The sequence below is a fragment of the Argiope bruennichi genome, chromosome 8 (genome assembly GCF_947563725.1).
Source record: "Argiope bruennichi chromosome 8, qqArgBrue1.1, whole genome shotgun sequence".
Taxonomy (NCBI): Eukaryota; Metazoa; Arthropoda; class Arachnida; order Araneae; family Araneidae; genus Argiope; species Argiope bruennichi.
In genome coordinates, this window is record NC_079158.1 from 122,445,413 (window position 1) to 122,506,360 (window position 60,948).

The 60,948-nt window shown below is 29.3% G+C and overlaps 2 protein-coding genes across 3 annotated transcripts; one reads left to right on the forward strand and one right to left on the reverse strand.

The window, feature by feature from the left end:
• Positions 1 to 13,466: 13,466 nt before the first annotated feature.
• Positions 13,467 to 52,037, forward strand: LOC129980582 (transforming growth factor-beta-induced protein ig-h3-like). Its single transcript, XM_056090959.1, has 14 exons — positions 13,467 to 13,697; positions 32,764 to 33,114; positions 34,799 to 34,930; positions 35,040 to 35,137; positions 36,790 to 36,953; positions 40,305 to 40,478; positions 41,852 to 42,002; positions 42,163 to 42,303; positions 44,475 to 44,687; positions 47,091 to 47,227; positions 47,692 to 47,859; positions 49,878 to 49,973; positions 50,066 to 50,303; positions 51,677 to 52,037. The coding sequence occupies exons 1-14, from the start codon at positions 13,567 to 13,569 to the stop codon at positions 51,922 to 51,924; spliced, it is 2,442 nt and encodes an 813-aa protein (XP_055946934.1). The 5' UTR covers positions 13,467 to 13,566; the 3' UTR covers positions 51,925 to 52,037.
• A 50-nt stretch (positions 52,038 to 52,087) lies between these two features.
• LOC129980583 (uncharacterized) lies at positions 52,088 to 60,556 on the reverse strand. Of its 2 annotated transcripts, XM_056090961.1 has the most exons (8): positions 60,456 to 60,556; positions 58,504 to 60,043; positions 57,355 to 57,470; positions 56,637 to 56,752; positions 56,496 to 56,561; positions 56,296 to 56,392; positions 52,936 to 53,102; positions 52,088 to 52,175 (listed from the first exon to the last, which is right to left on the reverse strand). In XM_056090961.1, the coding sequence occupies exons 2-8, from the start codon at positions 58,545 to 58,547 to the stop codon at positions 52,137 to 52,139; spliced, it is 645 nt and encodes a 214-aa protein (XP_055946936.1). In that variant the 5' UTR covers positions 58,548 to 60,043; positions 60,456 to 60,556; the 3' UTR covers positions 52,088 to 52,136. The 2 variants fall into 2 exon arrangements, with proteins under 2 accessions (XP_055946936.1, XP_055946935.1); XM_056090960.1 differs by lacking the exon at positions 60,456 to 60,556 and having other exon boundaries at positions 58,504 to 60,344.
• Positions 60,557 to 60,948: the final 392 nt, after the last annotated feature.

Sequence of the window (60,948 nt, forward strand, 5' to 3'; positions counted from 1 at the left end):
AATTAGGTTACTATGAAAATAATATATTTCTGTCAAAAACATATAAAGTAAAAATTTCAAATCTCTAGTCCACCAAAAAGTTAGTGAAAGACTACTGCAAAATTACAAGCTTGCTAAAACAAGTCAAGCTAAATAAAAGTACTTAATAAAATCCTAAATTCACATCTATATAATTACTTATAGTATTTCAACGCAACAGTCTAAGGGGTATTATAAATTACACCTTCTAAAAAAGTTATTTAAATTAGTAGAAAAACATTAGATAATTATTTATTATTTCAGGAATGGATTATTTTATTTCACTTGTATATTGTAATTGATTGTTATCCAGTCAGTCACCATTCAAAACAAAGTCTAAGCACATTTTCACAATTTACTTATTTATTAAGCAGTTTTCAGTATTGAAAGCGACCTTTGTTTTTATTTATGCAGTGTTAAAACACGGTATAGCCTGAATATGTGTTATAGAAAACCGCTCAGAGCAGGAAATTTATTTAGACTAGAACCACTTGTTTATTCAATATTTTGAAATTTCCAATAATGAGTATACATACAATGCGCATCTTTTTAATCATGTTAAACGGATGTCTAATAGACTTCATAACGTAATTTTTATGATATAATTGCTCATCGCACACTTTAGAAGTCATTTTTATATTATTGATTTAAATCTATTTATTTAAATAAAGATCATTAATAGCGCTTGGTAGTAATAAGGGAAACATTATCCTTGATATAAATTGTTAATTCTTTATTAAAATATAAAATTTTATTTTTTATCACAAGGGGAAAAATAGCGTGGATTACAACTAAATTAAATTAAATATTACTAACATTTAATTGATAATAAAAATTAAGAAATATATATTTTTAAAAATGTGTTTTCAATCCTAATTCAACATTTTCCCAATACTTTTACATCGATTACTTTTAAAAACTAAGTTATTTTTGAGTGTGTTTTGTGCTCAATTTTAAATAAATGAAATTAAATTTAAAACAAGCAAACAATATATTTATAAATATTCGCATTTTCTGCCTTCTGCAACTTAAAGTATAGAGGGGAAAAAAAGAAGGCAAAAATTTCCAAAACAATCTTTTGCTGTAGTTTATCAACTAAGATAAAAAAAAAGAAATAACACTACCCATTTCGAAGAAACAAATAATCAATCACATGTCAAGAAACGTGTTAAATACTCTTGGGATTACTTGCAAAAGGCAGTGAAAAATTACAGTTAGCCTTCGTCACAGTTATTTTCATAGAAGTTTCCAGAAATTACGAAAGCCTGCGATAAATGAGTTATCATCAGTACTACCATAAAATTCCCTTACTGACCACAAAGTTAAAGATTAAAAAAAAAAATAAACGCTCGCTGAACTTATTCTCTTCAGACAACATTTGTAATACAAACCCTTTCAAAATAATATTAATATTAATTAGATTTCCTTTATTTCTTCAACATTTTTATTTTCTATTAATAATATAGGATCATTAATCTCATAATTCGATTTTTTTTTCAATTTCATAGTGCAATATTTAGCTATGTTTAGATGGCAAATGTATTTACATTCGTAAAAAAAAATTGATATTTTAAAAAAAATTATATTAAATGAGTATTAATATAATAGTACTGATTTATAATTATACTGGTACTTTATATAAAGATTACTAGTATAATTATAAATATTTTATAATTATACGAGTACTTTTTACACCCATTTTGGAGAATATCTCATTTTTTTCAATAACAAATTGTATCGTACTTTGTTATCTTTGGCTGGTTTGAGTGTATTGTTAGACAGCTTTGGTAAAGAATGTGATTTTTATTCCAACAAGGTGAAGTACAAGTTCCCAGTAGTTACTCAAAATTGTGACAGTTTACCCGAATACCTGATTCACAGCGCGGTTGCATCAACCCCCGAATATTTTCAAAAACACCAGGCATATCCGCAGATATATATGTTATCAACATGACAGAGCTCTAGGCCATAGCACAATTGTTGCGCGTGATTATCTGAACCGAACATTCAGAGCCCAATGGATCGGCAGAAGTGGACCGATCGCTTGGCCACCCAGATCACCTTGTTTATAATCCATGGATTTATTTTTGTGATGGGCCGTGAAAGACCATATGTACCAGACCCCTGTCAGCAGTGAAGTGGAACTTGCTGCACAAATAGTGGCCGCCACAGGCATTGTCCGTGATGTGTCAGGTGTTTTTGAAGTGCGTGCGGTCAATGTAACGACGCTGTGAATCCTGTGCTTGTGTAAATGGTCGCAATTTTGAACACCTATTGTAAACTTATACTTTACCTTGTTAGAATTAAAGGAATAAAAATCATATTCGTATATATATATATATATATATATATATATATATATATATATATATATATATATATTCTTCTATTCATTTGGAAAATTTCAGAAACTTAATTTTTAAAACTTTGATTTATAATACTAAAAAAGAATATATTACTATGCGAATCATTAACAGAAGGAAACACATAGAAATTCTAATTACAAAAACTTAGATATCTCTATTAAAATGATCAATTCCAAACCAACGTACCACTCTTAGATATAGTAGCTGTTTGATGCGCTGAAATTGATTTTCGCGATTTCAACATTTCTCACGCTCCAAATTGTATTTCTATTTAAAGAATGAGCTAATTTATTGAGCTCTTTCAATAGCTTCAGGATGCAAGCCGATAAAGTTAATGAATGAGCTAATTATCATTTCTAAAAACTTCCACGCTCTTAAATTTCGAATTCATGGCAAAAGAGTGTTGTAATACTCATTACAACGATAGAAAGCTACTTACATAGAACAAATGTATAGATCTCAAATTGATACATCTATGCAAATTTTTAAATAAAGACACTTCTTAAAAAAATTTAGAAATTAAATTTGACACCAGTAATTAAATATTTAATTGAAAAAAGCTTTCCAGATGTCTTTAAAGAAAAAGAAATTTGCAGTAATATCGAAACAATTTTTCTAAATGGTATGTGGTCTTTATACCAAATTTGTAGACGCCTGTTAAATTTTGAGCTGAATCCATTCAAAGGAAATCTGCCTGTCCGGCTGTTCAAATATAAGTTAACATGATAACTACAAAACGAAGAGAGCTAGATGGATAAAATTCTATTTACATATTTAACATCTATAGTATAGACACATTGAAATTTTGTGCCAAATCCAACAGAGGAGTGATCATCTCTCAGTCTGTACTTTCAGAAACATGCCAACTGGATAATCCTAAAACGCAATGAATTAAATATATCGAATTTGGTATATGATTGTGTTACTGCAATTGTAGTTCTGTGCAAAATTTTAATTTCAGTCAATTGGGGAAAAATGTGTCTAAAACACATATTCTTCTTTATTAGACAGTATGCAAGAAATTTCACGGAAAATACTCACACTGGTTCATTCCCTTGACGATCAGAGTTTTCTGCTGAAATTTGAATATAAACTAAAGTATTAATTGAACATGCCATTCCCACAAATCAAAACAGTTCTTAACTGATGAGCAATTTGGAAGTTTGGTATTGGCTTATTTGGATGTCTCAAACAAAAAAAAGGAAGATGTATATGAAACGTAATCCTTTCCGTGATAAATATATTGTGAATACAATTTAATTATTTAAGAACTTTATTATTCGCTCATTTTTACTACCTTTAAATTGTTTCATTTCTTCGTAAAAACTTTCAATATTTTGAACTTTACTAATTTGCTTCTTTCGCACAATAATTCTTCATTCTAATATTTTGTTTATCGTGCAAAAACTCGCTATTAATGTTTTTTTTTCATAATTAAATAATAAAAATATGAATTAGTTTAATTATTCCTTTTTTTTTAATTTGTTGCATACAAAGTAAATGAAGAAAAATATGGAGATTGTCAAATATATGAATTGGTGATATTATTTAATCTTTTTTTATACTTACTTAAGATTTAGAAAATCATATTTGGAACAAAGCTTGACTATATATATATATATATATATATATATATATATATATATATATATATATATATATATATATATATATATATATATATAATATTAATTAATTAAATTTTTTTATTTAACTCATATTAACCTAATTCTAATATGTTCTGTTATTTCCTGATCCGATTCCTCCTTTTTTTTATTTAATTATTGCGCCACGAGCTCTGCGAAAATGCTTAAATCTGCACTTTCACACTCTCCGAGTGATGCGATAAAAAACTGTCAAGCCAAGCAAATTCTTTTACAAGATACCTAAATTCCCCTTACCTAAATCGACACGCGTAAAGAAATCATTACCCGAATCTCACAGTATATAATCATGGGGATAAATATTTCATTTGCTCTTTTCTTTTTTCGCTCTTGTGTCGTACTGTGGATTGACGTACCTCGTCGCTTCTTATTTGTATATAAATTATACCTCTCCGAATGGAATAAAGCAAAGTTTAAAATTTGAAAGTGTATTCTCTCTTCGACCTCAAAACTGCTCAAAAATTAGGTGTTTACGTGTGTGTGTGTGTGTATTCGATTATTATAATAACTTAAAATGGAATTATCTAGACATATGAAATTTGGATTTGGTTTTGATACTAAAATTATCATTCTTTATCACATTTTGGATGAAAGCTGTTCGTGGAAAATCTGTTTGTTTATATAAATAAAAATAATAACTCAAAAACTCAGCTAGCTAATTCGATGGAATTTATCATGCAATTTAATCATCAGAGTTATGCAAAATTTTGAATCAGGCCCATTCTGAAATTTATCATTTTGTTTCATTTATCATTTTATCATATGTTTCTCAATTAGTATATTGCTCAATTCAATATGGAACGCGATAAAGTAAAAAACATAACACACGACCGTGATACGCTGTGTTTGTGCATAACACACGACCATAATTCAAATTTAATATATGGTCTTGATATTAATAATGTAGATACATACCAAATACTAGTACTCTTCTGTATATCAAAATTCAGTTACTCTTCTGTATATCAAAATTTAGTTACTCTTCTGTATATCAAAATTTAATTACTCTTCCGTATATCAAAATTTAGTTACTCTTCCGTATATCAAAATTCAGTTACTCTTCTGTATATCAAAATTCAGTTACTCTTCTGTATATCAAAATTTAGTTACTCTTCTGTATATCAAAATTTAATTACTCTTCCGTATATCAAAATTTAGTTACTCTTCTGTATATCAAAATTTAGTATTCTGCAACTATCTCTATGCCAAAATTTAGTACTTTTCTCTATATTCTATCGAGCACAGAGAAGAGTACAAAACTGCCTTTTCTATTTTCTTCTCTATACCAAGGAATTGAAAATGACTGCAACTTCTTCAAATGCGGTACATGCAATCATTTAAAAAGATTACTTTTTCTTATTTTGTTGAAAATTTTGTAAGCATAAGATGACAGTTTCATTTTATTATATAAAATATTTCCTAAATAAAAAAGTGCAATCCCATATATTTTGCACGAATGATTTGCATGGTAATTAGCTGCTTCTTCACAAACGATGAATAATGCTACTCTATTTTTATTGAATCAAATATTTCCAGAAATTCAATTAGCGATTTAAATCTTATTAAAAATTCTGAAATGATAAATCCCTGATTCTTTTTCAGAAATGATTAGATATTTCTCGGTCTGCGACCCGGAACTTGGCGATAGGCCAACGGTTCATTACTTTCATAGCCTCATTGAGGAAGCGCTGAATTCTAGCTTCCCTTCAACAGGGCAAATAATCATTTTATTTATAAGTCATTTTGATACTTTTTGCGAAATTTAAATTTCACTTTTTTGTGAATTAGTTTACTCGTGCTAATGTTACATGTCTTAAACAGAAAAACGAATGAATGCTCCGTTCCATTTTGTAAATATATTGTTTTGATTTAAGAGTTTCTGTTTTGTGAATTTCGCACTTTTGATATTATCTTTTAGTGTTATTTGAATTAAAACGCACACATTCAGTGAATGAAGAACTTTATAATAAAATGACAAAATAACAATAATATTTATAAACAGCAAATATATATATATATATATATCCGAAATTTTCGCACATACTCTCTAAAAAGGTTGTTATCTCCCACCACCTTTGTATAAAATTGTGAGCTTTGGTCAAGATTACGAATGTCTTGCATGCCATTGGTAAATAATAAATAAGAAATATTGATCTTTGGTGGGGGGGGGGTAGCATTTTTGCTAAATGTATTGTGTAATTCTTTGCATTTTTTTTTTTCTGCGATTTATTCCCGACATTTATTAATAGGTATCCAAAATCCGAATCCATTTAGATGCGTCATTTCCAGCCGATTAAAAACAAAATTCTACTGAAAGCTACAATTATAGTCGCACCAAATTTTATATATTTAAATCACTGCATTTTATAGCTATCCCATTTACATACATGCGAAAGCTAAATTCAACAGTCGTCACTCCTAATGGATTTGTTTCCAAATTTGATAGGTATTTGCACTTGAGATGTTTAAATTGTCTACCAAATAATGTCTCTAAATTTTGTAGTTATAGTGTTAACTTATATACCGACAGCCAAAAAGTACTTTTCCTGAATGGATTTCAAACTCACTTTGGTAAAAATCTACAAATATGGTACAAAAGCCATGTATTAAATTTCATCATTCTAATTAGTCTAAGTTAAAGCAGTTTTTAGTTATCTTTATTACAAACAAGCTAATAAAAAATTTTTAAAATTCTGTTTTTCAAACTCAGGAAGATTTGAAATGTGAAGGTTCTTCAAAATTTTGGGTTTGAGTTTTGAAGAACGATTATTATTGTTTTGATTATGATTATTATTCGATTGAATAATTGTAACAATTATTATTCTATCTCTGAACTTTGTGTGCGAAAAAGTAAAAGTCTGGTTGCTAAAGAAAAAAATTGTAAAAGTTGTTATAATTGAATAATTAGCAAAATTATGAAAAGATTATTACTTTTCATGTACACATGCTCATCAATAAGAAATAATAGATTTTTGAATTTCATGATGGCTGTAACTTATTTTTTTCGGAAATTTGTTTCCAATTTTGAAATCGGAAATCATTAAAATTATTAAGCAAACAAATTTTTTAAAAAGACAAAATGGTCAGAGAACGAATGATTCTATCATATAGGATAAATTTATCGATGCCACTCTAGAATGTTTCGTTATACAATATCAATTTAAAAAATATTTTTGATCACAGATTATGAAGAACATCCTTTTGTGGAAGTTCATTAAAAAGAAAAGAATATAATACACCATTATTCTTCTATGTATTCGTCAAACTTATTTTACACCGAAGTAGAATATTTCCTTAATATTTACAAACCATAGCTTCGTAGCAGAGATTTGGCTACTTACACGAAAAGACATAAGTTCAAGACCTAATTCTAAGGAAGAATTCCTTGGAATCAGCACGATGCTTACAAGGACGTCGCATTTTAGCTTTCAAGTTTGGAGAGGATAGTGCCATCAGGTATCATTTACACTAGGTTGGTGCAAAATTACACGTTATGACCTAAATAATTGCTTCAAAAAAGAATGATAGCATTACTGAATTAAGCATCGATTAGATTATCGATTCTTACAATCCCACGAGGGGGAGGGAGGCACTTCGTAAATGAGGGTAAGACTCTTCTGGCATGGAAGTTGGTTCTCACCACTCTGTTGGGTTCACAAAAGTGGGAAGGGGGGGGGTATGGCTCCTCCCATCGATGACGGAACGTACTTGCTTAGGGAAGGGTTGAACCGTGGCCGGTTATGGGCCTTAGGACTGAACCACAGTTCCCGATAGTGTTTCTGTTGCGGGCGATCTGATCATTTAAATTTTTCAGTGTGCCTTCCAGGGGTCGGAATAGGTTTGTGATATCGATTTTTTCAAAAATAAGCGAATGAATTTTCGTAAAAATGAAGGTTATTACTTTAAATATATCATATACACGAATTTAATTAAAATTTAAATGAATCAACATTTTCTAAATCGAAAAGAGAGCTTTAGATGTATATACTGACAGGTTGCTTTCAATGAAATATAATAATTCATGCAGATAAATTTCGGGAAAGCAGAAAAATTAATTAAAATTTATTTTTAACAAGCTTTTTTAAGTTAGTTAATTGTTTCTTAAAGTTAAATAACTTTTTTCCAACAATATTTTTTTTAGTTTAAAAATATAATTAGTTTATTGCATTACTAAATTATAAAATTATACAGAATAAACCAGAGAAAAAGCAAAACGTACAGGAATCACTGCCTAGTATAGCACCAATGCATTAGTGAAATAACGAAATAACTCTTTTCTTTTTAATCAGACGAACATTGTCTAAAATTTTGTTGATGCATTCGTTTTCTCCGAATAAATTTCCAATGCTACCTGATCATGAAAATAGAAATTAAGAATATAATTTATCTGCTTTATTTATTTTCAAGCTTTGAAAAATAAATATTGCGAAATGTCGTGTCGTTTTTGATGTTCTATTGCAAAATCGAAGAGCTACACGTGTTCAGTTTTGATATTTCTTGAAAGAAGGAAACATAAATCAATAAATATTTGGGGTAATAGAATGTATTGTTTTGTCTTTGTTTCTTTCACTTTTATTTAACTTTTCCGATTTCACTTTTGTAAAAGTGAAATTTTGAAATAAACTTATCATTCATTTCCTGATGATCCAAGGTTTTGCAGTATTTACTTGTCTGAGATGGTAATAAACTATTTTAATATTTCAGAACTTTATTATTAGTTAATCGATGAACGGATTGAAAATTTATCTAGTAAATTGAACAGATTTATCAAGTAGCTGCACCATCTAACTTTAAAAAAAAATTAGAGAGAATACAGCTAATTGCAGCCAGAATCGTCACTGGTCTCAGACACTGATGCTCAAATGAAATTGTGCTATACGAAGCCGATCTTCAGCCATTATCTCTACGAAGAGAGGCAAATTTCGTGAAGTATTTGACCAAGCTTAAAAGTTTTGCGCCTCAAAACATAATCTCAAATTTCTTACTGAATTGGACGAGCAACACAGACTGAAAAAAGTCACTCCTCTTGGTTTGATGTGAAGACAGGGCTTGGCGAATATGAATGTTGAGCCATGTACTCCTTTTACTCAATGACGCCAACTACTCCTTTTACTCAAATGACGCCAACTACTCCTTTTACTCAAATGACGCCAACTACTCCTTTTACTCAAATGACGACAACTACTCTTTTTACTCAAATGACGCCAACTACTTTGTTTGATAATATTGTTTTTAAAGAAAGACTTCAGAATTACTTTTACAAAACACAGCGAACATCCAGAGTTGTTGTGCCAACTGGCCCTCGAGGTCATTAGTGATATCCCCGATCAAGCCTTGAAAATCTACAATGATGGAAGGAAAATGGAATCTTGAAGAACTGGAAGTGGCATATTTTTAAAATCAAGTAGAGGGGAATCGAAGCATTGTTTTAGATACTCAGACCACAGCTCAGTTTTTCGATCTGAACTTCTTGCTAATAACAAAGCTTTTGAGCTCGCCTTGGAGACTCATAATTCTCAAATTTGGATCCTCACAGACAGCAAGAGCTCAATACAATATTTAAAGGACTGGCCACACATTCTTGACAAATTGGACCAGGACATTATCTCTAAATTAAATACATTCGCAATGACCGGGTCAGTAAGCATACAGTGGATCCTTTCTCATGTGGGTATCCATGGAAATGAAATTGCAGACGCTCTGGCAAAGGAAGGAAGCCTAAGTCCCAATTCCTCCTCTTTTCAGGCCGCAGATATCCGCGCCTTTTTTTAAACTAAGAACTAAAACGAAATGGAGGAATCCCCCAGAGCATGTCTGGTATGCCGGTTGGTGTCCAGGCTTGTCTTTGCCGTGCACCAGTCCAAGGAGTACTCAAACGCTCTTATCTAGGTTAAGTCTGGCCATATAAAAAGTCCTTTCTTCATCAGAGGCCAAAAGATGTATGCCCCTTGCCACTGCTCAGCCGACGCTTCATCCCCTCATATCATTGAATGTATTGGCGCCTCTGTGAGGCAGCTGGCGAATGACGAGGAGTCAGTTTACAATCTTATCAGGCGATTTGAATCTCTTGGACTTGGTTTGAATTGGTGGTCAATCCAAGGGGGATGAGCAACAACAACAGATTGAAATTTTGATTTTCATTAAAAATAGCCATCTGATAATAAATTTGAAAAAAAAATAAGATCTTACATTTTTTTTTAAATTAGGAATTGTAAGCTATATATTAAATAGTAGAATATAATAAAAATATTTTTAAAAACATTTTTTTATACTGATGAAAAATCTGTTTTAAAAATTTGTTTTGTAATTAAATTCTCCCGAACATTACAAATGGCAGAAAATAATGGACGTGTTTGGCATGTATAATTTTTTTTTTAGGAGAAAAACCAAACATGCATTACAGATGCAGAAGGTGTTCATGCTGAGGATGATATTGACAATTCTTCATGTTTAGAAGATGTCATGTAAACAGTATTAATTTTAGAGGTATGTAGCTATAATAATGGTAAAAAGGGATATTAATTGAAAGTGATCACTTCGTAAGAGCTTAGAAATTAAAGAAACTTTTGGATCAAACAGTCAACATTGTCACGATGATTATATTAATTTATAATTATTATAATAAAACTGATGTATAAATGCTAAAAGAATTAACTGAAATAATTTGCTACAGTTTTAAATTGTATACTCACATGTAATGGAAAGGGGATTATAAATAACAATTGTATATTCTAGGAGATGCTCCTACTGCTACCCAAAAAATCAGTTAGCATTAGAAGAAGGATGTACTAAGCATTTGTTGAGACTGGATAAGAATCGTTATTGTGAGTCTATTACCTGAAAATCGATTAAATAACTATAAAAAAGCACTGTCCACAACCAAAGAGGATTAAAGCGAACAAATAAACAGAAAAGTATGAATTAGTCTATAAAATGGGCTTTTTATTATGCAGATGTGGTAATTTAAAACAAGTGAAGCGCTTCACATCCTTTTATTTCTAGAATCAATTATTTATTTTATTTGAGAAATGACAAATTTACGTTTCAAAACCACATAAGACAACGTGAAATTAAATGTCAGGTGTTTTCCATGCAAGTGTGGCGTGATGTGAGTTTATTTCTTCCACGGATGAAGAATACTTCTATACTTATAATAAAGCTCAATGTGTGTGTGTGTGTGTGTGTTGGCGCTCTACAGGCCAAACAGTTTGACCTACAGCTACCAAATTTGGTACATGTACGCATTAGAGGTCGGGAATGTGCACCTGGGGTCACGTGTTTTGAATTTTTAATTAGAATTTTAATTATTAATTAAAAACTAACTTTCCCGCCAAAAAATCTTCTATTTTCTCCACCGCCAAATGAGTAAGGCTTCAGATTTTTTTTCTTCCAACAGTAATGAGGCTAGGGTTAATATTTTTCGGCATATTATTTCAAACAATTCTGTTTATTTTCTTAATGTTTGATGCATTTAAAATTAAACATTGTTAATGAATCGATCTTTCAGATTCATTCTGAAGTACTTTTGAATTAAAATAAAACAGAATAAAGGAAATTAAAAATGTCTAATCCGCATAGCGTTACCCCAACTGGCGTAGAAAAAATCATGTATTTGCGTTACGTAACTAGCGCTGAAAATTCACGCATGCGCATTGAGTTCTGAATTCCGCATTGTGTTGACAATTATTATCAACAGATGCGGACTGGATTTAAATTATTTTTAGGTTCGTTGTAGGCTTTTGTAATTAAAATGTATTTATGTTAGTTATATATTTTTTGTATATGCTTATAGTTTTAAGTACATCGTTTTTTAAGTAGTTTTTTTAAAACCTGTTTTCAACCGTTTACTTTAAACGATTCGTTTTATTTTCTTAGTGTTTGATGCATTTAAAATTAAACATTGTTAATGAATCGATCTGTTCATGATGAATCTAAGAAAATTTTGTTGACAAATTCTTGAGATATTACATAAATTAAAAAAAGATATTCTTTAGTGCCCATAAAGTTTAAACGCTGAGTGACTCTATTTTCAGTAATCAGATTATAAAAAAATGCTTTGTTTCAATAAAAAATATTATTATATTAATTGAAGATTAATTCTTTCCACTTTAATTTAAAGTATAAATTCTACGGGAGCTAACAGAAAATTAAAGAGATACATATTACATTATGACTGAAGGCGTTTATAATATTTTGAATAATATATGACTATCAAAATTTGAAGTTTTAAAATATTTTGATGAAGAAGCTATTAAAGTAGGAATGGCATAAAATATTTAATTATTAACATTTTAACGAACATTAAGATTGGCGAACCGGCTGGTCGCCAAAGGCGGCTAGTAGGTAATACACAAGACTGAAACATTATAGCTGAAAAACGAATTAAATGTTTAAAAATACATTATTGTGTTAATCGTAGTTATATCAAGTTATACATAAGAGATTTAATACGGATTAAGTACAACCAATATTACCAGTGAACTAGTTGTTCAACAAAGGCAATCAGATAAAAGATTTTTAGAAAGTCTGGAAATATTGCATCTCAAAATAAATGTATATAAGTATGAAAAATAATTATTCAAGACAGTTCTAATAAAACGAATTTTTATATTGGATAAAATTGGCATAATTGAAACCATAATTTTCTCGGGATTTATTTGTGTCAAAACTATATTGTAACAAAGCATGAATTTCATTTTATAAATTAATGTCACATCTAAGTCAAAGGAAATTTATTTCATTCGATTAACTTCTATAATTTAATTTTTCAACATAGATAATTTTAAAAATAGTTAAAAGAAATTACTTTCAGATTCATTTATGATAGACGAGAATTACTAGCGATGAGTACAGCTAAAGCAGATGTTCTATATACAGATATTCTACTGACAAAAATTTTTAAGTATTTCCTATAAGGCTAACAATTAATCATTGAACATTATAAACAATTTGAATGGCTTAAATGTCAAAGGTGATATTTTGCCATTTAAAATAGACAGTGTTTCTGCATTTACTGATAATCATATATATAAACAGACTCTTTACATCCAAGAATTTTACCTCCTAAAAAGTCCATCAGTTATCAAGAGATTACTAAATGATTTGAGTATTTTAAAAAACCCCATTCATTTTCATCAAAACTCGTACAAAACAGTGATAACGATATCAATTTTATCACATCGAAGTGAATTCGCAGACGATTCTGTATCAACACAACTAAATACGGCTTCCTGGCAAAAATTGTTTTCTTTTTATTACGGTCATCCGGTTCGGGATGCATCGTCACCGTTAGAGCGTGGTTAAGGGTCATCCTGACAATCAGGTGACCTTTAGATCCCTAGAAAGGTTCGACTAGAAAATTCGAGAGGAGCTGGCACGAGCGCCGCCTGGTTTTTCCACCCCATATAAGCAACCACGAGAGTACGACGGACAGGATTTTCGAGAGAAAAAGCGCGTAAAGAGTGCTGTGCGTTCTTCCGACGTTCTTTTACCTGCCTTCTCGCTGTTGATCGGCGAAAATGCGTTCCTATAACACTGTGATAATCTGCGCGTCTTTTGTCTTGCTTTTGACTGTACAAAGTTACAGTCAAACTCTTCAAAGACAAAAGAGATTTTTGAGAAGAGATTTCTTCAACCCGATCTCAGATGGGTAAGAATTTACTTTTTATTTAATATATTTTCATTTGAGATAAACCTTATTTCAAAGAATAATATATGAATAAAATTTCAATTGATTATAATTTATATACTAATAAATAAATTTATATTCTTTTTATTATTTTGTACTTTTTTGGCGCTTATTTTTTCGATTTTTTTTTTCACTTGGCTAAAACAGTGACTTAAAACATTTAACTTTATAATTTTTATAACTATACACCTTTGTTTAATTCAAAGCATAAAAACTTTAGAACGCTTTATTTTAAAAAAAATGGGATATAATGCAAATAAATTCTAGAATTCGAAATCATTCATATTATTATTATTAATAATCTCTAATAAATACAAATAAATTAATCAAACATAATTTGAGCAGTACGATGATTTTATTTTTCTCATACACATTTCTTTGTGTTTTTTTTTTTTACGAAATTGTTTAAAACATAATTTGAAAATAAATATTTTTAAAAATATTACTGGAAGTGAGTTTTAAAAGATGGAAAAAAAATCTTCAGTGTAGAATTTAATCGAAAAATAACCGATAAAATTAGTTAGAAATAATATTTTTCAACTGATTTTCTTCATTATAATCTTGAAACAGTTTTTAAATCTTCAAATTAATTTATTATTTTCTGAGAAATGCCCGTCACCTAATAATCAATAAATATGAAGCGAATATTAAGATGACATTTAATAAAAGGAGAAATTTAAAAATTCATGCTACTTTTAAAGATCTGCGCAAAATGGATTTTCAGAATTCACGTGTGCGCGTTTAAAAGTTCGATCGATGAGTTTACGTAAATAAAATTCAAATTTAAAAACGTAAATGTCATTGAATGAACCCTTGTATTTAAATTTACTAAGTGTTTTATGTATTTTTTGCGATTAATAAATTAATATAACTAAGATTATTCTGATAAATGCCAAAGGCTTTCCTGCAAAAAGAGAAACATTGCCGAGAAACACAATTTACAGACATCTTATAGAGTTAAGATACAGCATCGCTCTCTCAGTATGCGATTTGGGAATAAATAAAAAAAAAATTAACAGTTTATCGATCGAAAAAAAAAGGCATAATCATGTCTTTGAAAAAATACTTTTGTAAGGAATAGCAATTATTGCATAAAATATTCATTTTCCTTACAAAAGTATTTCAAAGACATAATTATGCATTTCTTTCTACAGATAAGCTGTTGAATTATTTTTATTTTTTTTTATTTATTCTCAAATAATATAGTTCGAGAATGCTGTATCTTGGCTCAATAAGATTTCTATAAATTGGGTTTCTCTGCAATATTTCTCTTCTAGCAGGGAAGCATTTTGAATATTGAAATGAATATTTTTTTCAATAATTGCTTTAATTACAAAAATATTTTTTCAAAGGCATGATTATGCTTTTTTTTTTCGATCGATTAACTGTTACATTTTTTTATTTTTTTTTTTTTTTATTCTGACATCGTATAGTGAGAGAGCGTTACTGTATCTTCTATAAATTTCTTCTCTTCGTTACTGATTTCTGTAAATTGTGTTTCTCTGCAATAATTCTCTCTTAGCAGGAAAGCATTTTGAATGTTAAATAAATATTTTATGCAATAATTGCTGTTCCTTACAAAAATATTTTTTCAAAGGCATGATTATGCTTTTTTTTTTCGATCGATTAACTGTTACATTTTTTTATTTTTTTTTTTTTTTATTCTGACATCGTATAGTGAGAGAGCGTTACTGTATCTTCTATAAATTTCTTCTCTTCGTTACTGATTTCTGTAAATTGTGTTTCTCTGCAATAATTCTCTCTTAGCAGGAAAGCATTTTGAATGTTAAATAAATATTTTATGCAATAATTGCTGTTCCTTACAAAAATATTTTTTCAAAGGCATGATTATGCTTTTTTTTTTCGATCGATTAACTGTTACATTTTTTTATTTTTTTTTTTTTTTATTCTGACATCGTATAGTGAGAGAGCGTTACTGTATCTTCTATAAATTTCTTCTCTTCGTTACTGATTTCTGTAAATTGTGTTTCTCTGCAATAATTCTCTCTTAGCAGGAAAGCATTTTGAATGTTAAATAAATATTTTATGCAATAATTGCTGTTCCTTACAAAAATATTTTTTCAAAGGCATGATTATGCATTTTTTTTTTCAATTGATAAACTGTTGAAAAAATTTCACCCCTTAAGATTTATTTATTCTCAAATCGTATAGTGTAAGTGTTACTGTATCTTAGTCTGTAAATTATATTTCTCTCTCAGCAGAAAATACAGGTATTTATTCGGCATTGATAAAATGTATTTTAAATTTACTGAAATTGGTTACTAAAAATATAATAATTAGAATCATATATTTTAAGAAACTATCAATCAAAAATACAAGCAATCTTTATGAAAATAAAGTAAATATTTCCTGAATCAAAATTTATAAATAAAAGATACATCGTATTTAGAGCGCGCTAATGCTACATCTAAAACACAAATGAATTTAACCAAATTAGAAATAAATATTAAATGCAAAATTTATTAAATGGAATAAGTAAAAAAAAGGGATGAATCCGTCTTGAAGACTTTATTAAGGGTCACCCTCAGGCAGAGATTCAAAACAGGGATTTATTTCTGTGAGAGGTCTGACTTTCGATCATCTATTGACCCCTCATGATCAAAAAATATGTTTGTTTTTAATTTTTTATATGTAATTTATAATTTTTTGTATAAATAATGATTTTTACCACCATGCCACAAAAAAAATGGACGTCTGTCAAAAAAATCAGGAAATGCGGGTGAACATTATTCAATGCTTTTAGAACAGAGATCCCACATTTTTTTATCAAACAATTCATTAGAAAAACAGGTTGCATTAAAAATTTCTATTGGGCAAGCATCAGACGAGGGCAATCACTTCTCTGAAATGAACTACTTATTTGATTGATGTCATTAAAACTAAACATTATTACAAAATTTCGCTAATGTAGAAATGCAAAATTTCGCTAACTGTCGTCCGAAATTCAGTAACAATTTAATACTATAATTATGTTATATATCATAATTTTGAAATTATATCATTAATATTTTAGGTGTGCATTTTTAAAGGTATTATTATTACATTAATGCATTTTATTTATTTTAAATTAACCGTATTAAGCAATTTTGGAATTTTGTTTAATTTCCATTAAATCTCTTATGCATAATTAGATGTCCGTGATTACCCCCAGCGAATCAATTTTCAACATCCAATTTTGATAGAAACTAAAGTGGTATTATTTTAACAGCTTTGCACTTGTTCTGTTTATTGTATGCGTTACGGTCAAAGTGAATAATCGGTTATTATTAATACTAACAGGTCAATATTAATAATAATCAAATATGCCGGTTAAAGTGAATAATTTATGAGCATTTATCACATTTACCTGTTATTATTAATTATAACAAATAAAGTTTGGTCAATGTCAGTTTTTCGCGGGTTTTTTTATGTGTTGCCAACAGTTAGACAATATCAGTTGATTATTTATTTCACAAGTTAGGCTCTCGATTCTTCAACAGATAGATATTGGGATTGTTCCATGTATCCTCTCTCCTCCTCTCCAAAAAAACGAGCCTAATTAATATGAAATAAAGAAAAAGAAGTTAGAAAAAAATATCGTAAAAAACTTCATAGCAAGTTTTAAAAAAAGTATACAAAGAAGCACACCCCTGTTCCTATCCTATATAAACCGTTTAATCACATTAACTAAACTTCATTCGGAATTATTAATAATAACTGGTTAAAGTGAATAATTTGCGATGTTTCTCATTTTGGCAAAAATAAACAGTTATTATTAACAATAACCAATTATTCACATTGTCCGTAACATATATGTGAATATTTTTAATAGAATCAAATCTAATCACATCGGGTACCATTAAAAAGTTCGGGTACAAGTGACAGGGAAACTTTCTTCTTATTGGCCTTTGTCCGTCGCAGAATTCAAACTTCGCTTTCTTATAATTCACGAGCCACCATTGGCGATTAACTGGCTCGCTGCGATTTTTCGATTCAATTTCTTATATAATATTCATTTTAGTGGATTCATTGGCAATAATTTTAAACTTCACATTTTTATAGGCATGTTACTCATAGAAGTATGATTGATGTATTACACATCTCATTATATTAGGTGTGTCACTCATTTGTTGCCATCTTATTAAAATTTGAGCACTAATATCAAGCAGTAATAATTAAGTATGAATTAAAATATCATCGTTCTTGTTGAAATTAGCATTTTTATTAAAAAGGGAAGGATGGAAAGAAGAATCGTTCAACTTTGGAGTTTTGTGTGTATTATAAAATATATTTCATCATTTAACCTTTATAATTCTCTGGTATATTTTCTTACCATCTGCAAAAGATTTTTATGAGGTCTCAAAAAAGGATTTTAAAATGATAAATAGGGTAATCACATGCTGAAAATTCGATTGAGCTACTTTAATAGCTCAGAAATATATTAAACCTATAGTTGAATACCATTTAAATTCAAAAGTGGTAAATATGCTTACCACTGCACGTTCACCATGTAAAGGATTTTCTCGTTTCTAGTTCTAGCGTTTGTCATTAAATTTTAACTTCTGAAATTGTTTTCAGAAATGAAACACCACTTTGTTTTGTTTCCTTTTATTTAATGTATTCTTATATTTAATTAGCATTTATTTTTATTGCATTTATTTAATTTCAATTCAATATTCATTTTCAAAAAGGTACAAAAGCTATCGATGTAGTAAGAATTTCTTAAAATTCGGAATCTTCCTGTTAATGATTTTATGCATATTTTGACTTCAATTTTGATGTATTGATTATATGAATACTATATTTAACTACATTTTAATTTACTTCTTAATGCAAAACTTTGTTAAGAAGTTAGAAATAAAATTGCATCACATGGCAACAGTTTTATTTTTATTCAATGTAGTTATCCGCCCAGCCAGACTAACAAATGCATTTCAAACCTTAATGAAAACATTACTGAACTTGAATTCCAAGAAATTCCATGATTTCTTATTAAAAACACTGTATAAAGTTCTTTCAAATTACCTAAAATTAAGTGGTATATATATTTACCAGCGAACATTCGACGATATTTGAATTTCCTCTGAATGATCGCTGATAAGTATATTTACCACCCCTTATTTCATAAATTAAATACTAAATCAACGAATTTTTGATGTTTTAGTATTTACATCATCAGCTTAGCATGATATTATCCTAAAAAGTCTTATTTGTCAACGTACCGGAATTATGCCTTATAAAGGGTTAAATAATATTCCATAGGATTATTCAAAAAAATTATATCATTCAAAAAAAAAACTCAATACATTGTAAAAGCAAGGCTATTTTCAACCTAAAAGACTTTTAACATAATTATATGCATCCAAATATATTACATTAAAGAGCAGTAAGGTTTAAAAATGGAAGAACTTAAAAAAAATCATCATTGCTTATTTTCTGAAGTTAAATTTTAATTACTTGTAAAAAAATTTCCAAAATTTACTAAATCTCTGTTTTAGAAAGAAAATTACCCAGGAAATTTAAAAATCAGGCGTATTTTCATATCTTCATCATCAACTATGAAATAAATTCCAAGGGGAAATATTTATAGCAGCAATGAAAATATTTGAGTTTCATTAAAATGAAACATAATGTTGTAAAATATATTTAAAAATATTTTTTAATAAACTTAAAAGATATAAAAATTTAACAAAAAACAAATTGTTGTCTTCGGAAAGATAGGTTTTTTTTACTTTTTTTAACTGAAGACTGATTACAAATCATTTCTAGCTTTAGTACTTTTTGGAAGTTACGGTATGTAGGATAAGGTGAAATGTTTGATTAACTTTTCATTAATTAAAATATTCTAAATTAAATTTCAAAAAATTGATCCTCAGTGAGCATTTTCACCCTCAAAATCATGACCTTCAAGTTACGTACAAATGAAACAAACTGTATTTTATTATAACAATTAAAGGTATGCAAACATTAAACATAACCAATATTCTTGGCGAACTAGTTTGCCGTTAAAGGCGGCTAATAAAATGGATTAAAAATATGCCGAAATTTAAAAAAACTGAAGGCAAGCAACTGACTGAAGTCAGTAAAAAGATAGTTTTTTTGGAATTTTAAAATGTTACAAATATGCTTTATGTAATAATATTTTAGGAAATTATTAAGGAAAAGTCTCCAAATTCTGATTTAATTTATAATTAATTAAATTTGATTCAAATTTTTTAAAAACTGTTCCCAGATTAGCATTCTCACACTTCAAATTATATTGCATAGTTCTAGGCCTAGCGCTCTACCAACATACACTCATCCATCTTTATTATTAGAGCATAAAATATTAGCATGTTAGATGCCGCATAGGGAAAGGCTACAAAGATTAGACATAGTGATTTTCTTCAGCATAACATTCATAAATGGCGACTTTATGTCGAGCAAAATATATTGGAAGGGCTTTCTCGCAGAGTTCCAAGAAGAATTAATCCACATCTTTTTTGTATAGTATAGAAATTAGCAAATTCTCCTCGTTTATTGACCTCATAACTTTATAGAATTTCCATGTGACCAACAATTGTATTAAAATTGCTATGGGGGTCGTATAGATGAAATAATTTAATAAAAACAATATTACATTCCTCAACAAAAAGTCATTTGGTGCTATTTAAGTTTTGATAGACATTAGAAAAGTATTCTATTAGTTGTAGAACTTATTTTTTATTTGGTTTATAATTTTCATTTGTGTGATATTGCAATACTGGCATAAAAACAAGCTATACTAAGCCCCATTTAAAAAATGCGTGCCTTTGTTTTCATATCTTTCCATACATACATTGAGAAATTTTATTTTAAACAGTCTTAACATCAAATAAATGACAAGTCTTATTTTTGAATAGTTAAAATATATCAGTTGCTTCTCTTTTCAAAAAAAGTTTCATCCATTCTTTTTCAAATTTTATTGAAGGAAAATAATTTTTATGTATCGGCAGAAACAGAAGAAGAAAGATTTTTTTAAATAATAAAAATGAATCTTCGAAAAGTTTTTGCAATCTAAATCTTAAAACATTAACATATAATTAATTATTAACATATTCGAGTGCTGAATTTGATTTTTTAAAACTATTTTTCCTCTTTCAGATGACTGCTTTTCAAATCGATTCTATAGTTGCATGGTAAATTACTTTATTAACACGTTCCAAGAAATAACGAACCCTAAACTGGCCTTGAAAATAGGAAATTCCAAATTTTTGAAACACAAATGTTATGGTTTCTTATCTCCTAGACAACAGACGCGACTGAGTGAATGAAGTGGTCACCTTTGATAACCTTGAACTGCCTCGCAAGGGATTCTCAAAAACACTTTTATTTGTTTTTGGAAATTATAATCTAATGCATGTTAAAAGAAACTCACTTTTTGGAAATTTTCAAAAAGAAATTGATGAATTTATTTTCTGAATCCAGAATGAATAAACATGAGTTTAATGATTAATTTGGTTGCCATATCTATTTCTTCTTCTATTTGATTACTTTCATTTTTATTTAATTTTAAATACCGTTTATGATGATATGTTTCTATATATATAGATGTGTTTTTTATCACTATACGATTTATTTTAATTTAAATCTATCCTTATATTTTCATCTTCAAATTTATACTTTTAATTAAGGGTTTACTTGAAAGGACCAAGCAAAATTTACTTTTATGCGAAAATTTAAATAAGAAAATACCGAAAAGCAAAACGCTTATTTTAAGTTATTTTTCACGCGTCAGTATACCACTTTTATTTAGTTCAAATCTATCATTGATATTTTTACTTACGGCTTTGTTTTGCTTACTAGATTGAATTCCCTTGTTGAAGTCATAATAAGCCTGTTTGTAATGTAACTTGTAATTTTTATCCGTCATCAAATACAAAGATCATTGCTTAAGTCAGTTGAATTAACTAATATCTAAATTTTGAAAATGTTAAAATAATGGATCGACATCGAAATATACATGTTTAAATTCCAAAATAAACAAAGCTTGATTACAAAATTCCATTTTAGCGAACATGAAACAAGTTCGACTAAACAAAAAGTAAAATAATTGCAAGGATATTGACTTTGTGGAGCCTCCCCTATATTCTAATATCCAGGGCAATTATACGTCCTCCACTTAGCCATCTATTACTACGCGCCATGCTCTCGCATCATATTAGATGGCAAGAGACCATAAAACCACAAGTCTTTCTTCAAGATATTGTGGTATCCAGTAAAAAGTGGAAAGTTGAGTTGACATGAGATTTTTTGAAAAGGTTTTCATACTTTCTATGCATTTTTATCTCAACCAGGCAACTAACAATGAACTGTCGAGATATTCAAACATGCGAATGATATTGGCAACTCTCAGAAAGAGGCATAAACAAAATTGCAAATAGCTATAAATTATTTTTGTAAATACGCAAAACACATACTTTCCTAAATAGTAAATTCATGGTAATACTTCCACGCACCAAATAATATTTTGCCATATTTTAATATTACTTAAAAGTCGTTGTCATCATCCAGAAATGAAAATATCTCATTATTTGTGAATGTATTTCAAGTCATCTGTCAACAACAAACAAAGCGAATTTGACACATCCTTTTTTTTTGACAGGAGAAATATTATTCCCACACATGAAAAACAGGATGACACTATGCTCCAGTAACTTTGCTTGATGGCCTCTTTTCGGTTACGGGAAGTTTCAGGCTAATTCTGAAATGAATAGTATTTAGATGGCACGTAATGTCCTAAAAAAACTTTGCTGAATATCCTTCGTATAGTGTAACTTTTTCAATAAAATAAAGGTGTTTTTTTAGGATAATAATCTAGAGAGTGCAAATAGTGAAGCGGACTGTTCATATACAAAATGGCCGTAAAGTCTTCCGCTGATTATAAAACATTACTACGAAAAAAAAACAGTAAATATAATAGTATAAAATTTTTACTATGGAATTGCCGTATTCTTAATTTTTTAGTCCAAGAAATTGCGAAATTAAAGCAGAAATACAGCGCATTCCCGAGTATCCGGTTCGAGACTATTCAGCTTAAGTACTATCTGGCCTTTCTTTTATCGTAATTAAATGAGGAAGACAAGGCGTTGCAGTGGCAACATCGTCAAGGCATTGGAAGCGGGCGTCTGCTACGAGCTAAAATGCAGAAGCAGTCTCTATAAAGGACTTTTCAAAAACTAAAAACTGTAAATTTTGACTCTTTTCTTAAGGTTATCTTTTCATATCTGTGCAATCATTTACTGTGTCAACTTTCTTAAGAACTGTTGTTGTTGTTGTTACACATCCCCCTGGAGAAGGAAAGCTTAGACCAGGTCCAGGAGGCCCCGTCGCGTCAGTTCCTCATAAATCTGCAGAAAGTCCCGTTCAACTAGCAGCTGTTTATAAGAAGCGCCAAGACAAAAAAGAAGGGTTCTTAAGAACTAGATATGATTTATCTTAATGTTTCGGTATGTTCCCAGCATTTATATTAAGTATTACAGAATTTGTTAAAATGGGATCAGTTTATATCCTTTTTCTTTTTCTCTAATAAATTCTTGAAACGTGCAGTACAGTATATAAGCATATATAAACTACCAGCACAGAGTCTTCTATTTTAACTCGACGTGTTGCTGGCAACTTTTCTGTGATTCACTGGACTGCGGCCACGTTCACTTTCTACGTGGTTTGACATAAATGGAGGGCTTAGTACTCCATAAGAAGACAGAAAATACATATTATAACAATGAGTTTTGGTATAAAAACTTTGTCTCCTGTTATTGGTAGGCAAAGAAATGAGTTCATAGAACTCTGGCCTATCCGGCTCTTTAATTATCCGTCCTGCCCTACCACCACATTAGGCCGGATACTCGGGAGTGTATTGTAGGGATTTTACATTGGACTACTATAAAGTGACATCAACGAAGGGAAGAATTCAGTATATTCTTTGGTTCATAAATTCAAATAGGCTGTTACTGTTCATTACCAATTTTGGGGTTGTATAAAGGAGAGAGGGTTTCCAGTGTTAATTGAAAATATTTATTACCCAATTAGAATAACAGATTTTGTGTCTACAGTGACACTCAAATTATTGAATTATACTTGGTGAGAAACGGAATACATCTTGACATGTTTCGAGCTACCAAGGGCGCTCACATTGAAATTTACTAACGTAAGTGATTTTATGAAAAACATCATAAACGTTTTCACAATTTATAGAAACAACCATATGCTAAATTATAATAGCTTTTTTTATAATAATTTTTTGTAATTTGGAAAAGGTTTTGTGACCCCCTGTATTTCATGATTGAGCTAATTCTATGGTATGTGAAAACAAATTAATATTTATTGATTGATAAAGAATTCATCTAAATTCATATTATGATGTTAGTATCTTTCTGGCGAGAAATTTAGAATGTCACAGAATTATTTTCATATGTTTTGATTTTTTTTAAAATTACGACTCTTTTGAAAAGGAGTATAAAAGAACAGAAATATGTATGGAAATTCGATGAAAATTTAAGTGTATATTCGTGTTTCTAGTATCAAACTTAGATTTTGAATAAATTTACTGTATTAAGTGTGGTAAATTAATTAAGAAAGTTTAATTATTTTATAAATAACTTAATTCAGTAATGATAAATCAATGACAATAATATGGAAATGGATATTTTTTCAAATTTCATCTTTGAAAATTAAGTATCTGATTAAAAACAAAATTGAATGAAATACTATGAAATGTATAATAAACTGAATATTTGACAATTTCAGAATTTTCAAATCTAGAAAAGGTTGATTTTTACCAAATATGTTTTCTCTGTTCTTAAAAACACATGTTATGGTATGGTGGGTAAATTTGATGAGGAGATGTCGTTTTCATTGTAATACCAGTTTCGAAATTATGAAATCTCACCCCATAAATGGACTTTTAGTAGCTGAAATTTTGCAAAGAATTCTTCCTAACTTTTAGTATATGTAAAATGTGAACATCCTAATACTGCTCTGAATATTAATAGACGAAATTTCTTCAAAACAAACAGATAAAATTAATTTCGTGCAGAGAATTTGTTTGCTTTCAGCAGTCTTTTATATTTACTAATACACAGGACAGTATGGACTACTAATATACATTTACTAATATACAGGACTATGTAGACTATATATTTACTAATATACAGTCTACATAGCCAGAAGAGTTTGACGTATTATTATGTCAAACAAGGTTTAATTATAAAAATATTCTTGAAAAGAATTCTTCCTAGCTTTTAGAATATGTGGAATGTGATAATCCTAATACTATTTCTTGTATAGCAAACGAAACTTCTCGAAGAAAAGCAGATAAAATTAAATTCGTGCTTAATCAGTAAAGAATCTGTTTGTTTTCAGCAGTCCTATATGTTTACTAATAGAAATACTGTCTACATCAGCCAGCCGTATTTGGCGTATCATTATCAGTAAGAAAAAGGAAAATCTCTGATGCTGGTAATCGTCCACTTCCCAAATAAATCTGATGCATCCTCGTATCTGCCGCAGCTGTTGAAAAACGGGTGCACCACCCAGGATGCACCAAATTAGGTTCCGTGGAGGACGCAGAGGATGTTATTTCGCAAGCACGTGGAACATCACGTTGCTCTTTCGCGTGATTTACGGATTTAATTCGATGGATTAAAAAAAAAGACTTCCCTCGGTTGATGGGCGACAATCTTTTGCCATAAACCTGACAAAATAAAATAAATGATTTATTCTTTTTAAGATATTTTTAACAAACAAGAAAAATAATTCTAAAAAACAAGATAAATGATTTAAGTTTATAAATGTTTTTGAAGAATTTTTTTTAAGAAATATAAGAGGAACGAGATTATAAAATTGTTTAATATGTCGTATATTGCAAATTTAACAATGAATGACATTTAAAGATTTATACTTTTTTTATTAAAAGAATTTTTTTAAGTAAAAAATAAACTCTCATGAAACTTAGGGTTATATATTTTGGCAAAGTCATAGTTTTTATTCAAATATATTCTTTCCGATTTTCTTCTCGGATTTTTTTAATTCAGTATTACATTATAACTAAATTACTCTTATTAATTACAAATATGGTGAAAGATCCGACATGGTGAAAAAATTAACATCATATTATAAAAAAATTACTGCTATTAATTATATATATATATATATTGTTAAAGATGGAGCATTCTGTATAAGCAAGGATTTATTTTTTCATTAAAGTTTCATCTAATGAAATTTTGTCGATAATACTGGAAGTTCTTAGATTAAAACTGATTTAAATTATATATTAGTTTTCATGAATTCAGTCATTATATTTTAATGATATTATTGCTATAAATTAAGATAATGAATTCATTTTTAAAAAATTCGATGGATTTAGAACTTTGTTCTTTTATACTTTTTTTCTGTTTACATATATTTAAAATAGAAGAATTTCCATTTGTGTGAAATAGCTCTAAAGAGGTGCGTTTAAATCATTGCAGTTTTGAAAATTCCAGGATGAAAGATTAATTAATATATTGACGGTAAACAAGTAAAACAGGATGGATGTCAATTCCTTTCTTATGATTTTTTAAATTCTTTTTCCCCTTTTCTATATCTGAAATACTTAATTCAATTTTAACTTCATTATAGATAGCTATGATTTAATTAAAGATCTATTTACAAAGAATCTTATTTTACCTTCTGATTTGTAATATCTATTTATCCAGAACTTTCGCTCGCACATTTATTACAATTTCTTAAGAATCGTTTTTTGATTGCCAGTGGCATATAACCTAAGCAAATTTCTAAACAAAATTTTTTATTGAATCTAGAATTTCAGTTATCAAAATATTTACCATAAAAAAATGTCTAAAAATTCTTGGCGCATTTCTAAAGTTTAGAAAATGAATAATTAATTCTACTTTTTAAAATTACATCCGAGAAGCATACTGTACAATTAACCCCTTGCCGAGGATAACTTTCGAGATTCGGTCCCCAGTGCCAAGTATATATACGTATATAGTTGCGAGCGAGACGTATATATACGCCCGCGGCAGGCAAGGGGTTAAATAGTGAATTATTAAAAATATTGAATGAAAATATAAAAAAAAATGTTTTATTTTCTTCTCTAAACTGAAGAATAAAACGATAGAAGAATTATTGTCAAAGCTGAAGAATAAAACGATAGAAGAATTATTGTCAAAGCTGAAGAATAAAACAATAGAATAATTATTGTCAAAACTGAAGAATAAAACGATAGAAGAATTATTGTTAAAACTGAAGAATAAAACATGTACGAATCATTGCCAAAACTGAAGAATAAAATTTGCATTTTGTACAATGTTCGAAAACTATATAAATAAAAGAATCTTTATATTATAAAATTACTAATTCTCATTTTAAGATAAGAAGAAAACAACAAAATTGATTGATATAGAAAATATAAACGAAAAAATTGATTTTCTGTATAAAATCTAATTTTAAAAACAATTAAAATTTTATTCAGTTTTGTAATTTTTAATTAGAATGCTACGAAATCATTTATGCAATAATATATGTATCCAACTACAAGAAAGTTTTTTTTCCATTTAAGTTCTCCTAGTAGTTGTCATGATTCATAATTTAGTTGTAAAAAGCTGCAAAATTATTCTATTTTTTATAATTGTAAACTTATTCTTTCATTACGGAATAAAGGCGAAAATAAGAAAATGAATTAATCAACATAAAAAAAAGGAAAACCAAAATGCATGCTTTGCATTTTTGAAAGCAATTTAAGTCCCAGAACAATAGAAACAAAATAAAGAAATACAGAGTTCAAAACGAATCCTCTCATGTATGAATTTTGAATTCATTCAAGAGATATTCATTCATGCTTCATTAGTTTTTCAAAGAACAATATTTATGAAACTAATAATCATAAATGCCACGGATGAGAGAATTTTCAATAAAAAAATATTATTTCATAAAATTCGAAAATACAAATTTTTATAAAAGAAAAAAAATAGTGTTATAAAAAAATAAATCGTATAATTATTCCTTAAATTGCGTATTGATATACAAAAAATAAAATTCAAAAGATAGTAACAAAGAAATAGTTTGTGGAAGACAGACGATAAAATAAATATTGTAAAGAAATTTATTAGTGCATAATAATTTTTCCTTCCCTTTCATTTTTTTTTTTGTAATTAAACTGCAACTTTGAATTAAAGGTTTAAAAAAATACGTTATGCGTTTACAAAATATTAAAACAAATTTTTGTATCGAATATATCATTCAATCATCTGTACTGCATTTTGTTATTTTATTGTAAATAGGATTTATTGTCTGCCACAAATTAAATGCTGAAAAAGTGTATTATATATTTTACTTGGGTACCTAATATATCCCAAATACATTTTTAAATATTTTTTAACAAATAAAGAATAATCTTTACAAACAATCATTTAATAATGATAATTTAAAAAATTAATCCGGTTTAAAGACTAAGCAGAAGGATATAAAAAATTTTCAAGTGTATGTGCGTGATAATATCGAGAATTTACATTTAAATTTGGGAGTATATTAATATGCGTTTCATTTTTACTTTAAAAGCATATTACTCTTATTTTTTAATTATTATAAAAATATTTAAACTTATAATACTGTATACTACTATTGTTGTAATGCATTATTATTGAAATAGCGCATTTCCTTTTTTTTTTTTTCATTTTAATCATATCTCTTATTTGCTTCTCATTTTGTGATTTTATGCACTTACATCCAATGCAAGTCATGATTAATGTAACTAAGGTATTTAAAGATCTTTCCGAATTATCAATATCTAGTTACGTCACAATTCTTTAATAACCAGTGATTCTAGAAATTATTTATTTTACAGAATACTGACGGATAAGTTTTTATCTCAGTGCCAAATTTATATAAAATTCTTATTTCTTTGAAAACATTCACCACTAATGTTGCCCTTGAGTTATTCATAAATGGAATGACACCTCCAGATACATGAATGTAACAAAAGGAATCGACTACCAGTCATATGTCCAAGGTCTCTTTTTCACCAAAAACTCATTAATTAAAAAAAATCCATTTACTAAAATACACAGGATTTTAAGAATTCGAATAGATACATTCAACGATCCGTCTGCTTTTCCCTATTCATAAGAATCAACAAGCTAAACCGACTTTGTATAATACAATGTACACAAATCCATAACGGGATGAAATTGTCCTTTTGTAAAAGATGCCTTCCTGTTATGTATAAACTCTCTCGGGCATTTTGTTGAAACTCAAGGTTAGTAGTCGGGATTACACGGTAGAGTGACCACCTGTTCTTCCAGACATGTGGGAGTTTAAAGTAGGAAGTAAATAAGACTTAATATTGAAGTTCATGGTCAAAAGAGGAAAAACAATGCCTCGTGTTTACTGGGAGGTGGGTGAATGACCGGACACTTTTAGCGATTGGATGATTGTGATCTGATTTCCGGTCGTTTCCCTTAGAGAGTTGTTTGGGAAGATGCAGGTAATTTGTGAAATCGATATTCGACAAATTAGTTTCTGATCCGAAACGTAGGGCATAAACGTGCAGGAAGCTTTCCCTTCTCAAGCAGAGCAAAAGCAGTAGAAAAATTATTATTCACTTCTTATTATCAACTTTATCAGCTTTATTATTATCAACAAAAACTTTGCATCACTGCATCGTAAAATTAAATTATGGATAATTATTTATCTTTAATAATTTATTTTGCTTCAACAACTGCCTTTCGATAAAGTTTACACCTTTTTTTTCAGAATCGAGCTCTTCTATTCGTTATACAATTTAGAATTTTATTTAGAATCGAGCTCTTCTATTTATTGCATTATTTAGAATTTCATTTAGAATTATCAAAATGCGCAAAAGAAATATTAGTTTTCACATATATTAGCAGTGACAACGAATGTCAATTAATATTAATATTTTTTAATTTCTTTTATTATTTTTACATTTAAATCCACGTATCCAATATTCCGATAGATAAAACATGAAAGCTCATTTTAAGCAAGACTTAAATCCAATAATGATTTCATTCAGAAAATAGTATTTAAGAAAAAAAAACGAGCTTCTTCAACGAATGACTCACAAACCAGTTCGAAGAAGACATCCTACGCTGATAAACAACTCCACCTAAAAGGAGAAAGGAAGATGTTGCATTGTATGTTTATAAATGACAGAATGATCTAAGAGAAAATGAAACATTCGCGCAGTTTGCTGCAATGAAAGTTATACTAAACCAAAACAACGCCTAACGAAAGCATTGTAACTACGATAGGAGCTTCATAAATGTCAAACGTGGATATTCCCAACTGTGGAAACTCCTTACTTAACCATACCCTTCAAATAGAACAAAAGGAAATAATTACCTTTTTAAAACTGTGAAATAGTTGTGTTCTATAGAAATATTAATCACTGGACCTTTTTTAAATTATTATTTAACAAAGTACTATTTTTCTGTGCAAGCTGTTGTTAATCTAGCATTACATTTCAATTATTTTTAATCTTATTGATACAATAAACAGCGGGAGTGGTCTCCGAAAACTTTTCTTGCATACTCCCAACAAATGTGTTAACTCCCATCCCTCACAAATAATTGGGAACATTGGGTAAGACAAAGAACTTTTTGCATAGTACTGGCATATACTATTTACGAAATATTAACCTTTGGAGTGAATTTAGCATTTTTACTGAAGCTATTGTGTGATTTCTGGCGAGTGTTTTGGCGATTAATCCCGGGCATGCGGTTAATAATATCCGAAAACCAAATAGGTGTGTCAGAAGCTTTTTTCCCCAAACGACTGAAACCAACATTTGGCACAAAACTAAAATGGTGCTCTAAAATCATATTACCAAATCTGCTGTATTCAAATCATTGCATTTTTGAATTATCGTGTTTACATGCTTCTGAACGTAAAGACCGACAGACGATCTACCCCTTCTTAGATATGGCTCAAAATTCAATGTCTACTTTATGAATATTAAATCTGTGCATCGAATTTTTTCTACCAGAGTTTCTTCGTATTATAATTATTATGTCAATTTATATTGGAACAGCCGGACAGACAGATTTCCTCTAAAGTGATTTTGTTCAAAATTTGATTGAAATTTTCAAATTGGGTGTGAAGCACATATACTAAATTCCATCCATCTCCCTGAAAATGTTTGAACATCACCAATGTTGAAAATGTTTTTTCTTCGCTACCGATGAAGAGACATAGTGCCAAAAATGTGTTTTATAAACTCTGGATAGTTTAAAATACGGAGATTCGTCAAAATCTCGAGAACTTTCCTGTAGAACACAAGGAAACACCGAAGTACAAGCCACTTTCTGATGAAGTGCTCCAAGTTCTGAGATCATATTTGAAAGAAGTAGTGTTATTTATCATAGACGAAGTGTCGATGAGAAAAACTGTAGCTGAAGCTCAAAAAGTAGTACCGGAAAAGAAAAAGAGGAAGACTACATACAAAAATAAGAAAAGGACTATCTACAAAAAGAAATGAGATGCCATCAAAAACGTAACTTGTGAAAAAAACCAAGTCTCGCAACTCAATTCTTCTATCGTAAAAAGTTGTGAGATCCATGTAATACGAAGTCGGTCCATTTATTCAGTCCCTACTTAAGGGTCCTTCTATCTTAAGTTATTACGTAATTAGCTAACCTAACAACAACTTATAGTGACCATATCAATACTGAAAATCTTTTATGGTTTAAATAAATAGATTGACTTGTCCATCGCATGAAAACACAATGTAACTTTACATTAAATTAGATTACATTAACATATTATATTAAATTAGATTGTTTAGTGCAATTGTCAAGTCAATCTATTTATTTAAACCATAAAAGATTTTCAATATTGATATGGTCACTATAAGATGTTGTTAGGTTAGCTAATTACGTAATAAGACAGAAGGACCCTTAAGTAGGGACTGAATAAATGGACCGACTTGGTATTACATGGATCTCACAACTTTTTACGATAGAAGAATTGAGTTGCGAGACTTGGTTTTTTTTACAAGTTATGCTTTTGATGGCATTTCTTATACGAAGAAGTAAAAATTGCTGTAAAAAAAAGTTTCTTCTTATTTATCTTTTTTTTAATAGAAATTGCATAATTACTTGGGTGAAATGTTAAAAGTTTTAGTAATATCTGTTTGCAATAATATTCGCAAGGACAAAATGTCACGGAAAGATTATCGTTATTGTTGTTTAATTAATGTCGAAAGACAAATTAAGTAAATGCCACATTTTCTTTAATATGTACCATTAATACAAGATTTCTTGTATTAATGGTACAAAAAAATTGAGTGAGGCTTTCCGTATTGTAAATTTTTGTACAACTTTTACCAAAGAATTATCTTTTATACAAAATTATCGAACTCTATTAAGGTTTATAATGTTGCAGAGTTGATTTGATTCTTACATTGTAGCAGTTGCATTACTCTATCTTCTCTTTTGGATAATAGATGGCGATGCCTGATTAGGTACGCATCCCGTAGTGCATTGCGATTGTAATTAATGAGATAAATGCTGCTCTGTCAAAGGTATGCGAGCATTAATGTCTTGTCTTACCTTTCGTGTTTGTGTTTGTTTTGTGTGAAATGTGATCATTAACGAAACATTCCCGAAACATATGTCCTCTTGCTTCCACTGCAAGGATCATAATGATCTTCATTCTACCACAACATAATAATTAGTCCAGATATACCCTCCCTACCAGGATTAATGTATACAATTCATGCTTTCATCAAATACCTCATATATAGTTCATGCTAATGAACATGTATTTTACAGCCGGGGAAAAGCAAGGATTTGACCATTAGAGATTTTTACTATTGCTACTTTAATCATATGACCGTACTATCTTTTAAATTCACTCCACTAGGGAATGAAATAATTTCTGTAGACGAATGTTCCTTCTTTTTTTTAAAAAAAAATATTTGGTTAATATCAAAGATTATTAATAAATCAATCAATTATTAACTAACCAATTTCTTTTTCTCTTGCAGTTTGTTCGGCATTGGTGAATACGCCAGAGACTTCTCCGACCAGATCGCAGCGCAGGCCTCCATGGCCGTCCAGAACATGATGCCCCAGGCCAGCAGAGCTATGAACGGACTCACGTCCTGGGGATCGCGGGTCGGAGAGACGGTGGCTAACGGAGTTCAGAAGAGGGGCCTCATCCGAGTCCCCATTGAGAGGGAGATCGAGGGCAACGACGAGGAAGTGGAGGTGTATGATCCCGAAGAAACGAGTGCGGCCCAGAAGCCACCCAGCGGAGGTGCTGGTGCAGGAAACGGATTCAACTCCTTCGTTCCCTTCTCCTTTGCATTTGGTTTTCTGACTCCCTGGTGGGATGGGTAAGTTAAGAGATATGGTTTTAATTTAGTTTATATATATTAAAGGCCCGTTCAGAAGCAATAGGGGAGATATTTTTGAGTGCATCTTGGGGAATTCAAACCATGCTCAAATGACAAGGACGACACATGAGCTGGCACTCTCTTACCCAACCAACAAGAAAACATTTGACCTTTGACAACATGTTTGATATTTATTAGTTCGCATTAACAACTGCCAAGGTAAATGGATCTTTACTTACGGTTTTATATTTGGCCCCGAACCTATCATTGGCCTATGAGAAATGGCATTCAATCTTTTATAGAAAAGCGTTATTGGAAGCACGTTTATGGGAAATTTCGAATATATAATCTTTCTGCATTATAAAATTTTAAATTTAAAGTAAATATTGATGAAAGCGGACTTTCAGAACATTATTTTGTGCAAACTTGTCTTGATTATTAGCATTTCACTTATCCAATGCTAATATATTAAAGTCCCATTTAGGAGCAACATGAGAGGTATTTTTGAACGAATCTGGTAATTTCGAACCACGTTCAAATGAGAAGGACGACTCATGAGCCAGTACTCTATTCGCCAACCAAAGAAAAAATATTTTGATCCTTGGCAACTTTCTTGACACTTACCAGTTCATGTACATAATTGGATGGTTCAAGTGGAACCGGTTTCAAATTTTCATAAGGTCCCTGAACTATCTCCAAGCCACTGCGGCTTACGACAAATGGAACTTAATCTTTAATAATAAAAAAAGCATTATTAAAAGAGCATTTAAAAGAAATTTCAAATATATAACTTTTTTGTATTATAAAATTTTAAGTTAAATTAAAGTAAATATTGTTGAACGCGGACTTGCAGAACATGATTTTGTGAAAAACTGGTTGTCTTGATTATTACCATTTTACTTATTCAAAGTTCGAATTTTATTCAAAAGTGATTCGCTTCACATCTCCGGTTGTATTTAAAAATAAAATCACAGAAATCATAAAAATTACAAAAGAAATTCGGGTGGAAGGATTTTTCAGATACGGAAGTACGGGAACGGATCAAAGAGTTAATCGAAAACTGATGAGTTGGGCAATTTTCTCGCATCAGCCGACGATGAAAGCAGAAATGGTGAACAAAATACATAAATAAATAAAACTGACATGAAGTTAAGCTAATTGTTAAAAAAGTTCTGAAACTATCTGATTTTAGAGTAGAGATTTCCTAAATTAAGGAAATAAGAAAGATATTGTGCGAAACATAGAAAAATCGTTTTTACTATGAAAATTTTAAAGAACTATCTCAATCATTGTTCCAAATAAAAATCATCAGATTTAAAAAAAGAAAAATCGTGCCATGTGCTCATTTATTAAAGATTGCATTTATGGAAGATTTTTTTTTTCGAATTATATTTCTTTCTTCATAAATTTCCAAAACTTAAGCCCCAATTTATATTTTAGTTAAATTGAAGCAATTTATTTGCTTTAATAAGAATTAATTTAACCTGAACACTTTTATAAAAAAATGTTTAAAAGTTTAACTAACTGTGGCATAAAGTTGTTTTAACATTCAGTTGCAGAATGGATGAAGTTAAAACTAATTTATAAAAATCTGCACTAATATTTAAAAAAAGGAGAAGTAAAAGCTTGTAAGTTAGCTGCATCGAAATACTATTTTAATCAGAAAAATTCACTTCATTTTCAGGCCTAACATTTGCGTCGAGAGAAATGAAATTGAAGAACCAGAGCAAGAAACTTCCGATATGCCTGGATTCAGCATCAATTTCGAAACAACTCGCTGTGTTCCAACCGAGTCTACATACGTCTGCACTCGAAAGTAAGTATATATATGGTAGATAACAAAGTCCTGTTTAGTTCAGTAATTAGTACGTAAATTTTAAAAGTTTCATGTATAAATTACTAAAACTTATCACATTCATTTAAAGGATTCAGACTAATGGAATGCGAAAGACCGTGGTAGTTCGACGTCAGTGCTGCCATGGATTCGTCAGACGAACAGATGGAAGACCAGGATGCAGTGCATGTAAGGCATATTTTATTAATAGCTACTAGTCGCTTCAGGCGATCAGCTGCTTCGCCAGGAATACTAATTATATTTGAGTTCAGATAAATCCTTTAAATATAACTTCACGTCCATAATTTTGCCAAATTGTTTGACATTAAAGGCATATTTTAATTATCTTACTTTAGTAGTTTTATTTATTGTGTACATGAACCTTTCTAATGGAGACAATTCTATCACATTACCTTCTTCTTCTTCATGAGCACAATAGCCCCTTGCAGACCTTGACTGCCTCAACGACCCGCACTTTCCAGCGTTTTCTATTCTCCGCAACTCCTTTCCAGTTCTTTATCCTCAGAACACTCAGGTCTCTTTCCAAATCACCCAACCATCTAGTTGGAGATCTTCCTCTGGCCTGGGATCCCATAGGATTTTTAAAAATGGTTATTTTGAGGGCGCTGTTTTCAGGGCTTCTCCAGATATGGCCGATCCATCTTAACCTATTGCTTCGGATAACCAGTGTTATCTGTGGTTGCCTATAGAGTTTGTATAATTCAAAATTAAATCTAGTTCGATAACATCCACTCTCTAGTATTGGGCTAAAGATAGTTCTAAGGCTCTTGAACACGCTCAGAGAACGCTGAGTGTCCAAATTTCACTTGCATAGAGCAGAACAGGCATAATAAGAGTCTTATAAATTCTTAGTTTAGTTTTTCGGCTGATTAAGTTGGATCTAAGTTGTTTTTTCAGTCCAAAGAAACATTTATTAGCTATTTTTATTCTGTTTTAAATTTCTGTTCTGAGTTTATTATTGGTATTAATCATTGTGCCAAGGTATTTGAAATGATGAACTTTTTCGAAGGTATGACCATGAATACACAGGGGAACACTGCTATCACATCATAGAGCTATTAAAAACATAAATATCCGATCCATCTATTTTCTAAATTTCGCATATTGTAACTTCACTTTTTTATTTGTCTTGTAAACAACACAAATATTAAATAGAATCCTTTTTTAACTTTTAGCAATGAAAGAAAATCACGGGATTAATTATTTGATGGAATAATGAAGAGCGTTTGAATTTCAAAGAACAGTGTAATCTGTTGTTAGAAATCAAAAAATTATTTTTATAAAATTGTCCAAAATTGATCAAAATTTCTCACGATTATTAAATTGGTATCATTGAAATGATATTTTAAAATTTTGAAACGGTGCAAAATTTATTTTTTCACAACGATATTTTTGGAAGTTACATAGAAAGGCAACAAAATTCAGCTTAATTTTTAATTCAATAAAATACTAATTAAAATTTTTTTAAATAAGTCTGCATTCCCACCCTTCAAAGTACACGTGTGCCAAATTTGGCAGCTACAGGTGAATCAGTGTAACCTGTAGAGCGCCAGCACGTACATAGACACACACGCAAACACACATCTATTCTTATTATTAGTATAACTGAATAAATATAAATTTCGATGCAACAATAAATATTCCTTTCAACACATTCAGTTTTAGAAACAGAGATTACTTAAATTTAAAGTTATAATGTAAGGTATGATACTACAAAAAATCTTATTTACATTTATTATTTTTATTTTATATAAAATAAAAAATTATAAACAGTTATTATAAAAACCGAATGAAATTAATAAATTTTTCAACTTTTGCAGTAAAAATGGAGAATGTTGTGGACACCATAAAGTCTTTGGAAAGGACTAAGTTCTTCCAGTGGATTGAAAATTCTGGTCTGACGGATCAACTGAAAACGGCCAATTATACCGTATTCACTCCTTCGAATGAAGCAATCATAGACTTTGAAGACGAAACAGAAGATGTGAGTATAATCGGCTTATGATTTCTTCTACTTTGTATTTTGATGGAAAATGCAGCTTTCTAACGTAGTTATATTTAAAACGCCATTTCCTATCTCTATTTCAAAATTAAATTGCGCTTTTTATCAGATTTTTGCAAAGAATGTAATGATAATAAAATCAATAATAAGATATTTTCCCAAAAATTACTAAACATTTTTATAGTTTTTTTTTTTTTTTGCAACACTCATTAAAATTTCAAAACAAAAAAAATCGAATTAATTCTTTTTTAAACTAAAATTTTAAATTCTGTTTAAAGATCATAATCTAGTTAAAATCATAAGGGAAAAAAAAAAAACAGAAAATTGTGAAATAGCTTTGTGTGATTTTTAACCCCTCCCCCCCAAAAAAACAATAGTTTATAGGGAAAAAAAGGAAATTACTTAATTGTTAGAAACTAAAAAAACAGTTGAGTGTTTATCTTGAATGCTGATGAGAAGAGGCACAGGAGATTAAAGTACCAATTACCAGCCAGCATCAAGAAAAATCTTATATAATCTAAATTCCTTTCCTTTCTCTAGTTTAGCAACAGTGAACAAGTAATTCTTGAGTCATCATTTTCCCAGTATTTAGTCTGCAATTTCGAAAGTAAAAATGTATATGTCCTTACCATTATCATTGCAACAAGTTACATTCCCCTCATGAGGAAGAAGAATGCAATACAATTCCGGTATGGGCACATTTAGGGAAACAGGGGCCAACTGCAAGGGGCCTTACTTTAAGATTTGACTTAAAAGGAGGGAAAGATGGGATTTCGACATACACTAGACGATTGCACACAACTAACGCAAATATTTGGCTTTGAGCATTAAGATTACATTTCTAGTTATTTTTCTTTAGAATTTGTTTGAACTCCCTCGAGAAAAAAAAAATCGGAGAGAGAGAGAGAAGCAATGTTCTTTCCAAGAACATGGAAAGACGTTTCCAGTTGGTGTTATCACGAATTCCAAGATTTCGTTTGCTGTTAATTAGAAACGTGAAAATATTTATTTGTTTATGAAAATGTAGTTCCCTTATCCTTATTAAAGATTCAAAATACTAAACTAAATGAGTTACAATCACAAACATTCAGGATTTTACTAAATTGTAAAGTGTACGGTACTTTTAATTTTATGAAAGGGTACTAATATTTTATCAATTATTAAAGTAAGAGAATGACTATACTGAAAGATAAGAACTACACAAGTCACGAATCGGATATTTACTGAATGTTAGACGCTTGTTTAGTAAATCAGACATATTGATAATACACAAAAATCATCACATCAGACAATACACAAAAATAATATTTCCCATCAGCCACAGAATTTTCGTAAATCACACACACGTACACACAAAAAAATGCTGTTGCATATTTTAAATTATTATGTGAAAACAATTTTATTTGACAGAACCAAATTTGAGATCAAAAATTAAAAAGTGAAATATTACAATCATTTTGAAAAAAGGGATTAAACTTCGCACCATGATCATTCTGCAAATATAACTTAATAAATGTGTCATATGGTTTTGATTCAAAAACTAATTTGAAACATTCGAAATTTGGAATATTTTCTCATGTTTCTGCTTCTGATCAAAAAAAAAAAAAAAAAATTCTACAAGTTATGAGGTCCAACAAATCATTCCCTTTATTTTCTGCCTATATATTTTGAAACAGCAAACCAAAACAGCATCATGTTCTCACGTGATAATAAATAAATGTGAGAGTTTTTTAAGAAAATTATATGCAGGATTATTGAATAAAATACATCGGTATTAGAATCTCAAATTAATTTATGTGTAAAACGACAGCAATAACCGTAAAATACATTGGTCAAGAAGAACCAAGCAGTAAATGGATCGAAATCTTGTTCAGGTCCAGAAACAAATATTCAATCACAAAAATATTCGTAAGATGCGTTGAATAATTTAGTATGCAAATGAAATCTTTCAAAAGAAAGTGCTTGGGTTTCAAATCGTGGTTTAAAAATTTACTTTAGAAGCACATTTTTCTTGTACAGAAATGGAGGAAAGGATTTTTCTCTTCTTTTTTCTTTGTATCCATGCTTTGAACCTAAAGCTCATTTCTCTTAAATCACTGATAGATTTATCTCAGTGGAACTTATCTTTTGAATGTTTTAACAGAAGCCAAAATACGAGTAAAATGCTCTACTATATAACTGTAACGGTCTTACTACAATTCATATAGCTCAAAGAATTATACAAAAACTTTGATCTTCTGCTGCTAAATATAAAAGATTATGACTTCAAATAGGAAATTTATATAGATTTTAAAATGTTAACCATGTAATTAACAAAAAAGATAGTTTTACAGAAATGCCCAATTCTATATATTAATAGGATACCAGATCCATATATTAACGCTGGATGATAGTAGAATGACCTTTGAGGAAAAATTTTAATCCAGAGTCAGGATCTCCAGAAAAAAAAATCTTCTAAACATCTATGCATATTAAATTAGGGTTCATGAAACAATTTGCTAAAATTTGGAATTAAAATGCTGATTACTTTCGATTGATGTTTTTCTACATTTATTAGAAGATGAATATCAAAGAAAATATGTTCGTCGGTTCATATTTAAGACCGTTAATGAAAGATTTCAAAAACTGAAGAAAAAAGAAAATCAATTGAGGGGAAAAAAAAAAAAAAAACATCGGTTAATTTCATAGATGCCACTCAGCTTGTTTTAGGAAATTACAAGGATCGTAGTATTTTTTTTTTTAAATATTTCAAATTCAAAATTTTTAAATAAAGAAATCTTAATTTGATACCGAAACATGAATATTGTTTCTAAAGTTGGCCAAAAATGTCTTATAATTTACCAGAATCGATATAAAACCCACGCAAATCCTGTTCTATGCTCTGAAATAAATAAATTATCTCCTACGGTACATAAGCCAACTTTGAAAATTTGTAGATGCTAGATAATACTTCCAACTTTAATCGGGCTCCTTTAATATCTTCTAACCTCATGTTTAGAGATATTCTAAATCTAAAACAGTTAAAATTAGAATGGCATTTGTATATCATATGTAAATATCTATTTTTAATGTTGGCATTTTATTTTTATAGGGAAAAATGTACTTCACCTATATTGATTTCAATAATTCTTATCTCTTTTTTTTTTTTTTTTCTCCTTCACTTTCATGTTACCGAAAACTCAAAAGGCTTGCCCTCTAGAAGTTGCAAAATCTCTGTAGTCACATAAATCTATTATCTTAATTATTTACTTATTGAGCGGTGCTATTTGCTGATATAAAAATAAATAAATAAATGATCTGAAAATGTCACATTTATATTTACTTTGCTTACAGAATGAAATCTCTGCCATCAATCCAGCCAAGAGACTCACAGACACGGTTTCGATTACATCAAGCCACGTTGTCGAAGGATTTGAAAACATTGATGTTTTGGAAAATGAACAATTACTAAAAACACTTGACGACACAACGAAAATTCGAATCAATAAATATGTACCAGCTCATGAGGTAAAGTATCGAAAGTTGTTTAATTATGAGTAACGATAAGATTTTAATATATATTAATTAATTATAAATTGGAATGAAATTATTTTTAAGGTCTACCTACATTTAATATATAAATTAGACAAAATTATATGAGCTTTCTGTAAAAGTTTCTTCGCCAAGAAAGTCATTACATTAAAGATTTATAAGTCAGAAATTTAAGTTTGTAAGATAATTATTATTTTCTAAAATTCCTTATTTTTTATTTCCTTGTGAGAGTTTCTAGACAATTGATCGAGTTCTAATTTTACAAACAAGCTATTAACATCTCCAGATTATTCTTCCAGTTATGCAACATTAATGTTGAGGTGATCCATCTGATTGAAGGCTGATAAATTTTAACAAACACATAAATGCAATACTCTCAAATATTATACACATGATTACTCTCAATATACATTTGTATAGATTTACGATCTTTTATATATCGTTATATTCACATTCACATATAATTGCATAGATTAGTACATTCACACATCAAAATTTCACATTTCACTAATAACAATTTGAAACTACAAGTACTACTACTACATCTGCGATTGAATTCCACTTCGACAAACGGTGCAAAAGTCGGAGTCATACTTTCTAACGGTATTTAAATTCAAACAGAATATATAAATTGCATTTAATGTAAAAAATTCTTAATATGTATAATATTGTTTACATTGCTGACGAAATTACAATTTGAAATTACGCTTTATTTACAATTTTTTTTGTGTGTGTGTGGTATCAATGACGGTGGCCGTTCATTTATTTTTCAACTTCAGCAATGCACATTATGAAACAGCTTTTTTTTTTAATAATAATATGGTCAATTTAATTTCACGGCATTTTTAATGTGTTTATTAATTATTTCAATATTTTTTATTTTATTAGCTTTGTGAATATATATTTATTGATCTAATATGACTTCAGACTTCCGGTACCAACGCTTGTGCGTAATATTATTAAAGCTGATGCTAGTTTTTATAAATATTCTAATAACTAAATAAACACAATTGAACATTCAGGAAGTTGACCAATTTTACTTAATAAAATTTTAATATTTTTCTTTCATAGAATTAGAACTTTTTACAAACTTATTTATTAGGAAACTTAGAAAATAAAGCTTTTTAATCGGTCTTCTTACGGCCCCTTCTCAGCTTGAGAGTCCTAGACAGTTGAAAATCCACTAATATTCTTAACCGAGGAGAAATTGCATTAACCTTTGAAGAATTATTCACACATTTAGAATTAAGTAAAATATTATTTACAAAACAATACTGTGTTTGATTTTCCTTTTTATAATTTTGAAAGATTTTAAAATGATGTCACATAATTTTTAAAATTTTATAAAGGTGGTGACTGCCAATTGCGTCCCTGTCAGTGGCAAGAACAACTTCGCAACAAACGGAATCGTTCATTTAACCTCGGGTGTCCTTCCCCAACCGAGAAAATCTCTCGCTGAAATTATTGAAGAAGACGAAGGTTTTACTCACTTCAAAAATCGTAAGTAATAAACATATTTGTAAGGATTTTTATTTTGTTGTATTTTGAAATAGACAAGTTTGGATTTTTTTTTTTCGCTTGCAGTCAAATGAATCTGGATAGATTAAAGAATAGCTTTTTTTAAATATATTTCCCAAAATCTTTTTTTTTTTTTTTTCAGTTTTGATTGAGAATGGCTTGATGGAGGAAATAAAGAAACAAGACCAGTCTTGGACTTTGTTCGTACCTACAGACGCCGCTTTCAAAAGCCTTCCTCGAACTCTTAAGAAACAAATAGAATCTGGAGAAGGCTGCGTGCAAAGTAAGTTAGAGATATTTCATTGTGACCTCATTCGAGGCAAATTGATCAGCGTATAATAACTTTCTATATTGAAAAGTAGGCAATTTATATTCCACTGTCTTTACCAGCTATCTTATCGGGGGGGGGGAGCCATATTTCATATAGCCTAAAAGAAAACATTTAAAAACGTTTCGATTAACTGAATTGAGTGTGATTTTTATCTTAACAAAGTATACACTGGTCATGGCGTATTTTCTATGCGTCAAAGTCGTTTCTTTGACCAAAGTTCGACTTGTCAGTGTGGCACCGACGAAGGATCTATATATCACGTGATCAAAGTCTGTGCACTATGGCTAGAATACAAGCTCAGATGGCCAGAAAATTGGATGTCTCTTGAAGGTGAAGAACTCATAAAAATTCCATTCATTAAATATTCTATTAAGAACATTTTGTCAAAGTTCTTGACTTTAGTTCTCCCCTAATGTAAAAAAATTAACGCTCATTTAATGTATTTTATGCATTTTTAATATTTCACAACTGAATATGTAATGTAAAATGTTATTTTTTTAAACTATTCTTTTTCTGTACTACTATGCCTTTTCTCTAGAGTGCTCTTTATTGTCCAATGTCATTAAGAGTAGTTTGTTCGTTCGTGCTAGGTGGGGTTGCGTTGCGGAGGCCCCGTCAAGTTTCAGGCATGACCTCTGACTAGGTCAGGGTATCGCATAGTATATAGCCTAAAAGAAATTGGCGTTTAATAATCTATGATTAATATGAGACAAAAAACATACTGGTTATTCACTGGATCTAAAATAATTTTTGTAACAATGTTTAACAATTTCGAACCATTGCTTTATAACTAGTTTAAAAAAAAATGATTCGGAACAATTGTTTCCATAGAAAAATTACAGAAAAAATTTTAATAAACATTTTTCAAAACTGCTTATTTCGTTGTAAGTAATTTATTGTGCAATGGAACTGAATTGTTTCAGTTTTGTGTGTCAAATGCTTTGGTCAAATTTGCAATAATGAAACTGAAACCCTTTTGATGATAATTGGCCTTCCAATGAATGATTGCATCCATTTAGTTTCATCGATTTAGCAATAAAGAAACAAATATCCAGGATACCTGATTGCATTTCCCCATTTTATAATTTAAAATTGAGGAAGAAGAAATCGTTGATAAATTGACAGTGACATAGCGAGTGTAAGTTGCGCAAAGGATTCAATATATTTTATCCTTTCAGTAACATAGCAAAGAACACTTATACTTGGCGCGCGATATTCTTTTTTCGCCTTCGCATTCAGCGGCTTACCAAGGGCATGTGAAAATGGAGAAGTATGATTTTTTTCACATTCTCTCACCGAATATTCTCAGTGGCTTGGCAAGAATAGATGTGCCGATTCAAAATATGATATTTTTTTTAGTCTTCTCATCTTATCTTGATTTTAAAAATGGCATAAACAAATTAACATTTTATATCCTTGGTGTCTTCTATGATTGGAGCCCTGGCATGTATAACCCTCTTCCCCCTGTCCCAATGCTTAGCACAGTATAAGGGAGAAATGAAAAAATTACATAGTTATTTTGGTGCAGTATGGTCAAATTACCCGTTATGTCTTTAAATTAAAACAAACCAAGTATACCAAGTTCAAGTTACTACGTAAACCAAATTCAATTTTAACAAATTCTTTGATGCCGATTACATATAAAATAAAAAGAAAAATAGCTGAAATATTTAAACTGTAAAAAATCAAGAAAGAAAGAAATTTACGTAATCTGCGAAATATATATAAAAACAAAATATAGGATTTATTGCATAGTTATTCTTGAACTTATCCTAAATGTATATCATTATTTTCATTCTAAAAAACATATTTTGGTGAAATATAGATCATTATGATCCGCGCAGTGGAAGTAAGAGGATGTATGTTTTCAGGAACATTTCTTTGATGATCACATTTCACACAAAACACGAAGACAAGACAAAGCATTTAAAGGGCGCACGCACCTTAAGAAAACTGTATCTCATCTCATTAACAATCGCAATGCTCTATGGGATGCGTACCTAATCAAGCAACGCCATCTATTATCCAAAAGAAAAGATAGAGTGATGCAACTGTTGCAATATTTAATTTTGTACAATATGATACCAGTACTTTCTTAACATTTCTTCTTTTTATTTTCTTAGGCATACTACACGAGCATATTGTGAAAGGCACCGTATGCACAGCCGCGGTCGTGAGTCAAGTGAAAGTGAAGAACATCCTGGACAACCTCCTGCAGTTGACCAAGGATGAGAGCGAAAAACTTCGAGTGAACGGAGCTCTCGTCGATTCCGAAAACATACTCGGGACCAACGGGGTCATTCATGTCATCGACAAGGTCTTGATTCCGCCGCAAGGTAAGCACTCGAGATTTCAGGAATTTTTATACTTTGTCTGTCGGTGCAGAATGTTAGGAATCTGTATTCGGTTTAGCACTTTTCAAATTATTGATAAAACTAAAAGTCCACATACATAAAAAAAAAAAAATCACTTACTTATTATATTCCGTTTTAAAAAAAATTATGTCATTTGAAAGAAAAAAAATGAAATAAACAAAAAGAAACAGAGACTTAAATGGGTTATGAGGAAATAAAAATGACAGAAAATGAAATGGATGGTATATTCATATATACATACATAAATACTACATTATCTTGAAGTAATCATTCAATTGTACTGCAGTTATTATAGGAACGATCTATTTTTATTTTTAATGAAATATCAAAGTTTAGTTTTTGTCCCACGTCTCCAATGGCTCAAATATTCTTTCACCAAATATCTGGCTGCAATTGAATCTTCAGCCTCGTTCCGTTTTGTAGACAGCAACACGAAATCTACTTTAAAATGGATTTCTAATTTTGAATCTCGGTTTGAAGATAAAGACGACACCATAATAATCATCTCTTCTCCAAATTTTTATACCACACTAACGAGAGGATTCCTGATTTTGATGCAATACCAGCCCGAGCAAAAGTTGATCGCCGGAGCTCTGAAACGAACTTCGTACACTAAAATTATCTCTTATCGCATTTCACTAATTATTATCTTATTATAATTTTTAATGAAAAAAAGGATAAGGTCAATACAATTTTCTAGACAATAACAAACTTTTGATAGAATTTTTTTAAAAATTCTTGAGTAAATATAGTAATGATGTGGAGGATAGGTAAATTTGTTACGTAGTAGGTAAAACTCGGTAACAAACTTTGATTTCCTTAAATAAATCAATACGATCTATATTGTCTTGCAAGGTCACATTTAATGCCTTAGCAACATTTGAAAAATTCGTTTTCAATTAGTTCGAGAACATTATCCGAATTATATAAAAATTTATTATGTTCATGATAAATTTCAATTTTTTTTTTTTTTTTTTTGTGTGTGTGTGTGTATAAAATAAAGGTGATTTCGATTATAACCTGGATTATTTTGTAGGAATAGTGAGACTTGGAGCAACTAACTCTGACTCGAATGGGTGGGCATGAAATGCACACAAATCGCATGCTATTATTCAAACATATGTGTATTCAGATTAAAACAAAAGAAAAGAAAAAAAATATTTCCATTTTGCAAACCAGTTGGCGACGGGGTCCCGTGCATTTGCACTATTCATGTCCCTTTCATACCGCCTCTGCGAATTCAATTTGAACCCAGCCCACTTCTTCCTCTGATGCTTAGTGAGATCAAGTCTCAAAAGAATCTTTTAGTCACCGAAAATCAGGTTCTATCTCGCACCTATTGGGAAATTTTATGCCTACTGATGGGCCGCGGTGGCCTGGTGGTAAGGTCTCGGATTCGGAACCGGTGGTTTGAGGCTCGAGACCCGATTCCACCGAAGAACCAATATGCAAGTGGGTCTGGTGCACACCAAATCAGTTGGGGTGGAAGGTGCCAGTTCAGGCGTTGTCCTCGTCATCTGACCACGGTTCAAAATTACGAGGTCCGCCCTAAAATAGCCTTAGTGTTACTTCAAAAAGGGACGTTAATATAACTAAACTAAACTATTCCTATTGAAAAATGCAACCTCTGCTCTTCAAAAGCAATCCTCTGTGGAAAAAAAATTATTTATATAACATCAAAAATTCATTATGTTTTCGAAACAAAAAAGCGGCATTTATGTTGTTTAGATTGGCAATAACACTCTTATTTTATTTTATTTCTTTGGTCACATTTTTCATACAGAATGCCCTTTTTATAAAGGACTGCTAAAAATCGAGGATCGTCGCAAAAGATGCGGAACAGCTTATAATCATTACAATATCACAATTATTTTACAACAATCTACCGTGTTGCATGTAACTGATTTTCCAAAACTACTTTTTACAACTAAGATACATAATACTTATATTATAATACAAATAAAACAGCCGCTATTTGTAAAACATGAAACTCCAACAAACAATATTTGCTATAAAAATAATATTTTCTATTTTACTACTTTTATTTTCGGTATGATTGTTTTAATTTATGTGAGAAAAATACTCACAAGTCTTTTCGGTTCTGCCTTGAAATACTTTCTTAACTTTCATTAAAATGTTTGTAATCATATAATTTTGTTTAAATCCGATAAATTAACGCTGTTAAAAAATCTTAGAAAATTAATATTCATTTAAAGAGACAGAAAAAAAAAAGAACAGTGGAATACATTGATTCGAATATCAAATAATTTTGAAAAACTTTCCTTTTTACCAGATATTTGGAGTACTGGATTGACAAAGCTAATTCATATTTTTTTCTAAATTAAATTTATTTTATAATTTCAGCACGAAATCTCCTAAAAGCTTTAGAAGAGGAAGACAGAAAGGATCTTTTGGAACTCCTAGAGCTTTCAGATATGGTTTCACAGTTCGAAGAAGCTCAAAATATTACTTTCTTCGCACCTTCAAAACAAGCCATAGAGGTAAGAGAAATAAAAATTGCAAGTAATCATTTTCAAAAATATTAAATATACAATAATATGAAAAGAAAAGAATGTAACAAAATGAAGATCAGATGAATCATCTTTTCAATCTTGTGACTTTTTTTGAATTTTTTTCAGAATTCAAAGCAAAGATTGCTGTAAATATGGCATATACTAATTTTCATGCAAATGTATTATTTTTATTAAATGGATAAATACTTTAATATAGTTTTTGCACTATAATTAAAATTGTTCGGGAATAGTGACTTACAAGAATTCAAGCACTTTAGACTACTTAATTCTTTTTTCATCCATATCCGTTTATAGGTTTGTTTATTTATTTCTGGAAAATATTTAATATAAATGAAGACATTTAATATCTGAAGTATGTAAACATTCGAGATTATTATTATTTATACATGGAAGCATCATTATGTTCTTAAAAAGTATTTGTTTTTGTTTAGAGTTTATCAAATGAAACTCGAGAAGAACTGTTGAACGACCGAGAACTTCTGAAAAAGGTTTTGCAACACCATTTGTTCCCTTCCCATATGCCAGCCGATACATTTGAAGATAACAAGAAGATTACCAATCTCAATGGACATAATGTTCACATTAAGTTACATGAAGCGGTAAGCAGAATTATCTGATATGTTACCATATTTTTACAAACTATATATATGCTTGATCAGTAGTAACATTCAAAGTATGTGCAATGGCATCCTAAAGTGTCGCAACTTACTCATGTAGTGCTGTCAAGTATTATATAGTTATTAGGATTTTGGATTTAATTTCATTTGAGTATTCTCAATAGTGGAAGTGATAAGGGTTATAGATGTCCCATCATTGAGGAGAAACATCAGCACATGTATGCTCCTTTTTAAAACCAAATATGATTAGGAGACAAATAAATACGCCCTTAGAGACATTTTGACTTGCTAGGCAATTAATGTAATTAAATGAGCATGGTTATCAGTTATTCCAATAGCTAGCTCGTTCATTTTTATCTATCTACCAGTGTCTACCTACAAAATTTTTATAACCAGAAGTCAGAATGAGAGCACAGTGTCTGTAATGCAAACAATTAAGAGGAGAAAATTAATGTTTTCAATTTTGGATCGTATTCAAAGAAGTTATGTAGCATGCAGCAATCTAGTTAGGAACACAGAAAAGTAATGTTGATAATAACGAAATACATAAGTGAAAGAAAAGTTATAGAATTTTGACTGAGTGATCAAATTCGTGTGAAAAATAAAAATTACCCCGAAATTATAATGAGTAGTAACGTAAGAAAGGTACTAAGAAACTCACTCTTAAAGCAATACAATATTTAATACCTTGTACAAATGCTAACTTGTGAAGATAAATTTCCAATTTAAAATACCACAATAAACTTGATGTAATAAACATGAGATATTTGCCTTTATTTGAACATTTTTTTTTAAGACGTGCATCTTTCAGCAGCAAGCCGAAGAATTACTTTAAAATCGTTTTCTACTTCATGAGTTGCATTGAATAATTTTTGAATTGCATCGTCAATTAATACGAAGTTATTTCATTATTATTTTCATTTATTACTAAGCATACCTAATATTATTGCGAAAAATGAAATAAAATGTAAATTCGAAAATAAACACTATAACTTTTATAAATTTGGTTCATTTGACGGTTAAGATATAATGAAAACTTCTTCGCATTACGGTACTCAAAATAAAGGAACTAATCAAGGAATACGAGAAGAAATAAAATCTGGAAATCACTAATAAAATGGATAATAACAATTTAACTATTGCATTTTTTTTTTCGTCAATGGGTTCATTCCTTCCGCTGATTATTACACTAATTAAAATTCATTCAATAAATTTTTATGTTAATAAAAATGCAACTTTTGAAAATTTTAAACTAAACTTTACTAAAAACATGGACTGTTTGTAAAAAAATACTAGTTGGAATTTTACTTTGGAAACTTAGAATAATTCTGAAATCAGAGAAAGCACTGAAAATTGCAAAGTCTGGAAACAATTTCTTGAGATAGATTGTTAACTTCAATACCTAAAATTAATTATAAACTCGATTTATAATGTATTAATTTTATGCAGCAACATCAAGTGAAAATGCTAAGTAGTGAACAATGCGATGAAATTGAATTTCCTTCCTTTAAAAAAATTACGAGATGTTCCATTTAATCAAACATTTATTCATTTCTATAATAATATAAACCCAGGTTAATTCAAATGAAATCTTAGAAGGATTACTCTGGACTTTCCATAATTTTCATATAGCAATTTAAATAGGAAAATATTCATTAATGTGTACATTTCATAAAAATTGTAAAAAATTATGCTTTAAAAATCCACAGGTAAAAATAATTCATTAAGATTCAAAAGCATCATACTGCTTTATAAAATTAGCAATCAAACATTATTACATTCAAATCTGACAAACAATATTTTTTATCATATGTTTAACATTTTGAATTAGTCAAATAAACTCTGTCTAGAACATGGAAATTGCAAGTAAATCCCATAGCAGCCAACATATTAATTGGAAGTACCAATAACTTAGTATAAAGAAAATAAGCTCATAAAATTTTGGTTGAGATAAAATTGCACTTGTTTAAGATTCTCTGACAGAAATTTTATATTTTTAGTTCCCTGGAATCATAACTGCAGCTACTGTACAGTGTGCATATGTAGTTGCTCATGACAAACAAGCTTGTGGAGCCGTTATTCACAAGATAAACAAGGTAAGAAAATAATGTTATTTTGATTTTTGAAAATTAATTTTTCAGATAGCAAAGTTAAACAATCTGTATAAATTTAAATCATTGATTTTTAGGTTCTTATGCCTCCTAAAGGAAATATTGTAGAAGCATTAAAAAATATGGAAGATCACGAAATTGTTGTGAAACTGCTACAAAACACTGATTTAGCAACAAAATTAGCAGAAAACAGTCATTTTACATTCTTGGCTCCAACAGACGAAGCCTTTGAAAAAATGAGAGACCTATCTGTAGAACAACTTCTGGAAAACAATACCTTAGCGGAAAAAATTTTGAAATTACATATACTTCCAGGTAAGCTTTCATATTTTTAACCATTATTTTATTGGAAAATATATTTTGTGAATTTATTAATATATGTTTCAGTATATGCTTAAATAAAAGTAAAAAACATTTGAAGAAATTATAATAATTTATCATACACAAAACATAAAATATTACATTTTTTATTTAAAAAAAAAACTTAAGCATGCAAGCATTGTGTATGTTCTGTATTTAATACTGATTTTTTCATTAAAATATATAAATACTAAGAAGATTATTTAGAGAATCTGAAATTCAATTACCGTTCAAAATGCGTACTTGAAAACTAGAACACACACAATGAAATTATTAGTTTTTTTTTTCTTTAATTTTTTTTAAAGATTATCTTTCTAAAAATAATTCAATTGATTTGCCTTTTTAAATTTAAAATATTTATTTATACTTCTAAATTTTTTTCTTGAATGTAACCATTTAATTTTTCTTTCAGGAACAATAACTGTTTGTAAAATTAAATTCTTTAAATCTTTTATGTACTTTTTCATTACAAGACAATTCAGTCAAATTATCACAAATGTCTATAAAACTTTCTAGCTAATAGAGAAAAATGCAAGTATCATTAATTATTAGCAAATAATTATTATTAATGCACATCTTTTAGAAAAAAGCTTTGAAGACAAAATCAAATAAAAATAGTAATAAAATTTTGGTAGTTAAAAAAAAAAAGAAAGAAAGAAAAGAAACTTATTTTGTACAGCAGGATAATGTTAAATATTGAACAGTCTATATTGTGTTTGGATTGATTCCATCAACTATTGAATTTATTGTAATGATTTTTACATCATACAATTTACAGAAAGAATGCCACTTAAGCACATTATCATATTAATAAAAGCAAAAGTTCTATATTGGAATTAATATCCGAAAATAATAATATTGGTAAAAGCAGGTAACAAAAGAGGAAACAACAAAATTAGTTTGAATTTCATTATAAAAATCATAATTACAAATTGTGCTTAAAATTAATTTTGTAAAATTTAGCATAATTAAAGGAAAAAATTGAGAAGAAATAAAATTAGTATACCATAAAAAGTAAAAAGTTCATTTTGAATTATCTCTGAAATTATTAAGGAAGAAAATTAAAATTTTCATTAATTTAAAATTAATTAATTCTGTGAGTTACATCAATTACCAAATTCTTAGTGAGCAGCAACTACTCAAGAAGTAACCATGTTTCCAATTTCATATTTTTTGGTCTAACATTCCAAGTTAAAGAGCATTGTATTCTGTGTAATACCCATTTCTTTGTATGATTTTTGCAATACACAGTTTCTCAAAATAATAATAATAATAATGCTAATATCAGAAATAACAGCAACTATATAACATCTATGTTCTATTTCCAGAGGTTCTATGTTGTAATGGTATCAGTCATTCTTCACCATTCCACCGCCAGTACGTGAGGACTCTTGACGGAAGTATTATACCAACTTACAGAGGATTAGGAGAGAGAATCAGATTTGGAAGGGCAAAAGCAACTCAATGTGATATTCCAGCTACAAATGGACTTGTCCACTCAATAAATAGAGTTATTTTACCTGAAAGGCCAAGGACACCAACATTGTTTGGAATGGACTTGTTTCCCTTTTTTTAGAGATTTGTAAAGACTATTACTATCAGAATCATTTTGTCCAGTCTGTAATTAGCACAGTTCTTTTTATTTATTCATTCACTGTATGACAATCAATAAATGCCATTTTGTGTATATATTTTATTCTCTTATATAAGAATTTTCATGTATTACATTGTTTTTTTTCCTTGTAGAAATTCATATTCCATTTTGGTTCTTGTAAATATCCAAGAATTTCATTCCAAATCAGAGTCAGAGCTAGAGTGATAAGTTTCCTAGAAGTATAAAAAGTTACTTAATTCACTGATCATGTCTTTTAACCAAATAACATATGAGATAGATATAAAAATATATTTACTACTATTTGTATAATTTGAGAGTTATGCATTTATATGGAATTTTATAACAATATTAATTAATTGTTTTTCTTTATATTATTTTATAAGGTTTTTTTATACATTAAAATAGAGTGGAACTAAGAAAATTATAAATGAGAATTGAGATCAATATGAAATAATAAATTTATTTTCAAAACATTAAGATAATAACAATAATATAGAGATACTTTTTTCCTTTTTTTTATTTAAAATTTGTGATTTTTTAAATTTAAAAATGAAAAATGAGCATATTTTTATAAGATGGCAGCACATTTTGTTTCAATTCAAGAGAAATTTTTACTTTTATGATTTCAACATTTTTTTTAATCGTGAAGTAATGTTAAGAAATAAATATTCTAATAATTCGAAAATATTTTCTATTAATGTTTTGCCTTTCATTATGTTTCTTAGTTTACTTTAATTTTATCTTAAAGCATACAAAATAATTTTCAAAAGATCCTATAAAAATCTTGTAATAATAAAAAGAGAAATAAAATTTATGGAATGTATATAAAAGCAATTTAATAAAATAATGCTTATACAAGATTTAAAATTACATCAATATAAATCAGCTAGATGTGATTTAGAAAAAAAAATCTGTCATATTTTAAACTAATAAAGAACCTGCAATAAATAAATAAAAAGATATTTAACATACTTTTAGAGGTAAAGCGAATTTTGTTACACTTTCATTTTTCTCTAAATTCTTTACACAAAAGTTATGTATGATTTTTAAAGAACTCATAGGAAGATTGCTGATAGGAATCTCCATTTCTTTAAATTCTTCAATTAACTTTATGGCTTCTTCATACATATTCTTATTTACTAAAAAGGGCAAGCACAAAATACAATTTTTTTAAAATTTATAATATTAAAAAAAATGCAGCACAGTTGTCTTATTTCTCCTAAAAAAATATAATTTTTGAGATAGAAGCATTGCACACACACACACATGCACAATATACTAAGTGATATGTCAGTAAAAAATTCCCATCCATTGATTTCTCATTTCTCATTATAGTTGTTAAATAATTGAACATTCAATAATATTTTTTTAAAAAAATATTCAAATGAATAAATATACAGAAAAATAGAAATTACAACACTTTGAGAAATTAATTTAATAAAAGCAAAATGATTTATTAAACAAGCACTGAACATCAAATAAACAGATTTATACTTGATCCAAGCAACCCAAATGAAAGTGGCATTGTGAAGGATAAATGACAGACAATAATGTGACTTTTTTCAGTCCTCCTCATTTGTCACCAGCAGCCTAGCAAATGTAAATGGCATCCAGTATATATTATTCTTTTTTACCTCCTCATATTTTGCTTCAGAAAGCAACATAAATGTATTGATAATTTGCTTCAAAGTTTCACAGACATCTAAATCCCTCTTGCTTCCATAAGAATGCTATGCCTCTATCACATCAATATGAGAACTGTTTGACTATTACTGAAACATACTGAGCCATTAATTGATTATAACATACTTCATTGAAGTTTGCAGCGCATGCCATTTGAGTGAAGTTATCAAAACAGATTAAAAGGATTTGATTTTTCTTTCAATTTAAAATATATTACTTATTTAAGTTGTTAACTGTGTAATTTATTTTTAAAAGTAGCTTACTATGCAGTGCATATCAAAACCAAGAGATGCTGTGTATAGACGTCGAATGCAATACAAATGGTTGCATAATAAATTTTGCAGAAAATTCATAGTAAAATTCATAGAAAAAGTATTGGATAAAAATTAATAATTCATTATTAAAAAAAGATATTACTGAAATTTTAAAAATTGCTAAAAAATATTCACCAAATGAAGCAAATGCAAATATTAATGGTGCAACTGATAAAAAGTTGTGGAAATATTTTCTGAAGAGATTAGTAGGCTTTGCAATTGTACTTGTTTCACTAACATTATCGTCAATAATGGTTTTAAAAAGAGCTTTTAAAATGCGGTATCATGCTATTCTCATGAGCAGAAATTACTAATGGCCTTTATAGTTCGCGCATTTTATTTATCTTGTAGCAATCGTTATTGGGGAATAACCAATATTATAGTAGTGACAAAACACAGTGATAAATAACACAGAAATATCTAATGCATTGGAGAAAACGATCAACTCATTTTGTAAAAAGTAATAACTTGTATGGAAAATAAATTCTATGCCAAATAATATAGTTCCCTCATTTTTTAAATTATAGCAGACTTACTGGAATTATAAAGAAAACATACCACTAATTGATATTTTAGATCTTACTGAAATTTTTAGACTTTATATCGAATGATAATTTTTTATTTTATATGACATTTTTACACATCGATTGCATCAAAATGAATATGTAAAGCATCCACTAATATATATATTACACACTGGTGTGAAAAACTTAAGCAACAATGTAAATTTTAAGCAGGTACCAATGAAATTGCAGAAAAGGGGATTTTGCGATCAGTACAATAAACACACAATTCAGTAGAAAGGTGATGCGTGTACAAATGTCAGGAACAAAACATCATAGGCGACATGAATGTACGCAAAACGCGGACAGGCGGGGGGCACAGCTCAAGACTACAAGGAAAGGAAGGACGGAGGCGTAATTAAAGACATTCGCTGCAAGTGCAAGTAAGCTTTTTCCTGAAATATGGCTAGAAAAAAAAAATCACCTGGACGACTTCACACGTGGAAGAATGATCGGAATACTGGAGGAGGGCCCAGCCTGACCAGTGTAGCTGAAGAGTTCGGAATCAACAAAAGTATCGTTTCGCGCACTTGGAAAGCCTTCCAAACCATAGGTATGGTTGTTAGAAAGGTTAGTGGTGGCCGTCCTAGGAAAACAACTGCAGTGGATGACCGATATATCGCCTTGCAGACGAAAAGAGACCGATACCAGTCAACAAGCACTACTGCTCAGCAATTGTGTACAGCAACAGGGCGACAAGTGTCGTGGTTTACTGTGACCAGACGCCTTAACAAAGGCGGCCTATTCGTCCACCGTCCTGAATGCTGCATCCTTTTGAAAGTTGGCCGTCGGCGGCACCGTTTAGAATGGTGTACGGAGCACAAAAACTGGACATCTCTTCAATGGAGCCATGTCCTCTTTACAGATAAGAATCGTTTCAGTGCCACAAGTGATTCTCAACGCCAGTTGATTTAGATAAAGATCGGGACACTATTTCATCCCAGTAACATCACGGAAAGTGACCGCTAGGGTGGTCCTGGAGTTGTCGTCAAAGAGGCATTATGCCGAACGGGCGGACTGAGCTTCACGTTTTCGATAGAGGTTCTGTAATTGGAGATCGCTATTGTAAGGAAGTGATCCTTACCCATGTGCATCTGTTCCGAGGTGCTATAGGACTGGACTTCGTTTTTATGGATGCCAATGCACGGTCACACCTGACTGCTAATGTTCAGCAGCTACTGGAAAGTGAAGATATCACTCGAATGGATTGGCCAGCATTCTCTCCTGATTTAAATCCCATAGAACATGTGTGGGATGCTTTGGGGAGACGCATTGCGGCACGATTAACAAAATGATTAACTAAAACAGATGCTAATTGAGGAATGGGCACTCTCACCTCAAGAACTGTTGGACAATCTGGTACGTACTGAGTATGGAGAGACGGTGCAACCATTGCAATAAAGGGGGGGGGGAATGTTCCATACTAATTAACATCTGCTTGTTGCTCTTCCCCTTGGACAGACAATCATGTGTAGAGATACTATGAGTTCAATAAAGCCTTTTTTTTGTTTGATTCCATACTATATGCATTGTATTCATTTTTGTGCAACTATGCCTTCACTATCATTTAAGTACAAAATGCTGTGTCTCATTTCTGAATTTCATGTCTCTCAGATGATTTCTTGTGGAGTTATGGCAAGAAAAGCACTTGTTGCTTAAGTTTTGCACACCAGTGTATATATTGCAAACTTTATGTTATTTTTTTAAAAAATGGCTCTGATAATAAAATTAATATAAAAGATACTTAAATAAACAAAACAAAAATCTCATACCTAACAGTTCAAAAATACAACGGTAAGCCTTGATCTTCACTTTCAAATCATCACAATTTTTCTTGAGAAATTCACTATATGTTTTGCTCAGATCAAACTATTAAAAGTCAAATTACTTATAAAAACTCTTACACTAACATTGCACAAAATTAAAATATGAAATATATTATTTTAAATATACTCAACAATCCAATGCATACATTTTCTGTAGACCTAATTTTTTCGCATATCATAGAATTCACTTGATTTAGAGAAACTGGATGTATCTGCAGAAAAAAAAAAAGGATTATTAAAATTGTTTTGATTTGATATATAAAAGCCAATGAGGACAGATCACTTACTTTGAATATTTCTTCAGCTTCTTCAAAATTTCCATTCAAAAAATTAAAACCCCATATGACAGAGAGAGGAACATCAAATTTCAGATGCTCTAGATAACACTTAGCTAGTATCAAAGCTATGAAAGGAAAATTGACATAAAAATATTATATAGTTACACAAAGTAAATTTTTCTGAAATAAAAATGAACGATATATTCATCAAACACCTGTATGAAGATTAAAGACAATATACTCCCCCCCCCATAAAGTCGCAATTAAATTTATCTAAAGCATGCATAATTATTTTGATATATGTTAAATTATATTCATTACATTCTTTTTTAATTAACTATATTTTCTAGTTCATATTAAAATGTGGTGAGGAACATTTAAATAATAATGCATAAATCTAACAGCTTTATTAAAAGTTGCAAGCATTCTTATTAATTAGCAGCTTTAGAAACAACACAATGATGATTTAAAAAAATAACAGTTCTTTTACTATTTTAATTTGGGCTTTAATAGAAAAGACAAAAATATTTAAATTTATAGATCTAAGAATATTAATTACACTTTGTGCCTTAAAAACAATAACAGCACTAAAGGACAGAAGAGCTAAGGCACTAATTTCAGAAAATTTTAATTGCTAGTATTTTGTTTATTTTTCTTTCAGAATTAGGATGCAAGAGGAATTCTAGATTATAATATTAAATGTATTTTTACAACTTCTCAAACTTACCTTCAGCATACAAATTAGGGTTTTCCAATAATTTCAGAAAATTTTGCACAGAAAACAGCTTATTATTTTCTTGGATGCGTCCTTTCAATTCATTTAAGTAGGTTTCAGGATTTTTTCTACATAATATAAGTAATAAATCAAAACATGATTTTAAAAGATATAAAAAAATCCATTAATAATAAAAATATAACAAGTCACTGATTGAAAATAAAGCTTAATTAAAAATCTTTCCAGTGTCCGAACTTAGTGTCCAATAATTTAAGATAAGCATTCTCTGCATGTACTATAGTTTATATTTACATACACATAATGTTTGAGATGATTCACCAATATTCTTTCCTAACTAAGTCTAATACAATGAGAAAACAATTTATAAGCTACATATAAGCTCAGTTTTCTAGTGAAGCTAAACCTTAAATGAAAGTGCAATACAATTTTACTAAAAGTACACTTTAAACAGAAGCCATCAATAAATAAGCCTCATCTGCATAAAATCTGTAATCATTAAAAAGAAATATTTGTAACAAAAATAATAACAATTTGAGTTTCATTACAACAATTAAATGTCTTGTTTTAAAATAAACTTTAAAATATTTTTAAAAATTCCCTTAAAATACTCAAAAACTTGTACACCAACTAAATTGATATCAATGAAAAGATAAATTTTTGAAATTTAAGTTGGAGTTAAATTTATTTTTTAGTTATAGTGTAAAATGTCTAAATTCCATTATTTTTTTATTGATAAAAATTCTAAACAAAATTTCAACAAACCACTCCTAAGTGTATACTACTGACCTCCAAAGTATATTGATAGCTCTAGATCTAAGTGGTAACACATACTTAAACACTCACAATTTTCTTTATTTTTTCTACTTATAAAATACTCTAAATATTTACAAAATATTGAACATTTATAAGAGTACAAACATTGTTGATCAAACTTAGTTTAAACATAGCAAAGTCTTTAAGAGAGAACCAAATGAACATAAGAACAATTTAGAACTTTTGCAACAATCATATCCGATGAAACCTTTTCTGCAGAGAAAATATTATGAATTTTAAATAAATTTTCTTTAGAAATTAGAAATTTTATAATAGATGAAGAATAAAAGATATGAATATGAAATAATTTTTTTAATCATCACTTACCTTTTTTGAGAAGAAGCCATATATGCAGCTACAGCTGCTCCCATAGCACAACTTGTGCTATTGCTAAATATAAAATTTACCTTAAAAGAAAAATCAAATTACTTTTTAAAATATAGCTTTGAGTAAGCAAGTTTTACATATACAAAATATGTAAAAAGGAGAAATTACTAATGTTTCTTTAATATTTTTTAGCTAACAGCTTTAATTACTAGGAATATTGGTTGTGTTTAATTTTAATCAAGCCACTTAGATTATCATTTTTTCTTTAGAATTTTTCTTAGGTTATTCATATTGTAATAGAAATTTAAATCATAATATGTCACTGTCTTGCACAATAAAGTTCAACGTGTTCCATTTTAACTATACATTTCTGATGTCTTATAGTTGGAGCTTCGATGAAAAAGCAGAAACACTACTTCAGCCAATTAACTAACAAGAAATATGTTAACAAAAATACTTCCCATTTTTATATGTACGTTTCATAAAATAATACCTTACATAAGTTTTATTTACAGATATAACAAGTGACAATATGAAAGAAAATTTTGCAATTAATTTTTTTATGTATAAAATTGAATGACAGTAATAAATAATGGAAATTTTTAGAAAACTCAGTTACTATTTTTTAAATTTATAGGTCTAATAATTAGTCCACTAGAGATTAGCATAGAGGCAATTCCCAAAAATCTCTATGTTGGTTTCTAGTTTATAATTATTAGATAATTTTTGAGGATATTGGTCGTGTTGTAATTCAGAGGAATATATGGATAGCTTTCTTTTTGCATAGTTCCTTGTCCAAGGTCTTCAAATAATTATTATATTAAAACTCTTATATCTGTTCTGTTCATGGTGCTCATACATAATATATACTTGAGAAATAGCTGCCATTAAATATTTAATACTTATATTGTATAGTTTGCTGCACAAAATTGGGTCTTCTCCAATCAATCATACAATAGAATATTATTTTGTAAAACATAATTTTAGAAAAGTGCAGCATTATAATTTTTTTTGTAATGTCTTGTTAAAACAGCTTGTTTCAATATGCAGATTTAAGTGTTGGTTACTTTTTGCATATTTGACTTGTTGATGGTTTCAATAATTTTCCAACAGAATTCAATAGCAAATTATTTGCTTTAATACTTATGAACCCCCCTCCCAAATTCTAATTACTATCACATAATTAAGTCATTTACATGACAGAAAGAAATGAATTTGTATAAAAGAATTTGCATGATATTATCAAATTATCATTAAATCTATATCCCTTTTTGTCTTTTTATTTTCAAAAGAGACAAGGGCCACAGTGGCCTGGTGGTAAGGTCTCGGCTTTGGAACTGGAAGGCTTCTGGTTCATGACCCAATTCCACTAAAGAACCCGTCATGTCAGCGTGTCTGGTGCAAGCAACATCCATCAAGGCCAAACATCATCCTGCTGGTGTGGTGTAGAAATTTAGGGGGGTGTTAGCTCAGGTGTCACCCTTGTCATCTGATTGTGATTCAAAATTACGAAATCCGTCCCAAAATATTCCTAGTGTTGCTTTAAAATGGGACATTAATATAAATAAACTAAACTAAACTCAAAACAGACAAACAGAAAAATAATAACAATGAAAGGTATCCTTATATGCTTATCTTTTTTCTAAATACATATATAATTAAACATGAAGAAATAAGTGTCAAGAAGAACAATGTAAGTCATTTATCCTTTTAAATATATGGAAAGAGAAAATGAATAGATAGGAAGAAATAAATTACATAAATATATACATAAAGTAAACAAAAAGTACAACAAATTAGTTATGCAATTTTAAAATATATGACACCCTAATATTTAAAGAGTTTTCCTAATTTTAATATTATTTTCTGAGCATTGTTGACACATTCCTATTATGAATTTCTTATGTAACATTTTAAGTCCTTCACAGAAAAAAGAATTTTAAAATTTTCACCTTTACATCAGGAACAAACGCTGAAATAAAAGTTTTCACATACGATTGGTATTCAGAACACTCTCGGATAAAATGAGAATTTGATATGATACACACTTTATCTTTTTTCAGCCTTTCAATCACAGATGTTAAACCTAAGGTAAAATCCAGAAAACATAAAATCAATTTATGCTATGCAGAAATAAGTAAAATAAGATTAAAATATTTCAAAAATAAATGGTAACTTTTAAAAATTTCACTAAAATAATAGAGACTGAATTGAATATTTGAGATTCAAAAGCATGAAAAATGTACATAAATAAGTTTTTATGATGATCAATTGTTCATAGAATTAAACATAAAACTCGACATAATAATTAGATTACCAACAAGAACAGAAAGCAAATTTAGAAAAAGATGGGTACAATTTCCCTTTTGGAATTTTTGTTTCTATATTTTAAAATTTACTCTCTTAATGAAGCTGGAATTATGTATAAAGATACATAATTAAATG

Coding starts and splice junctions, on each gene's coding strand:
- LOC129980583 (XM_056090961.1), bottom strand. CDS start 58,547: ATGGGAGCAGCTGTAGCTGCATATATGGCTTCTTCTCAAAAAAG. Junction 57,471..58,503: donor ATGGCTTCTTCTCAAAAAAG/GTAAGTGATGAT, acceptor TATATTATGTAG/AAAAAATCCTGAAACCTACT. Junction 56,753..57,354: donor CCCTAATTTGTATGCTGAAG/GTAAGTTTGAGA, acceptor TTCCTTTCATAG/CTTTGATACTAGCTAAGTGT.
- LOC129980582 (XM_056090959.1), top strand. CDS start 13,567: ATGCGTTCCTATAACACTGTGATAATCTGCGCGTCTTTTGTCTTGCTT. Junction 36,954..40,304: donor TTGAAGACGAAACAGAAGAT/GTGAGTATAATC, acceptor CTTTGCTTACAG/AATGAAATCTCTGCCATCAA. Junction 47,228..47,691: donor CTTCAAAACAAGCCATAGAG/GTAAGAGAAATA, acceptor GTTTTTGTTTAG/AGTTTATCAAATGAAACTCG.